The sequence below is a fragment of the Adiantum capillus-veneris genome, chromosome 13 (assembly GCF_014529385.1).
Source record: "Adiantum capillus-veneris isolate H3 chromosome 13, ASM1452938v2, whole genome shotgun sequence".
Classification (NCBI taxonomy): domain Eukaryota; kingdom Viridiplantae; phylum Streptophyta; class Polypodiopsida; order Polypodiales; family Pteridaceae; genus Adiantum; species Adiantum capillus-veneris.
The window spans coordinates 109,607,522-109,679,610 of NC_140943.1; the positions used below are offsets into that span (position 1 = coordinate 109,607,522).

Below are 72,089 nucleotides of genomic sequence, written 5' to 3' on the forward strand. Positions count from 1 at the left end.
ATGAAAAAGATGCAATCAGAGTACCACTCCACGAAGTAAATCTTTCTCCATCTCGTCAACAAACAAATGCTACAAGTATCACGCAAGGAGTCAGACAAATTTGGGTACCAAAGGCACAACTTGTAGATAAATCAAATCAGATATGGGTGCCTAATATTTCACCAAATAAACCGAAGATGGTTCCAAGGATTCAAGCACAGAATCGAGCATCTATGAACAAGGAACCTACCATGAAAAAGGTTTGGAAGAAAAAGGAGCACTTATCTTCTCCACACAACGTGAAACCAATCAAACAGTGGCTAGTTAAGTCTAAACAGACTCTCAAGAACCATGCACCAAGCAGACCGAGCTACCAGTGGAGAGAAAAAGCTCGACAATCGTCTAAAATGCTCCCCAAAGCTCAAGCAATCAGCGTGCTTAAACACCCTGATGGTACTATCAAACAGAGAGCACAAAGGCTACAGGATTTGCTCTTTCGAAGACATCAACAGCAAACCTCGACAACGAAAACCTTTGAGTTAATTACTCAAGACCCAGCTCTTGCACAGCATATTGAGTTGAATTGCATTGATCTTCATATCATGGTAGAGCCAATCACGGCTATGCATAGACACAATTGTTCAACCCATGCACAGAGTCGTCCCAGAGAATGCCATCTAGGAGGGGTGGAAGGATACTACTAAATACTAAGTAATAAAGGGCAATGTTTGAAGAGGGAGGAAAAAGTTTCATGTTAACGTGTGATTTTTGCAAAATTACCTAGTAATGCCCTTATAATTCATCAACTGGGGAAAAATTCACTGATAATATCTTCCCGATGAGTGTAAATAGTGCATATACTATCAGAAAATCATCAAAAATAGTCCTTTTTTGGGTATTTTCATCATTTTGCTAATAGGAAGGCTTAAAAATGGAGAAATCCAACAAAAAACAATGCTGTGTTTTTCAAGGGATTTTCTTAATTGTTGGATTTTCACTTTGCTTTTTTTAGAGAATTTTTCTATTTTCTTTGTTTTTTTCAATAAAAAGGTCAAAAATTAATAATAATTAGCAGGAAAGCTCATATGGAAAAAAGGAAGACATGATGGTGATCAGAAAGACAAGGCAAACAAGCACAAAAATTTTCAACAAAATCAGAAGATGGAAGCAAGAAGCCTAAATTAGGCGGCCAGGCCTACTTCTGTAAAATTTTTGCAGAATGAGCTACAGAAATCTAATTTGGGAAATTTTTGAGCTTAACATAGATTTCACGGCCTAATAGGACAAACATGGAATTTGGGGAAATTTTGTTCGGGAAGTCCGGGTATAGCCAGAGTAGGCTAAAACCACCTCATTTCCACTTGGAGCTTTGCAGAGAGAGCATTTCGACTTCTTTCGCGCGTCATTTTCGGAGCCTACAGTTGAACTTTTTCAGCGTTGTCTCACACGAGACATGAGGGGTAAGTTCCTTACTAATCAATTATCCATTTTGTACAGCCAGTAGCTAGTCTAAAGCCCTAGAAAAAAACCTAGAAGCCGAGCAATGCACGAAGACGTACGACCTAAAAGTGACCATTGCGCCCTGCCAGCTTGACCAAATCGGATGGGAATTGAACCATAGCATGCCCTAACATGATAGAACCATTCCATACCATCAGATGATCATCGGCTGGGGTCAAGGGGGTCCTCAGTAGAGAATTAGGGTTTTTTGGGAAAGGCCAGAATTTCGACCTGACTCCACAGATGTCTTGCTAATGAGGTTCATATACAATGTATATGATTGGTTTGGACAAATCCACCAAGTAAAGCCCTCAAAAAGCGAAAAACGGCTTGAAGGTTACAAAGAGCCAAATTCGACACACGAGGCCAAACTGACTCCAAATGAGCCCGAATTGGACAAGTGGCTTCACGATGATGTTACGGACAAGTCCAAAGCCTCAAAGTTGACAAACCAACACAATAGACAAAGTAGTCACAAAAGACGGTGATTTCAGAGTCAACAGAGCACAAAGTGATGCCGGCATGACCAAACTTAACCAAATTCAATTTAGGACTTGTATTAGGTGTATGAAACATGTTTAGGTCAAAATTAATGTGAAATGCAATTTTTTTGTCACTGTTGTAAATAATCGCGATTATTTACTTTTGTAACATTTTTGCATGGAAATTGTCAATCCACCTCACCTATCATGTGTACACACCTATTACATGCCAAAAATCAAGTATGAGCTAAAATGAACACCTTTTACTTGCAAAATTGCCAAAAAATGCAAAGAAGTCTGTGAAAGCCAAAATTTGGGTTATAAACAACTTTTCCTGATCCAAATCACCTCATAATTCATACCCAAGGTCTATACCATGCCTAGAACCACTCTATGCCAAAAAATGTCATTTTGGAAAGAAAAGTTAATAATCGCGATTATTTACTTTTTGGCCAAAATGGGGCAATTTTGAAAATTTTTCATCATACATCCAAAGTACATGATGTGATAAGCCCCCTAGCCACTTTTGAGTCAATTTGGATTTCAAAATCTCAAATATCCTTTATATCTACTATTTCAGAGACCTAAAGCCAAAATCTGGTACCATTTCTAACCTGTACATCCAAATGAGCCCAAATTTCCCTCAGAGCATGTAATTGGTACATACTTCAAGCCTATAAAGTCAAAATTGCAAAAAAGTTGAAAAATTTCCCAATTGTAAATAATCGCGATTATTTACTTTCGTTACAAATTTTTGTTTTGACCATACAGTTTTGTTCCTTGCATGATTTTATGCATCTTTGCTTTTTCAAAAATTGATTTGAAGCAATTTGGACCAGATTATCACCATTTCAGTCTAAAAGAACATTCTGAAGAAAAATCTAACAACTCCGCTAACTTTGCACTCTATTCACTGAACATGAGCAATGCAAGCCGAGGAGAAGGCCAAAAAGAAGTTAAACCAAAAGGAGCAACTGCAAGAGCTGCCACCGTATCAACTGGACCCCAAGTCAGTAAAGGCAGCAAAGGCATCTTATCTTTCTAAAGAGCAGTTAGAAGAACACCACACCACGGCCTTCACGGGCAGATTTAAGAGTGAAGAAGGACATCCGGTGGAGTTGCAGCTCTTGCCCAAAGAGGTTTATGATGTTGCAACAAAGCGAGAAACCAAAGAGGCTAACCGCAGGTTGGGACTCCGACTCTTCTACGAACAAGAGCCCTGTGGAGTAGACTTTCACAAGGCTTACGAGCTTCTGCCCACCATCAAGGAAGACGAAACTGCCCAAATCTCAGACAACCAAGGAAACAAGGTCGAGGTTGTGATTACAAAGAAAATAGTGGCAGAGGCACTCAGATTTCCCACTGAAGGGATGACCATGCGGACAAGAGATAGAAAACCAACGAGCACGTTTGCAAAGGAAACAACTACGGCTACATTTGCCGATCTCATCCACAAGCAGGTGGAAGAGCCAGCCCTTTTGTACCACCAACATTTCCATTTCCTGGCAAAAAGGCCACCAAGGTACACAACACCAAATCACGTCGTGGCCACAACTTTTACACAAGTTCTGAAGTCAACCACCAGACAACCTGTGGACCATGCGCAATATGTGTTAACAACATTAAATGCCACCAAGAAGGAGGGAAAGATAACCTAATTGGGCGCACCTGAAGTCTTGACCATAATAGCCTATCATGCCATCGGCATGGCCGACAACCTACCACCTGCCCCGGATCAGAACACATGGATCTTGGCAGCTCCACCCTCTCCAAGATATGGTAAGCGATCATTTAAATCAGTTGATGAATCCAATGACAGTTCATCCGAGCAGCATAGCAGTGAAAGCTCTAACAACGAAGAGAAAAGAGTTAGGAGGGAAGAGATGAAGAGGAAAGAAGTGTCTACCCACCAAGAGGAGTCAGCTCAAAAGCAAGCGAGATTTGAAAGAGAAAAAGAAGCGTATCAGCGCACTAGGCAAGCGTAGGGAAAAGACCCAGAAAAGTGGGTACCTACCGACTTTAAGGGACTTCTAACGAAACATCATTCGAGGAAAGAGGTTGAGGATCCCAAGGGTCATTTAGAAAGAATGTACCAAGAGGCAGAGGCCTTGAAGCTGAAAGAGGCGAAAGAAGCGGCCAAGAAAGCTGAGGAAGCAGCAACTCAAGAGCAAGGCCAGGCATCTCCCCGACCCACCTCACCGCCTCCGTAACAACAGGACCATCCCATGCCCACTCCACCATCATCATCGCCAGGCCAAGAGACCAATGAAGAGGCCGAGACTGACAAGGAAAAATAGTCTGATTTCACCCACCAAATGGAAGCTACACAACAAACTGACCACGCCGAGCAACATGAAGAAAAGGAAGTTGAACCAGAACAGACAGCCGAGGAAACTCACAAGCCGGTAGATGAAACTGATAAAGAGGAAGATAAAGAAAAGGAGCAAACCACTACACATGAGGAAGTAACTGAAACTGAGAAGATGGAAAGGCCTACAATCGTAGAAACGGAAAGGTTTGAGACCACACAAGTTGTTTCCACTCAGCCAAAAACTGCCGAGGTTTCAAAACCTTAGGATGGCCAGGAAGTAACCACCTCTATAGAAAAACCAGCAATAACAACACAGCAAGAAGCAACACAAGAGGCTGCCTGCACATCCGAACTAGCAAGACAAGAGGAGTGGCAGTCCAATGATGAAGTCATTCTACAAGTGAATGAGTATACAAGACAGATGCAAATCATGACAGAGAAACTCCGCTCAACAGCCTTTAACCACACTACTAAAGCCAAAGAATTAGAAATGGTCATCAATGCTCTTCAAGGAGAGCTAGAAGACAAAATGGCTACAATTACTGATCTCCAAAATCAGTTACAAGAGCTAAAGACTGAAGTAGAACGACATCAAATAGCCAGGGACAACCAACAGAAGGAAATGGAGGAGTTGGGTGACCTCTTGACTAAGCTATATGATGCCTGCAAGGTGAAAGATGAGCAGTTGACAGAAGTGACCAATGAACTTCTTACCACCTCTTTGTCAGCTCAAAAGATTCAAGTACAATTAGATGTTAGCAAACACATCTCTACAGTATTCGGAACAAAGAATTAATGATCAGGCCACTTTCATGCGGCAATTAAGAGACAATCCAATCGTGGCCTCGATCAAGGGAACAGATGAGGTGTGTAAAGCACTTGAGAAGAAAAACAAAGATTTAAAGCTGGAGTTGAAGCTGGAGCAGTCACAACGCAGAGACCTGGCGCTCATGCGGGTCCAAAGAGAGGAGGAGCTCCTTAAAAAGATTGCAGAATTGAAAAGAGTAAACCAATTCCTCAGAGATGGAAAGCCAGATATATAGGAGGAGGCAGGCACTTCAGAGCCACGCCAAGTGGAAATCCCCTTGGTCTCATTTGCTGACTTTGAGATGCAATCTACAGCAGAGCCGAGTGGGGGAGAAGATTTTCAAATCCAAGTCACAGAGGAAGACACGGTGCCGATGGTCCACCTGTCAAAGGCTGAAGAAGATGCACTAAAGGAGAAGATCTCCTTGGAGGTAGATGACCACTGGAAGGCAACTATGGATTGGGAGTTGAGAGTTTTACACTCTGTCAATGTCACACAACTCAGTCCCAATCAAATCAATGCTCAATGGCACCAACAATCCCTGCCATAACCCCTCATCAAGGTTGAACTCTTACAGGTAAAGGAAAGATTATACCAAGATATACAAAAAGATGGCACAGATCAAGACCAGAAGTGGTGGCTAAGCTGGTTGAACAAGAATCCAAGATACTTGATTCTATTCACGAGAGCACCTGCGGCTATACAGAAAGATCCAACATTTTGTCATGTACCTCAAGTAAGGACATGGCAAGCACACGAAGAACTACAGAAGAAGAGGCCAACATGGCTAAACTGCCAGCTCCCGAGAGAGGTCAAGCAACAGAAGAATACATGGTGAAAACCCTAACGGGCGCCATGACATTCTTCAAAAGTCTGCCAATCTCCCCTGCGCAATGCTTTACAAAATCTGCAGGATGCTACTTACTTGCATACAGGTCTTCAATGATCCTGAGCAGATTGGAGCCCCATGGCTCTCATTTTTGGAAGGAAACAAAGGCCTCTGCTATGATCTAAGTGGGCAGCCCTCAGAGGAAGTTCTTTATGGCTTTTACGCCCGATGCATGTTTCTGCCCTTGCACAATATGCTAGCTTTTGAGAAGGCCTTCTACACAAGATTTTTCACTTGGCGAACGAAGATATTTGCGTTAGTGATAAGCAACCTCACAGCCAGATTTGTAGGCTACTCGGCAGTAGAACTCAGAAACAAAGTCACCATCCAGTTTTTGCAAGTGCCAGACAAAGAACACAAAATCAGATATGAAAAAGCACTGGAAGCACTGACGAACCGCCTCGCCCGCCGTTAACTCGAAGATTACTTCAGTCCATAAAGCTGTGTCAAGCGACGACACAGGTGAGGAGGGGAGGAATGTTAGCAGCAAGCTAACGTGGACACCATTTTTCGGAGTTCTCCTTGTAGAAACAATTATTATTTTGATAAATCGGGAATATTGTAACTCCTGTTTTCTTGATAAACCTTGTAATTAATGAGCCAGGGTTACAAGCTTCCAGATTGTATCAGCCATTCAATTCCCAGCTTTGGTAGAACTCCAGATTATTACTTTTGACCACCCAAAAACCTTGGCTAATGTATAAAAGACAATTTTTGTAAGTTTTTTATAAGTTTTTGGATAAGAAATACACAGCGTGAGCTAACAATGCTCACCCCTCTCCTTCTCGCGTTTCCTACTCCCTCCCGGGTTGTCACATTGCGAATGCGTTTGTTGCATTGCAACCGTAGGTAAAAGCTCTACGCATTGACGTAAGCCATTCACAGTATTTCATAGCTTTTGGCGTCGCCAACTAATTTCATCATAACTAGAAATTTACATGTTCAAATGAAAAACTAAGGATAGGTGGGGTATTGGGACATCATTGCTAAGCATTTAGATGCATTCTGGGTCAAAAACAACTAGGTCAAAATTCCACTGTTGTTAATAATCGCGATTTTAGAACTTGACCTAAAGTGGGGTTTGAGGCCATAGGCATGTGTGCTTAGGTCTTATAAACTTGTCCTAGAAGTTTCGTTATGTTTGGATGTCATTTGATGCTGTAACGGATGTGATTTGCTTGCCGATGAGCGATTGCCTTTTGGTGATTTCAGTCACTTGAGTGTAGCTTGAGTTAGATGCGAGTTGTTAGTTGCTTTCCAAGAGATTGATAACCTCTTGTAGCCTCTATGCACTAGTCAAGTCAGTTTTGTCCCATCGTTTGACAAATTGATCGTGGTTTTCGCTAATACTCTAGTAAGATAGGATGGTGAGGTTAGACATGCGTCCCACATGGAGTCCTAAAGGCCTTGGGCGCTCGGACATTGCATATTTTTACCCTAGGTACATAAGGCAGTGTGTAAAGGAAATAAGGGTTCTCAAGCTCATTTTTTGAGAGCACTCTTTGGTGAGATCTCTTGAGGTGCGTGGCTATGGAGTCCTTGAGCTTCTCCTTGATCATGAGACTTGGTTAACACTAATCAATGCTTACTTCTCTTTCACTATGCCTCTCTCATGCTTCTTATGATTGTCTATGATTCTTAGACTAACTAGATCTTAACTAATTAGTGATTAATCTCTCTCTAATCATGTGTGATTGTCCTCTTTTGCTTGTGTGTGCATGTTTGGTGGATACATGCATATACAGGCGTATGCACACCAAACCCTGTAAACACTCTATTGTTTCAAAAAAAGCCATGTAATTCAGTGTAGAATGATTTGTAACCATGATGTAATTAGACAATACCCTCTTTACTTCTCTGAGTCTACACCCTTGTAAGAGGCTGGATGGTCATGGGAAAGCCCCCTTAACTTTTAAAGTCAAAAACCTTGGTTTTGGGAGGAGATTTATCATTAGCTTGAAGAATAAAAAATGTGCATTGTGGAGGCCTCTTACTACTACAACTTGTAATCTTCTTTTCTCCTAACTGGTAATTAGAATTTGTTTCCGAATAGCACACTGCATTCCTTGTCTCTTGCTCTACAATCTAAGTGTGCTCATTTCCAATTCTGATGTGGTTCGCGACGCATTGTTTGTGAGCTAAATGCATTGATTTGGAGGTTAAAATGGTTGTTTTTTGATATTTTGACCATGGATAAGTGTTTCTATGCTTAAAGAAGACCTTTCCAAGTACTTCTGTTTCAGTTTTTTGCACATTTTTTGTGATGATTGTGATTTATGTACCTTCCCAAATGGTGACAAAACTTGGTAGGATTGAGCCCTTAAGTGTTGTGATACCTCTCCTTAATTTCATGGTGTTCCGGATTCGTTTGGATGCCAAAAATGCGTGATGACATAGAGTAGTGAGATTGGACGCATACTGATTGTCTGACTAGGAAGTGGTTGATTTGCTTTTATTGTAGATTGAATAGCCCCTGAGTTCACTTTGGTGAGAATGACACTCTCATTAAGTATCTGTGTCCCATCCCGAGTCGCTTCCTTGCATATTGACATTATGTTAGTGCAAAAGAGCTATGCTATAGACGTCCGTCGTGGCGGCCCGCTAACATTGGTGCTGCTGTCGGGGAAACCGATCCTTAGGTGGTGAGTGACTCAGTGTACAAAAACAAAAATCTCCCTTCAAGCTTTTGATACCCGTTCCGCTTACACATAGACAGTGAAGCAGCTAGACGTAGGTTTAGTGCTTGGTGGAGACTGGAGTCTAAAACTAGCCAGTGCTATTCCTTAAGAGCAAAGAAAGTTGTGAGTGACGTACAAGATAGTATTTTGTTCTTTGATTTTTCACATGCTTGGAAAGGGCTGTTCCACCAGACACTTTGTTGTTATTTTTGTACTGTCAAGTTCAGTTATGTTTGCAGATTCATTTCAGTTTATAGGAGTAGGCTAGGAAACAAATTACACCATCATTTGGGGCCAAAAGGATTGAGGGAAAAACTGTCAAAAACCTTATTTTGGTGTTGAAGACCATAACTCTGAAAAGTTGAAGAAGTGATGGTCAGAGCTTCAAAATTGGACCAAACCCAACAAAACTTTCAAGAAGGGGATAAAAACACTTGTTGAACAAGACTCTGCAAAAAACTTTCAAATTGCCTGTCCAACATGGATCGTGATCCATGTACCTTTTTGACAAAATGTGCTAAAACTATTTCCTTTGCTTAGAACAAGTTCTCAGGCATCAAAACCTTGAGTTTGGTCAAAAATAGAGTGCTAAAAGATCAAAAAAATCAAAAGATTGGGGTAAGCAAAGAAAAACCTTGAAAAAAGGGGAAAACAAGGAAAAACTGAATTTTTACTTGTCCAAATTCAAAAAAAAGGATGAGAATTGGGATCAACTAGAAGTAGGGAATCAAAAAGAACCAAATTTCATGAATAGTTGCTTCTCAACATGGATCGTGATCCATGTTCCAGGTAGACATCTGACAGTAAGATTTGATCAATGTACTCTTGATTAATAGTTGAACAATTTTTCCAAAAGGAGCCATAGACAAAAGGTAAAAACATCTTGTCAAAATACCAGAAAAGGAGTTGTTTGCAAAAAACCGCAAAACAGACACAAAATCTTGCTTTTGACTTGGAAAAAACTAATTAAATCGCAAAAGACTTGGGGAATAGCATTATCATACCTTGTGTGATCAGCTCACAAAGTGTCAGTCCAAAATCTTGCCAAACATGGATCTCGATCCATGTACCTTTTTGGATTTTTGAGCTGATAATAGGCAAGTTGGGAAGTGATAACAATTTGAAACACTTTCTCCCAAAGGACCCTTATTAGAAAATTTCAAAAAGAGGGCAAAAGGGGGCAAAAATCAGATTAAGGGGGAACCACTAAAATAGACCCTAAAACTGACTTTTGTATGCCCTAAAAAGCTTCAAGACATTCAAAAACCATATATCCAACATCACTAGGCCAAGGACTACCTGTGGGGCAAATTTCAGTGTATTTTGACACAAAAAAACATGGATCACGATCCATATTCCGTTGACACAATTTGATACCCAACTAGTACCATAGCTAGAGGGCACACACAGAGTCTAGTGGTCCTTTCAGAGTTGAATTTGGGTGCAAGAAACCATCCTAACAGCTCAGAACTGACAAAAGCTCAGGCAAAGTGACAAAATCAACTTAGCCTCCTATCCAAAGGTTCATTTCTAAAAAGTTTGGTACCATAAGACCTCTTAATCATGTTAAATCTGATGATAGCAACAAAAGTTCACTTGGCTTCTCAACATGAATCGCGATCCATGTACCTCTGAGTCAGAACAGAGATAGAAACTTACCATACAAAGAGCTAGTCCATAGCAACCTGGTGCTCCTTTCAAAATTGAAATTGGACCCAAATTGTTGGGGATGTGTAGGGAATTGTGTGCTACGAAAAAAACCCAGCTAAGGTTTGTTGATTAGAAGCAAGAACTAACAAGAACGGCTATAAGCTCACAGCTATCAAGAAAATTCTTGATAGGTTGCAGGTACTAGAAGATACTACCTAGCAAACAAGATCAAACGGGAGATTCAAACTATTTAATGAGGTAACTCGGTTTGGATTTTCATTACCAATTCTTCATGAATTTGCGTTGAGTAAGATTGTACTAGAATAGGAACCCCAACATCTTTGATCAAGGGAGTAATCACTCAACGGAAGAAAGTGTGAATCAGAGACCACTGCCGCCTTTGGAACCCATTTTAGAGGAGAGTTTCTCTGACACTTCGTCTGAGAGATCATACAACCTCATGACTGAAGATTCCAACAAGTCAAACCCTAAGGGAACAGCTTCGATGGGTGCAGGTCCTTCTCAGCCTGCATCTGATGTAAAATTATTGTATTTGAAGCTTCAATTTGAAAATGTGCTTAAGGCCAAAATCTATAAGGATGGAATGGACCGCTACTGTGTTAAGTTGGAAAATAAGCCGAGCGAGTTCAAAGACCTTGTAGATGTTGATTATGACGGGGATAGATATTTCAATCGATAGGGAGTAATGCACTTGGTGGTTCATAATCCTTTTATTGTGGATAAATGGGGAATGACCGGCACCAAGGACAAGGTAGATAGTGAGCTGGCCGATGCACCACCCAAAATGGAGACACAAAATGCGGTAGTCAGATGCACCAATGAGACAGAGCGCCTTAACACAAACAACACATATGTGGGGCTTTATAAGCTCAATAATGGAGAACAAACACTCTTTTACAGATGTTACGAGCCCTACATCAAAGAATTGACAGACCGAAAAAACTTGTATGTTTACATGTACACGGAGGGCAGAAGTATTTAGGTGCTCATAATGGACAAGTATGGAAAAAAGTACTCTCCAATGGATCGTAAGGAGTTAGAGAGATATACCTATTTTGGAGGACCACTCCACCAATACTATGTAAATCCGGAAGAGGTAAAAACCACGACTACTCACACTAGACCTGAGATTGTACTCGTGAGCCCCTTGAGAACCAGGGTGGAGGATTCTTATGGACATGAACGCGTCCCAAAAACAGAACCTTTAGGATCGACGGCTTCTAGGGCTTCCATAAACACACATAGGGGCAGTACTGTTCCTGACATCACTTACACCATTGGAATCCCTCTGACTATTACACGAGATCGACTTAATGAACGTATAGCGAATAGGATACCACTGTTAGTACCAAGAGGAGATTATGAACCTAGAGAAGCCACACCAGGTGGACTAGGAGTTGTTAGAATGGTTGCAGAGACCAGACATATGCGACCATCTCAGGTGGCAACATTCATACCCAAAAATTATAATGGATCCAGAGATCCATATGCCCATGTTTCAATCTTCAAACAAGTGTTGAGAGCGAAACAGGTAACTAATTTCCACACTCAGTATGAAGGATTTGGGTTGACATTAGAAGGTATTGCCTTGACTTGGTTCCAACCATTAAACAACTTGGAATTCCCAAGTATGGAGCAACTTCTTCGAGAATTTACTGAGGAATTCTCAAAAAGAGGATCAAGAATAACACTGTCTCCCAGATCTATGCATTTAGGCAAAAGGAAAAAGAGAAAGTGAAGGAAGCATCACTTCGTTTCAAGCAGTACATAGAAAGATGCCCTGCTAGAGAACTAACTCAGGATGAAAGACTATCAGTCCTTTTCATAGAAGGATTGAAAAATGACACGCTCAAAAAGGACTTGCACTTGAAGGCATGTGTAACTTTTGAGCAAGTCACAAAAGAGGCATTGTATCTCGTAGATAAGTACAAGGCATATGGGGAAGTGACTGAAGACACAGATCAAGGGACGAGTAGCCCCTCTTCAACCACTAGTGAGTCCGCGACAAAATTGGGAGGGCAAAACCCAACTGTGTTGGACGTTGATCGAATGATCGAGAAAGTGATCGGGAGGATAAACCAAGGAAACATGATGAACCCAAACACACGACAACCGCCCACCCGAAAATGCGATACTTGTGGAGGAGATCATCCAACCCAGTGGTGCAACCTTCAACAAAGGACAAGAGTAAACGCACAACGAATATTGAAATGGTGTGCTATAGAACAAAAATGGACAAACCATGAAACTCACGAATGTTCCTATAATCGGAACTATGTTAGAGAGAGACAATACGGACCACATGGGGGGAAACAAATTCATCCTCCTCCAAGGTACCAAGTAGGGCCAAATAACGCAATCTTGGGGCACAAAAAAATATCAACCTATGTTGGGACATCAACCTCACTTACCGCAAGAAAATAGGGCTATGGTAAGGATTTCTCAACCCATAGAAACACCTTCTGATCAGAGTATGGTCCAAGTAGGCTCATACGGAGAAGATTCAGACAATACTTATGAGAGGGGATTTGATGGAAATGCATATTCTCCAGAGGGACATAATCCATGGATAATTCCGGAAGAGATGTCCAAGCCCTTATACATAGCACATCCAACTAAAAACCAATATTTGGTCAATGATAATATGCTCATGTTCATGGAAAATCAAGGCTACAAACCTAAGGGCTACCCTCCTAGAACAGGACAACCAATGGGAGCTCCACAAGCTTCTCCACCACCCATAGGACCATGCGATGAATGTGGCGGTGATCACTAGGCTAGAGTTTGTCCAAAAAAAGGAGAACGGGTGAAACTTTTTGGATTCTGTGACGGATGCACGACCGACCATCTCGTTCCACACTGTCCAAAAAAACCTAAAAAACAAAGGAAAAGAAACCATGAACAAAATGGAGATTTTGCCAAGCTCAAGTGGATCAAAAATAGAACCGAACATTCCGATAAACGCAGTCACTAGAGCTCAAGCACATGAGGCAGCAAGGAATGTCCCAGCCAGCCAAACAGAGATAGAAAACTTATCTGTCCGAACCCCTAGGAAATCCTGGAAGGCAAAACGCAACAAGATGAAAGCCAAAAGAGAAAAGGAAAAAACGGCATTGGAAACCAAATTACTAAAAACAAAGGAACAACTTCAAAGGGAAAGGGACCTTAAGGGTAACAACGAGATAAAAAACCATCGGATCTACCATCAGGAGGGTTGGTCTCGGTAGACAAGGTCTCCAAACCTTTGGACGCAATTTTGAAAGCTTACGAGGCAAGGCTAAAGACTAACCAAACCCAAAAGGGTAGGTGGTTACCGTACCCTCATCTAGGCTATGAGAAAGAGAGACTAAAGATGTGTAAGGATCTCATCCAAGCCGCTCAAGCGCTTATAGAACCATCAGTTCCTACGGCTCCAAAAACCGAGGTACTAATCCGAGAAAATATTCAAGAGTTAGAGGGATGGGGAATTGAAAATAATAACCTACCAAATCTTGTAGACAAAACACCACTGAATATGAGGATGGTAGCCAATACAACAGATGGAACGTATTCTCAAGTACCATTGCCAATTCTGGAGGTAGAAGAACAATGGCCTCAAGAGCTATGGGAACAGATCAGGAATAGAAAAGATGGAAGTGCCACACTTGTGTCAGCTCCTATCCCAAAAATCCACCTGGAGCATGATCTCTATCCAAATGAAATCAGATCATCCTATGGCGATGCAGGCACAACAATATCGGAAGACAGTAAACCGCAGTCGTTGAAGACTTTACCTTCATTTATTGGTAACCCTGAAACTTGATCGGAGGTAAGGAAAGTCCCATCTCAATGGAAAGCCAATCCTAAGATGATGTATACTAAAACTCTTCACGAGATGATGTCATCCCCTATCCTTTGTACACTGACTTTGTCAGAGTTACTGCATATCAAACCGCATCTTTGGGACGAGGTCAAGAAAAATTTTTAAAAATAGGCCTGGTAATTCCTTCACCCGAGGCTTCTTCAAACACACTAAAGACACAACCCTTGAAACAGATTAAACATGAGCCAGTACCAATAAACAAGGTAGGGGATTATTGTGAAGGTGAAGAAGGAAATACTACCCTATCGGTGGAGTACAACGAGATTAAGTCAATAGCAATCTTGGATAGCCGGGCTGGAATAGCCATAGCTACCAAAATCATGTGGAAAAAACCTGCTCTTAGAAAGACGAGAATGAAACTTCAATTAGCAGATGGGTATCTAGAAAGACCCATAGGCATCTTGGAGTAAATTGTAGTAACCTCTTGTGGAATTGCATATGAACACACATTTGCTATTATGAATTTCGATGAGAGCAGAAATTTCGACATCCTATTGGACAGACCATTCATGTGTGAGATCAAAATGGTGCAAGATTGGGGCTACGACTATATCTATCTCAAGAACAAGGATGTCACTACGAAAATTAGTGTCACAGATCATAGCTATAGAGACATAGAAAGAACCCCAGGAGAAGACTTGCATTCCACAACTGACCAGGAAGGAGGAACAGCGGCTTGGCTACAGAACAAAGCTTACCAGTGGACATGAGAAGCTTCAGAATGTGGAAGTCTAAAAAAGGAAAAGTGCATTCTTGATAGGACTGCACAAGATGAGGCATACATACCAGAGCCTTTTCTAGAAGAGATGTTCGAACATTTTGGATGGCAATAAATACTAGCTACTCTTGATGTTTGTGTAAATGAGGTGACCCTCACCAAATTCTATGATGAGGAAGGGTATGATATCATTCCATTCCAGATGATGGGTGTCAACCTAACTCCAAAGACAGAGGGGGAAGTACCTAACAAGGATGGGGTGGCCGAGTGTCGACGCTTAGTGGAAGAAATCTCTGTAAGAAACCTTGACCAAATGGATGAAGAAAATTTCCAATACTCGACTGATAAGATGCTAGAGGATAACGTGGACGATGAGCTATCTAGTAGCTCAAGTCAGAGCATCAAACGGAAGGAACAACGGGTGATCTACAATGATTTTCCACACCAAAACCCTCGAATACAACGCATGTATCGAGATAAACGCAAAAACAACCACAACAAGCATAGCGAGGACTCAGTACCTCTATTAACTGACAAAAAGCAGTACTTAAGACTAGTAGAAGCGATTGATTGTCTCAAGGACAAGATATCAAAGATATACATGAAATTTGACTCAACCAAAACCAAATCGAAAAAGAAAACACACAAAAACCAGAAAAAGAGAAAAATACTGAAAAATTGATTAAGTTGTCCAAAATGGAGTGCAAAGTCAAATACAATGAATTTAAGTGAGCCTTGAAGGAAGTTTGGACAACAGAAATGGAAACTAATGAGGAATCAAATGATGATAAATTCAATGCACCTTCCCACTATAAGAAGTATACCATTCAGGATATGAAAATTGTGGTGCAAAAACCCAAATGGGATCCCAAGGAACTAGGAATTTCATATGATGGGCCTGAAAACACCAAAAGCATCAACTTAGCAGAACCAGGTGAGGAGCCTAAACCGGAATACATTGCCACGGACCTTATTAAAGAGGAAGAGCAACTCCTAGTCGATACGCTCAGACGATATAAAGATGTCTTTGCATGGTCATACAAAGATCTAAAGGGGATAGATCCTAAGATCTGTCAATACACGATTCCCCTTAATTCTGGTGCCAGACCACGCAGATAATGAAAATTTTGCCAAGAAAATTAAGGAGGAGATATACAAACTGAAGGACGCTGAGTTTATCTATGAGATTGAACACACCGATTGGGTGTCCCCGATTGTGGTGGTACCCAAAAAGAATGTCAAACTACGTGTTTGTGTAAACCTCAAACAGGTAAATGCAACCACCATCAGGGATAACTATCCACTGCCAATAATTGATCATGTTATTGAGAGGGTAGCAAGGAAAGAAACCTATAGTTTCTTAAATGGGTTCTCAAGATACAACCAATTGATGATTAAAGCAGAAGACCAGCATAAGATACCTTTTGTGACAGAGTGGGGTGTATTTGCCTACAGGGTATGCCTTTCAGCTTGACCAATGCCCCGGCTACCTTTCAAAGACTAATGAGCCACGCATTCAAAGAATATCTCAAACAATTTCTAGAGATCTACATGGATGATCTTTGTGTTCATTCTCATCGACGAAGTGACCACATCACTCATCTGGGAAAAGTCTTTGAAAAATGTAGAACGTATCGTATTTGCTGGAACATGGCCAAACATGGAACAGAGTATCCATAAATATGTAAAATCCTACGATAGTTGTATAATGCAACCGCCAGTGGAACATGCCACCATCTTTTGCGTAGTACAAGCACCTAAATGGAGTGCTCACATAGTTGAGTACTTAAAAAACCAAACCTTTCCAGAGGAATGGGGCAAAGAAAGAATGAAAACTATCAAAGAAGAGGCCAAACGCTATCTGCTCATTGCCAACCAACTGTATAGGCCGGGAAAGGACAAACAACTACAGTTGTGTGCTATGCAGATATTATGTTATCCTAGATCAAGCACACTCAGGACAGCTAGGGGGACACTTCTCTGCTGATAAAACGGCAAGGCTCATGCTACACTCACGCATATGGTGGCTAACCCTGTTTATGGATGCAGAGACATATGTCAAACAATGTGATGAATGTCAACGCAAAAAACCACCCCAAAGGAGAGATGAAATGCCACTGAGGCCAATGATGGACATACATGCTTTTGCCAAATGGGGCATTGACTTCATTGGTCCCATCATACCTCCAGGATACAGGACTCATGCACAATACATCATCGTAGCAACAGACTACATGATGAAATGGGCGAAAGCAAAAGCAACCCAAAAAATGATGCAAGAACTACAGCTCAGTTCCTTTTCGAAAACGTCTTTACGTGATATGGACTACCAATCAAAATAGTGAGCGATAGGGGAACACACTTTTTGAATGACGTCATTGAAAGCCTCCTTGATGAATTCATGGTGGCCCATCACAAATCGGCACCCTATCATCCGCAAGCTAATGGACAGGCAAAGAGTACCAACAAAATCCTATGCACCATGCTCACCAAAATAGTCAGTGACTCAAGAAATGATTGGGATCAAAAGCTACACACAGCCTTATAGGCTTACCGAGTAGCTTTTAAAACTTCCATTGGAATGACTCCCTTTAACTTGGTATTCAGGATTAATGTGATCCTACCATTGGAATTCCTAATCAAATCCCTAAGAGTGGCGACACAATTACGATGGATGGGCCATGAGCTATGAGAGAGACTAGACACCCTGGAACAATTAGATGAAGCCAGACTTAGAGCGATAGCTGGGATATATGCTCAGAAAAAACGAATGAAATCTTTCCCTGATCAATACATGATTGGAAAGGAGTTACAAAAAAGGGATTACGTTCTCATGTATACCCTCAAACAACACTCCAAAAAACTTAAAAGAGAGGAATGGGGCCTTTTGTAATACATGATATATCACAAAGTGGCTCCATCAAGCTTGCAACATTAGCAGGAGACGAGATGCCTAATTGGACGAGTGGCTGTAGATTAAAGAAATATCTTCTTCCGTTGACACCAGCAGAACTCGAAACACTCCATGCAGTAGCTTAGCGTAGACGTCAAGCACAGGACATTCGGGAACAAGCACAACAAGAAGTGAAACTTAGAATATTAAAACGTAAAGAAAAAGCAAATTTCCAGAGGAAATCACAATAGGACGTTGCTATTGAGAATGCTCCAATAGCATCCATAAAAAGGGCAACTACATGTTTAGGAGGAATGGATCTACATATTCATTTACAACTTAACAACGACACCACCGAAAGAGCCTTAGTGGACACAGGGGCCAGAGTTAATGTGGCTAACTACTCCACTTTCAGAAAAATCACGCAGGAACCTCTAATGCCCAACACTATGGGGTTCAAAGTAGCAAACAAAGGCACTATGGACAGTCTGGGCCACATAAATTTACCAATCACCATTGCTGGAACCGTTTATCTGCATCAATTTCATGTGGTCAAAGATCAACATCTTAACGAAGCAGTTATTCTAGGAGTGCCATGGATGCGCACTTATCAAGCCACGTCAAACTGGCAGGACAACACCTTACTCCTCAAACATGAGGGTCAATCTTTCACCATGCCATTTGTACAAACGGACCATGTATGGGAACCTCTACCATCGCCACATTTACCAGCTCAAAGATACTCCACCACCCTGGTCAAGAAAATATGGGTCAAAAAATCAATCATGGAAACCAAGCCTAGGAAATTGTGGATACCTAAACGACAAACCAATACACGTGCGCCTACACAAAAAACCACCATAAATTTCCCATCACTGTTGTCACACGACCTAACCCAATGGACCACTATCTTTGACATCCAAACACTGTCAAGTGGGTATGGCAACCAAAACAACTTTGCTTTCACGATGCCTCTTCTAGAGAATCCAAACCCAAGCAATTTCGGTGGCAACCCAAACAAAGCCAAAAAGAAACCCAACCATCAGCATCAAAACTTTTGCAGGTCACAGTTAAACATAGAGCGTTTCTTCTCCAATTACTATTGTTCGGACCACGCAGCTTCTAGGGAAGCTCGCCACCAATAGCCACTGAATATATTGTTCAGCACCTCTCTCTTGTATAGCATTTTGTTTCCCCATGCATATCCTCCATCAGCATCATAGAGCCACACTATACGGCTATGCATAGACATGCGCTTTGTTCCCAAGCACTCTGGCGCATGTTCCTCGGGGACGACTCACTCTAGGAAGGGGGAAAATGCGGCAGGATTATCATTTATATATACTATTATTATCATCTTACTTATTTTCTTTTTGTTTCCTTTCCTTTCTTTTACTTTAAAAAACACACAACAAGCTTTTCGGAGCTTGGCAGACTCTTAGTCGGCATAATCATGGGCCATACTGTCACCATCTAATACCAGAATGAGAGTATGTATATAAGGGAGGCGACACTAATTTTGGCTAATTTTTGGCCGACTAATAATCATTTTAAATAATTTTCTTTTACAAAAAATAAAAAAACAATAGATAATCAACAAAAAATTGATAAGTCAAGCCAAGAAAGTCAGGATTGACTTTTGAAAGCAAACGCCAAAACTTCAAAGCAAGTACTTTGAACATGCAAAATATGGAAATATTAGACACAAGATGAATTTTGACCAACTTTAGAAGGATCAAAACTGCAGATCGAACGCCATTTGTAAACCAAGTGTCATAATGACAAATGGTTCGAACCACAAGTGATATGAACAACAAGATATGATCAATGGAGGTAAGTATAATTGGGGCATTCCGGGTAGACTGGGAACATATAGTCAAATGGGGCAACATAAGCTCATTTGCATTCAAAGAGAGAGAGAGAGAGAGAGAGAGAGAGAGAGAGAGAGAGAGAGAGAGAGAGAGAGCCACAGGAGCATAGAGTTTCCAGAGTTTCTTCTGCCCACTGAGACCACCTCGATGGATCTTACTACACCAAATTTGACAGGTATGATCATTAACCTTGCAAGAGCATGTGTGTGTGTTCCACACTGCATCAATAGTTCCAAAACAACAGATCAAAGCAGTACAAGGTCACAAAATCGGGAAACTAACAGGGCCAATGGGGAAGTCCAAAACCCATCAAAAACCAGAAATATTTCATTAGTAGACCCCAACTAGCTGACAGAATCAGCCAAGGTAAAAACATCAAAAAAAAGTGGTGGAACATGGATCGCCATGTTCCGCAAACCCTAAAATCATGGAAATTTCTATAGGAGTAACAATAGAGGTCCAGTAACAAACTCTTATGACTACCTGTTCAAAATTCATCCCACCATGGATCGCAATCCATGCCTCCTTTTGCCAAAATTAGGATAAAAGTGGCTCACTAGCTGGACAATGTACAAATAGTACTAGTGTTGCAAAACGATCACAAAAAGTGCTCTAAAGATCATCAAACCCTCCTGGATTGCTTTTAGTCTGCAAATGGTCTTTTGGTCATTTTCACAGGAAATAAGGTGGAATCCCAAGGAAAAACTCAGGAGAGGGCAGACGCTGGGATGGCAGCAAGACCTATAAAGAATGTCTAAAGATAGAGTGCTGTCAAATTTTCAAATTATTGCTAAGGTCAATTGGGAGACTTCACACTCTCCTCGGCTCCTATCAACAAGCAATTGTAACCTAAGGATGGTGGTAGGATCAAAACTAAGCAAAAGTTTACTTGCAAAATGGTGAAAATTGTAGGATTCAGTTTGTCTTCTCAAAATAATTCAATGTCTAGTGGAATTTGCCAAGGAACCGGGCAAAGCTATGAACTACATACCTAAATCATCAAAAATAAAAACAATGATAGATCTCAAGCAAAACATGAGTCCAAAAAGTGGTTGCCAGAAACAGATATGTTCAAAACAGAAAAAACATGGCCATAAAGTGGAAAATGGGCAAACTAAGGAAAAACATGTCCAAAGTTAAAAATAATTTTACCAGTGTACTAGGAAAACCTATGGGAACAAATGTGCACAAGAATTGTATCAAATTTCTGTCCAACATGGATCGCGATCCATGTACCTTTTTGCCCAGTATAAGTAAAACCCATGCCATCTGATTCAGCATGTTCAATAAAGCCAAGCCATGGAGTTTCAAACCATTTGAATCCCAAATTCCACTTCAAAAAGCCAAAGTCTCTAAATCTGCAAATGGTTTCCAATGTCAAACCATTGATCCAAATCCCAAAATTTTTGGACCAAGGCATAATCTAGATGAACCCTACCAGATGGTGTCATCAAATTTCCAAAATGTTGCCCAACATGGATCGTGATCCATGTACCTTCAACCCTAAATCCAGAGAAAATTGCTCAGTAGCATCCCCATATGCCTAGGAATGACTTTCCAAAGTTAGAATTTCGAAATGCATCCCAACATGGATCGCGATCCATGTTTCTTTTTGCCAAAATTCATCTGCTACATAACAATCTTGTGCCTATATTAATCCTAGATGCATTGGTGAAATTTGGTCAAATTTGGAGTAGTTTTGACAAAGTTATGCTCATTTTCTCATTCTATGGTTAAGTTTACACTTTCCAACAATTTTGATAAATGGCTAAAACCTATTTTCACATGCTAAAAAATTGGCAACAGGATGCCTCAAAGGAAAGCACAAAGGGAGTGAATGCGGCAACCTATGAGATAACCCATATCTCATTAGATGAGGAAAGCTCACATCACCGAACACGTAATCGAAGCAATTCCAGCAAGCATCTTCATCGGAAGATTTCAAGCAGCAGATGGAGAAATTGTAAAGGCCGCAATCTTTCCACCGGAAATGTGGACTTTGCACCAAAAACCAGAAGTGCAATCAGGGGGCAGGTGCCTACAGCTAGACAACTTTTTACAACTGACTCCTTGGGGAACGGACTTCAGATGAGCTCACAAGCTCATAAGTTCAATTCAGTAGAATGGGGAAGCAACTTTGATAGACAAGGATGGGGCAGTCGTCAAGGTAAAGATCACAGTGGAAATTATCAATGAAGCCCTCCACCTACCGCAAGGGACGCACAATCTCTTGCAGAAGACAAAGGCAATTGACAATGATAAAGCCTTTTTGAAGTAACAAGGCCACAAGATGACGTATCAAGACCTGATCTACTCACAAACTAAACTGCCATTGCGCCTTATATCGCAACATTTCAAGGAGCAAACGCCACCTAGATATACCAAACCTTTGTTACACATGGTCGTGGTAATGGCAATGGGCTTGGCTGAAGGCAGGGTGGTCAGTTGCAACTTTGGCAACTATATTCTTGACACTGTTGTGGAAGAAAAATTGAAGGGGAGTCAAAGAAGTAAAGATTACATGAACAGGGACTAATGCTCACATGTATAGCTTATCAGGCAATGGGGATGATCAAGGATCTACCACCTGCAGAAGCGCAGATAGATCTGGTCCATAGATCTAAAAGAGTTGTAAGACCAGTGTTGGCAGGACCTTCTACAAGGCCAAAACCAGAAGTCAAACAGACGAGGCAAAGAGCAACGTTAAAGGATTCTGAGAGTGAGAAGACCGATTCAAATCCTCAGAGTAGCCAGGAAGAAGGGTCCCACCCAAGATACATTCCTTCGGAGTACCAGTCTTCGGAGGAGGAGCATGATAGCCCATACACACCTGGATATACACGCTTGCAAAAGAAAGCTATGCATGTGGCAGAGGCTATTCCCATTACACATGCCAAGAGAACAATGGAAGAAGCTCAGGCATTGAGGGAAAGCCTCCGCCAACAAAAGCAAGATCAGAAACAAACCCAAGGAATAGAAGCAGATGATGAGAAAGAAGAGGATAAAGCAAAAAATATTCCACTCCTAGGTAGGCAAACAGAGGATTTGAAAAGGATCAAGCAACAAAAGAGGCAGGAAGCTAAATAAAAACGAAAGATTACCAGCGCCATGCGGAAACGCATTCACAATGAGCTCAAGAGAAAGATGAAGCAAAAGACAAAGAGAAGAATCAAAGAAGCCACGCGTCGATGATCTCAAATCATCTAACAAATCTAGTCAAAGCCAAAAAGAGAAAAGTCACTCGCAAGGAGAGGAACAACATGACGCACAGGACCAACAAGGTCAAGACCTTGGTTCTCCCAAGGATGCTGAGCCACTTCCAGAGACTTCGGAAAAAAAGGAAGGAGAAATTGCAAGACTGCCAAAGCAAGGGGCGGAGGAAAAGCAGACGGAACACAAAATGGATCAAGAAATGGAGCCCGCACAAACAAAGCCCCCACAACCTCTGATGCTCTAAAAGATTCAAAACAAAGAGGAAAGCAAGCTGAGGTGGCTGAACAATTGGATCAGGGACAAAAATCCCAGCATAGGCCAAGATCACCACGCTCAAAAGCGGCCATGGAGGAAAGAGCGGAGATAGTCAAATCCTTTGGCATTGACGCTCACTTAAAGCAGATCAAGCTATAGTTTCAATGTCAAAGGGATCTTTACAATCTAAGAGAGCTGGAGTTAGAAGATAACAAGAAGGAAGCATCTAAAACAGCAGCAGAATCCTTGCAGCTAAAGCAACAAATAGAAGCACTAAAGAAGGCACTACTCCAGGCACAATCGGAGTTGCAGAGAGAACAAGAGAATGCAGCCTACTATTACAAGGAAGTTCAACAATTTAACGAGGAAAACTCCACATTGCAGATCGAGCAGCAACGTCTCGATGAGGAGTTAACCAGAGAAAGAGAACAAAATGAGAAGCTACAAGGCTTGTATGCGGTGGTTAGCAGATCTTTGACTCAGCTCTTGGCCATACAAGAGACCCCCTCCTCCTCAACGACGACTGCAGGATCTACCTCCTTGAGTCAAGAAATCAAAGATTTGAAAGAAGACCTGAAACAAGAGGAATATGACAGACAAATCATGACGGCAGGTCATAGGGCCCTACAACAAGCCAAGGATGAGGAAATTGAACAATTAAAAAGGCAATTGGCTAAGGCAAGAGGGGATTTAGGAGCTCTGAGAGCAGATCAGCCAAAATATCAGCAAGCCCCAGGGGAATTTGAGCAGGGAGGAGGATTCGAACAATCCACGTTTGAAGCTCATCAAACAAAGGTGCCCACTACCAACATTGGAAAAAGCACGTAGGAATCTGCAAATCCATCCACGACATCCACTTTGGAGTCAATAAGGGATAAAATTCAGTGCTGGATCTCAGAATTAAGGGACCCTTCACACAAGGCTTATATGCAATATGAACTGAAGGTGTTGGAATCGGCTACCCTCCTCATTATCACTCTAGATGAGGTAGTAAAGAATCATGGGCATGAGATGATCGCACTACCATTGATGTGGCAAGAAATTAAATTATGGCAGCAAAAGATGCTCCCTGAACTTGAACCAAATAGCAAGGACTACAGAGAGGTTCTTGTTATGGCCCTTCAGATTCACGCCATCATAGACAATCAACCCCTCTGGGGAAAAAAAATGGTTTGATCAATGGGGTAATCAACATGATGAAGGAGATCCCAGATCTTGCCTGTCAGAAGCTTGTAAAGATTGCCAAAATGCTCATCAACTTTTTGTGATATCGAAGTAGCAGAGCATCCCTGGCAAGTTTTTGTCGAAGGTACACGGGGCATTTGCGGGGATATGGAGAAAAAAATCCCAAGCAGGAATGTCATCATGGGATTGTATGCAAGAGTCATGTTTCTGCCCTCTCATTACATGCAGACCTTTGAAGAGGCTTTCATGATAGGCTTCTTCGAAGTGGACTCTTCCATATTCAACCCAATGACAAAAGATCTGACAGCCCGCCACATCGCCTACCAAAGTACCCTTAGTAATAATCCCTTTAGAGAGCTGGCCACCAAAGTCAAGATTGAAGCACGAGCTCAAAAGTTCAGAAATCTCACTGCAACGCTCAAAAAAAGGCAGTAGACTCGCTCAGAGACAGCTTTCACGAGGACATGCAATGAGTAGGAAGGGGGGAATGTTTGGTGGATACAGGCATATACAAGCGTATGCACACCAAACCTTGTAAACACTCTATTGTTACAAAGAAAGCCATGTAATTCAGCCTAGAATGAGTTGTAACCATGATGTAATTAGACAATACCCTCTTTACTTCTCTGAGTCTACACCCTTGTAAGAGATCGGATGGTCGTGGGAAAGGCCCCTTAACTTTTAAAGTCAAAACCCTTAGTTTTCAGAGGAGATTTATCATTAGCTTGAAGAACAAAAAACGTGCACTGTGGAGGCCTCTTACTACTACAACTTGTAAAATTCTTTTCTCCTGAATTGGTAATCAGATTTCGTTTCCGAATAGCACATTCCGTTCCTTGTCTCTTGGTCTACAATCTAAGTGTGATCATTTCCAATTCTACTGTGGTTCGCGATGCATTGTTTGTGAGCTAAATGCATTGATTTGGAGGTTAAAATGGTTGTTTTTTGATGTTTTGACCATGGATACGTGTTTCTATGCTAAAGGAAGACCTTTCCAATTACTTCTGTTTAAGTTTTTTGCACATTTTTTGTGATGGATTGTGATTTATGTACCTTCCCAGATGGTGACAGAACTCGGTAGGATTGAGCTCTTAAGTGTTGTGATACCTCTCCTTAAGTTTCATGGAATTCCGGATTCATTTGGATGCCGAAAAGGCGTGATGACCTAGAGTGGTGAGATTGGACGCATATGGATTGTCTGACTAGGAAGTGGTTGATTTGCTTTTATCGTAGAACGAGTAGCCCTTGAGTTCACTTTTGTTAACCCTCACACACATTCCTATCACCTAAGACGGACACCGTATTATTTATTTGGTAGAGTCAGGTATCGGGCTTGTCGATCCAATAGGAAAAGGGTAAGAGTGATCGTCGATGAGAGGTGCACTCTAACTGGAACATTCAAGGGATTAGTTGGCTAAGCATGGGCGCCCAAGTGTGAATGGGGAGAGCTCATATAAAAGTCAACTAAACCTAAAATTCACTCATTCTTTCATGTGTGCAATTGAAGAGTGCTTTTGCTCCATCTCCATCTTCTTCTCCTCCATCTCCTTGTGTGTGTGTGTGTATGCGTGAGAGAGAGAGAGAGAGAGAGAGAGAGAGAGAGAGAGAGAGAGCATTGCGACAATGGCACGGTGGTGGTGAAGCGGTTGAGCACGGCGCAACGGTGGCTCCTTCTTCTTCGTGCAAGGAATCCTCCACGATAGCAAGCGTAGAGCGGTGAGTGACACACCGTCATCATCTTTGAGCTACTAGTTTAGGCTAGTTGCATGCTTGGAGCCATTTGTGGCTTGCGCAAAGTATATTGGCAAGTTCTTTGCATTGACACGTGCGACAGACGAGCACATTTTTGGCGTCGTTGCCAGGGAATGCCATACACTAAGCTTGAATGACACTCTGTGCTATTGTAGGAAAGGTAGGGAAGAAAGGTGTGTGTGTTGAGAAGAAGAAGTTTTTTTTGCTGTTGTGTACTTCTTTGTTGATGAGGTTTTGAAAGTTAATAAGGTATTAGTATTAAGGTTGTAGATCCATAATGTTAGTTCTGTGTAAAGTACAGTCAGTACAAAGTAGATCTGTTAGAGCTAATGAAGTGTGTTAGTGTGACACAGTAGGTGTATTAGTTGTAAGTAGGTGGGTAGAGTGTGTGTGTGCTCGCGCGCATAGCGCAGCCGCCACGACCTTATCCCACGACCGCCACAACCTTAAACAAAAAAAAATTAAAGGTAGGACCGGGAACGGGAATATCTCCCAGACCCAAGCCCAAGCTCACGCTCAGACACGCCTCAGTCGCCCCTTTAAAATTACATATTTTAGCCTCACACGTAGCTAAAAATCGACTTTTTAAAGGACCAACGGCGCTTCGGGTAACCGAATGTTGTGTTGTAAAGCACACCACAACCCTCTGGGTGATATGCTTGTTTTAAGCTATCACACACTTTAATAAAAAAACTGATCATTAAAAATACATAAAAAACACTATAAAAAAAACGAGTGAAAACGGACGCCTAAGAAAGTAAGCAGTTAACCTTCGACGTTATTCGCAAACGCTTGTAGGGTGCCAAAGGCACATGCATCTACGCTCTGGTCGTGTGCTAGAAACGGAGCAACTAGAGAGAATTTTGACCTACGCGAGTTCTCATTATCCACCTACCTTAGGTTCCGGGCCCTCAACAAGGACCCAAGGTAGTACAAACCAAGACCCAAACATAGCGGTTAGTGACTCTTCCTCTAACTACGACGTCATGGAGAGTTTCCCAATGCCTAATCCTGATAGCGCAAGCCAAGACATGCATGCCATGGTCTGGGCCGAGCGTGCTTAGCCGCTTGAAGTAAACCTTTGGTAGAGCCACTCGCTCCGAACATGGAGCTAATGATGTAAATGAGGGGGGTGGGGAAGTAAATTTTCCATTTATGACCAATGTAGACCCTATTCCCTTAGAGAGTATGCACGTGAATACTCTATTCACTGCACCCTCTGACTCTTCAGAGTTATTTCCCTCTGAGGTTATATTACCTGATGGTAGAAGCCTTGCCGAAGTGCAAGAGGTTGAGCAATATATCATTGCGGCTAGGGAAAAGGAAATCAAGAGCTTACGCAAGGCGGATCAATGAAGAGAGTTAAAAGTGAAAGCCGCTATGTCAATATCCTTGCTATGAGAGCAAACGAGTACTCCTGAATTAGCCAACCCCTAGAAATAAACATTGCATCTAGCTGAAAGGACATCCCTAGCACCTCGATCCTAGATGGAGCATTCTTAAATGAGAACTAGGAGTACGAACTACAAACGGAAACTCTAACCAACCTATACACAGGTCACACCTATCACGTTGGTTAGATGTCCTACAATCCACAATGGGTTCTACTAGTGTGGAGGATCAACAACAAAGATATTTTGAGGTCATCCACCATAGGGTCATTGAGTTAGAGACACAGAACAAGGGGATCAACATGCCTTCAACGGGTCTCATGAGATTCTTGGATACAGGAAAGGCTAAACAACCAACCTTATCGCAAATGGAGACTCCCTCGGTAAGTCCGATGGATCCTCCATATGTTGTTTTGCCAGGGGTCTCAGTAAAATCTGAGCCCACAAGTGATAGCTTTACTTTTTCAAGTCTAGCTCATTTTTCCCTTGATGATGCCACGGCTACCATGCCTACCCCAATGATGGGCATGCCAAGAAACACGCCATGGACCTCATTTGTTAGTAAAGCACCGCTACATGGTAGCTCAAAGCCTGCAACAGTAACTACAAGTGTGTGCCAATTGTATACACCCATGGGTTCGCGTACTCATGTAGTTCCTACCCCTCCCATTGTTTCAACTACCTATGCTCTACAACCACAACACCCAAAGCTCTTATTTCCATGGGACCATACCGGCTAGCATTAGCATGGCACATCCGACGTTTGCTATACCTATGGCCACAGATGTGAACTTTGGGCCACCACATGGCACAACATCGTACCCAACGTGGAACCCAAGGGCTTCCTATGCGCCAAGCCCAATGCCAATACCTACTCCACATGTAGTCTCTGGAGCGCCTTCACCCACGGTTCTTGCTCACTTAGGTGACTTGGAAACATTTGCTCAAGCTATCGGTCTATCTATTGCTGAGAATATGTGTAACATGCCTGATAGAGACCCTAGAAGTACGGCAGTGCAAATAGCCAAGCTCACACTGAAATTTAGTGGAGATGGGGATGTGAGAAAGCATATCGAAGTGTTTGAACAAATATGAGATTCTCTAGGAGAACACAATGACCTGCATAAGAGTAATGCTTTAAACCTAACCTTAAGTGGAAAGTCTGGAGATTGGTATAGAACCCTAAGGGTGGAAGAAAAAATGATTTACCCTACTCTTAGGAGACTGTTCTTGAAAGAATACATACGAGAGGGAGTGCTTTGAGGGGTAGCCTCTCAACTCCAGAAAGCCCAACGAGAGGAATGAGAGTCATTGAGAGACTTTACTAGTCACTTGAAGGGGGACGGTTATGGAGCGAGCTTTGGAGTGAGCTTTTTTTTTTTTGAGGGCCACCACCACTACCTCTCATTGTCGCCCCTTAGCACCCATCACCACCACCACCTAAGTCCACCACTAGTGGTTAGTGGTGCTAGCTTAGTGCCACCATGATCCGTCTCTAATCCTACCACCACCACCCATTGCTGCCCCTTCCCACCATTGGAGTAGCCAAGGACCTCTCTCTCTCTCTCTCTCTCTCTCTCTCTCTCTCTCTCTCTCTCTCTCTCTCTCTCTCTCTCTCTCAAATGCCAAGGCACTAGCAATTTTGCTAGTGCCCTAGGTCTCTTTGTATCAAACCAACTCTCCCTCTCAAGATCCCTCCAACCCATCCCTCTCTCTCTCTCTCTCTCTCTCTCTCTCTCTCTCTCTCTCTCTCTCTCTCTCTCTCTATCTATCTATCTATATCTCTCTCTCATCCCCCACCTCTCTCTCTGTGCTCACACCTCTCTCCAGCCCTTACCATTCCCTTTCTCCCCCCCCCCCTCTCTCTCTCTCTCCCCCCCCCCCCCCTCCCTCCCTCCCTCCCTCTCCATTGCCCTCTCCAACCCCCTATCTTTCTCTCTGTCCGACCCTCTCTCTCTCTCTCTCTCTCTCTCTCTCTCTCTCTCTCTCTCTCTCTCTCTCTCTCTCTCTCTCTCTCTCTCTCTCTTACACACACACACACACACGCGCGCGCGCGCGCTTGAGCCTATCCCCTTTTTAGAGATACACACTATTGTAGTCATTTGGCTCAGGTCCTACTCCCATCGATGTGAGATAGGACGTTCGGACAATGGATAAGAATCAATTTGATTGTGCACTTTTTATGCTCAATGCAAGTTTGAGAGTCTCAGTACCACACACTACTAGAGTGCTCAGCTTTTGGTCACGTCCAAACTTGCTTCCCACACATTTTTAGCCATGAGTTAGACCTATAAACTTTCCTCTCCCATCCACAATATGGGCAGGCTCCATTGTGACTCTTATCACCACAATTTTGGAGCATCGAGTATCACTCATCAGCCACACACATACTACATCACATGTAACATTGGTCCCATAGGTCATATTGACCTTCGATGATGATAATAAAATCTCTCTCTCTCTCTCTCTCTCTCTCTCTCTCTCTCTCTCTCTCTCTCTCTCTCTCTCTCACACACACACACACACACACACACACACACGCACATTGGTGATGAGTCTGATGATTGAGTCAAATCATTCCTCTCTTCATGCTTGAGGGAGGCCAACGATGGAGAGGAGGGTGCTGGCTAGGGCAGCGAGGGAGAGAGAGAGGGAGAGGGAGGGAAGGGAAGGGCCAGTGGAAAGAAAAGAGGGAGAGGGGTGGAAGGATTGTGAGAGGGAGAGAGGGGGAGTGATTGTGAGAGGGAGAGGGCGGGGGGGAGCATTGGCTTTTTTTTTCATATAAAGAGAAAAAAAGGAATGAAAAGAAGTAAGTTTTTTCTTTAGAAAAAGCCTCTTCCAAGCAAAGCAATAGAGATATCGCTATTGCTTTGCTTACTCCTTTTCATTCCTTTTTTTCTCTTTATATATATATTTAAAAAAATCCAATGCTCCCCCCCCCCCCCTTTCACAATCCCTCCCCCCCTCTCTCTCCCTGCTGGCCCTCTCCAACCCCCTTGTCAAAGTAAAAAAAAAAACGGGGTGTAGTGTTTTCAACTGGCTAAACTTGTAAAATCTCGATTATATGTGGAGAGGTCCTTGAAAAAAACTGAGAAATTCACAAGTTTAAGTGTAAATACCGGCAAAACCTTCAATTTTTTACCCTTCCCTAATGAAAACCAATCAAGCGAGCACGTATGCCGATACTCATGTGTAATTGATGTGGCATAGATCATTTGATTGCCCGATGTCCAAATAATCCAAATGCACCGAAGATTACGCCATTAAACTTAATTGAGGTTACCGAGGAGGCATCACAAAGTACATTTGTGCTACCAGTAAACGTATTCACATGATCAATGCTCCAAAAACAAAACTATATTCTTGAGGAAAGAGACACGGCATAAATTGACCAATCTTAGAAAAAAGAAGAAAACACGAAGGAAGAGATCGCAAAAAGCAGCGAAGTCAAACCCTAGCTCAAAGACCAACATAGGGACTGGTGACGACCCCGTATATATGAACGACAATGAAGAGGATTCTGATTCAAGTGAAACCATGGAGACCAAAATGACCACTAGGATAGAAACCAACAAGGAAGATCTTCATGAGCCACAATGGCCAGGATCCAAGAAGAAGATAGGAACTTATCCAAACCCTACAGAGGAGATCGAGTGAGTCAAGCAATTAAGTAGTTTGGTAGAAGATACCCAAAGGGATCTAGAAACAGCACCTAGGCAGATCCAGACTCTTACAGACACCGTGTTCCCTACGCAATAAAGACCCTTAGCCATACCTAGTGTCATCCAAGAAGAAAGTGACTTAAAGTCATGGGAAAGTGGTCGTACTCACTTCTTGATGGAAAGAATGTTTACAGAGGGACTACATGATCCTATCAAAGAAATGGAGATCCCATCTTCCCCACGTCAAGGGGCTGAAGCCCAAAAGGTCCCGTTAAACATTACCAAATTGATGGATTTCATGTCTTCAGAAGTTAGAACCACCATCATGTCCAAACTATATAAAGACCCTGAGCTAGTCTCAACTCTTCGAGCCTTCCTCAATGGAGAACTACCACAATTTGCACAGATGGATAGAGCTGGGGAGATGCCAATAGAGGAGGAACACTTAGATCCACAACCCAACCTAGATGAGAACCTTGTTATAGAATTACATGTTAACAAGTTGGGACAATACTTTGAGGGTGATGAATCCAATGCAACCATACCAATCACTACTAAGGGATTAACTGTGAAGGGAATCCTTGATGGTGGCGCTGGGGTTAGCATTGTGACTAGAAATTGCTGGGAAACTATGGGAAGACCTCACCTTGTGACCACAACCATAGTAGTGAAGATGGCCAATGGGTCTATTGTTAAACCTATTGGGATACTAGAAGATTTCAAGATCAAGGTCTTTGGACATAAAATAAGAATTACCTTCATTGTTATGGATTCCTCCAAACACACTATGTCATCGGAGATGATCTTAGGACGTCCTTTCATGAGGGAAGCAAAAATGGTACATGACTGGTCTAAAAACCATGTCTACTTGCAGTTCCAAGATTTTGTCATTCAAGTGGATCTTGTAACTAGTCCAGCACATCCCCTAGGAAACGGGTTTATAATTGATCATAGATCTGACACCACAGTTCACTCAGCCCCATTGCAGTATTGTTACACATGTAAAGCGGACACTGATGTTGGGGAAGATTCTCCTTATATGGATGTACTACCTGGGATGACTCAGTCGGAAAATGTGGATTGGGTCCACCTAGCAGAAACCATAGACACTTGGGGAAATAGGGGGACGACCTGGGTAACACCTGAGGGGGATGAAATGCCACCACTCGTACCATTAATGCTAGAAGTAATGCATATAGCTTCTGATGACCTACAAGATGAAGGTTTGAATGCATTGAAACCAGTCGCGCCTCACAAGACTATAGTCCACACGAGTTGGGGTCAGAATCATCAATTGAAATTGACTATGAGGATGAAGAATCTGAGTTAAATCTTAGTGCAAATGTGGGACAAACCATTCAGGGCCCAGTGGTATAGATGACAATCTATCCAAGGGAGCAGAAGACACAAGAAGTGATTCGTCTAGGGACTCTTCACTAGAGATCGATTGTAATCAAAAATTAGACAAGAAGAGTAAGACATATAAGAGGCAATGATATCGAGCAAATGTGTGTGCTAGAATAAATGAAAAGAAATCTACCGCAGAATGGCTTAATTATATAGGGTCATGTGATGCTCATCGAAAGTTGGTAGATAAGTGGGGTGAATACCTTCAAAGCGTTATGTGGTGTAGTCCACAACCCATTAACATCGCACAACTAGAGGCTACAGAGAAGCCAAATTTGATCCGTACCGTAATAGGATGACAAAATCAAGAGTTAGCTCAACAAAAAAAGGACTCGGAAGTGAAATCATAGTCCATAGAACAACAGGACCCCACAGACTTACACCCTACACCTGAACATTTCAAATCCTACACCACAGAGGAACATAAGGTTGTGTATGCAAAGGCTCAAAGAAAACCTATTGATGGAAGCAATGGAGTCTATGATGGTCTAGCGATAGTTAAGAAAATAGAGTTAGTAGACCCAGGAGAAGAGTCCAAACCTGTTTTCATTGCCCAAGATCTGACAGAGATTGAGGAGTGTGTACTTAAAGAACTTCTCAAGGAATTCAGGGATATATTTTCCTGGACATATCATGCTATGAAAGGTGTTCCACCTTCCGTGGTGCAACACACAATCCCCATGAATAGCATGGCTAAACGAGTTCAACAACGACCCTACCCAATGGATCCTAAACATGCAAAATCGTTCAAGAAGATATTGAAAAGCTTGTGAAATGCGGATTCATATACCCTATTGAGAACTCAGAATGGGTGTCTCCAATAGTGATTGTGCCAAAAAAGAATGGGAAACTCAGAGTGTGTGTGGATCTCAAGAAGGTCAATGTCACCACTAGGAGGGACCATTACCACTTGCCATATTCAGAACATGTGCTTGAAAGAGTTGCAGGGAAGGAAGCTTGTAGCTTTTTAGATGGGTACTCTGGCTACAATCAAATCACAATTGCGCTAGAGGACCAAGCTAAAACAACCTTTATAATTGAACTTGGAGTGTTCGCATTTCGTGTTATGGCTTTTGGTTTAACCAATGCCCCTGCTACTTTTCAATGATTAATAAACATTACTTTTAGAGAATATTTGAGGGAGTTTTCTGAAGCTTTCTCAGATGACCTTTGTGTTTATTCCTCTTGGAAAGAACATCTATCATGCTTATGAAAAGTGTTTGAGAAGTGCAGATTGTATCGTGTCTCCTTAAACCCTTTCAAATGCCAATTTTGGGTTAAACATGGAGTCATTTTAGGGCATATAATATCCAAAAATGGAATTTCCACAGATGAGAGAAAAATTAAAGCCATTGCTAAATTGCCACCACCCACAAACTATAAAGGAGTTCAAAGGTTCATGGGCCATCTTGGTTATTACCGATAGTTTATTTTAAACTTTGCCGAGAAGAGAACTTATATGGATTTCCATCCACCTGGCTGAGGACATCTCCTTCAACGAAATGAGAAATTCCATATCTCCAGGTGTACTACTTTCCATGATTCATGCTTATGATATTTATATTTTTTACTTGTTTTTACATGGTTTGATTAAGTGCATTTAGTTATGTTTTGTTATCTTCCATTATAGCTATGTAAATTTGTCTTTGTTTAGGTTGATGAACTAGAGTTTAGTCTTATGGATGAGCCTTGAGGTTAGAAGGCCGTGACATTAGATTATGACTCATTTACTTGACCACTAGTCTTAGTTGGTAAAATTATCTAGGTGTTTGAAACCTGAGGAGTCTTTTAGGCATAGAGAATCTTGCTCACTTCAACAACGAAAGACACTAGTGAGAATACAAAGTACATGGAAACAAAAATAAAAAGTACCACAAAGGTAAAATCTTAAGTTGGAAGAGAAATCCCGGCTTGATTTGGTAGCTCACTCACATGTATTGTCTATGGTACTAGAGTCCTTGAGGTTCGCAGTGCTTTGAAAAGCAAAAAGCCCCGGACATACAAAATAAGCACACACGAAAATAAATTTTTGAATGAAAAAGAAAACAAATTGATGACATAAAAAAGACTTCCATTAAGATTTTACAGTGAAAAATTCAAGCTCTTGTTTGGAGTTTTGAGAGTTAGTTGCCTAATCAAAGCTAAAAGGCACAATTGGAGAATCTTGCATTTAGATAATCTTCCTCACTTTGCTACTACTATAGTAGTTGTTATAACCTTAGCCATACCTACCTCATTGATAGATTCATCCATAAGCCCAAAACTCTTGATTGATTAATTTCATCAACGTGCAATTTATTCGTCTTTAATGGCAGTGTAGCATTTCATAATTCTTTGCAATTACTCATGTCCTCATGTACTTTATATGTCTCTCATGATTTATTTCCATAAAGTTCCGCTTGCATACTGAATTTGTTGTGCAGACAATCTATCCCAGATGCTCTACCACCTTGACGAACGACCTTCATCTAGCTAGCTTCCGAGGATAGAATCTACATCAGCAAGGGGGACATGTTAACCCATGATGCCGCCATTATTATTTTGTACATATGTTTAGTCATGGACCGGAATTGTCGGACCAAGAGGTTTATAGTAAAAGGCTGATGATCGCCGATGAAAGACGTACCAAACCCATTTAGCACTCACTGACAAAATATGGACGCCCATATGTGAAAAGGATGGCAAGCCCTAGATAAAACTGTAAACTAGGGTTTTCAAAGAATTCTAAACGTGCAAGCTTTGTTGTTGCTTCACCTCTTCTTGTGTGTGTGTGTGTGAGAGAGAGAGAGAGAGAGAGAGAGAGTGAGAGAGAGAGAGAGAGAGAGAGAGAGCGATCGAGCATCAGTGAGCACAGAGGCACGGAGAAGTACGAGCGGCGACGCGACGGCTTCTTCTCAGCATGCAGACGGAGTCCCTCGGCGGCAGCATTGTAGGACGTGAGTGACACACTGCCCTATAGACGTAGGGCTTGTTTGCATCTGTCAGGTTGTGTGCTTGTAGCCCTGCAGCTCGAAAACGGCGTATAGCAAGTCTTTAGAAGTAGACATTATACATTTTACTTATCATTAAAATGAGCTTACAAAGGACTTCTTTCATAGGTGTATATACATGGTTCTTATTGCTTTTTACGGATTCTCTATGCTTCCACAATGAGTCATATCGTAGAAGAGGTCATAGCCTAAAGCCCATGCACAACTCAACATGTGTAAATGTAGCTTGCATGCTAAAATTTCATGGCCACCTCTCACCTGCACACAAAATGAAAGCCCTTTTAGCATTATACAAAGGATCTTTTGTTGTTTTAGGTGTTGTATACATGATCTGTCAAGGTCGTGTGGAGGGGGAGAAGCTCTCTAAGCCGTCAATCTATTGTACTTTCTCCTACAGAACTCGTCCTTGCAGTCCACGGGTGCACGCCACATCAGCAATAGTAATATAAGCCATGCAAACCAATGATTGCTTCCTATATCAACAGGCAAAATGCGACCTGCTTGCGACACGTCATCCCTCGTAATGAGCTAGGAAAAATTGCCTTTGCAAAACTGCCATATCAACAAGTGGAATCCGTCATTTTTCCGACTGTCACCCGCTGCAAGAAGAGTGTTGCCCCCCCCCCAACCCAAAAACGACCAGGAATGGTCGTGCACAAACCATTCCCGTAATCAGGGCTCCCGGCCTTCGCCAATCGCTCATGATTAACAGGAATGGTCAGTGCACAACTATTCCCTACACCTTCAAAACATTGGGAACTCCGATTTACAAACCGATTGGAAAGATGTCAAGAACGATATAATATCTACCTAAAAAAATTAAATTTCTCATAGATTTAACATATGGGTAAGACTTTAAATTTGAAAAAGTTATGGTATTTGAAACTCATTAAAAGACTAAGCACCAAGAAGATAATATGCACACTCGTAATCACAAAAATGAAAAGGTATTCCTAATGGCTTCAAAAAAAATAAATGGTGTTCCTAATTCAAAAATTTACTCAACAAAAACAAAAATGATGCGTTAGTCTATAGCATGTAGCAACAGACAATGACGAAGCGTGTAGACTTACAATAGTATTAGCTGAGAAGGATAGATACGAGAGAGAGAGAGAGAGAGAGAGAGAGAGAGAGAGAGAGAGAGAGAGAGCAAGCAAGGACACTAGAAAGAGAAGAAAACACTAAAGTGAAAAGAAAGGAGAAGAGAAAACACCTCTTTATATGGACACAAAAGGTCTTTTGACTTTCGACCTTCATACGTCTTTTGACTTTCCGTCTCCATCTGTCTTTTCATTTCCTAAACTAACCTTTCATTTATGCGCTCAATATGTTTTGAAAGAATCATTTCCTAAACTCACCTTTTACTTATGCACCTAATATGTTGTGAAAGAATTTTTATTTTTCTGAGATTGGGGAGGCCTAATCGTATTCACAAAAATGTTAGTACAAACTAATCAATTGTTCACAAAAGAATTCTTCAAGCAAAAGATCATGATCTGCATACTTCTGTCGCTATTACCATATTGAATTGACAATTTCCAAAGCAGATATAGATGATCAAGACACTAAATCGGGTCAGGGCGGGGGGGGGGAGAGAGAGAGAGAGAGAGAGAGCACCACGTATGCTCCCAAAGAAATGAAGTATATTGGTCACATTACATACTAATTCAAGTTAGGGTTAGCTTCAACACATAACTCTGTGATTGAGCTTCACAACTTTTACCACACTAGACATATGTTATCTCAAAATCTCGTTGGACTAAGTTTCTCAGGGCATCTCCACTTGAAGCTCCATCTTTGCAATCTTCGTGCTCAAGTCGAAAGTGTAGCTCAATCCCACTTCTTGGCAGAGAGAGAGAGAGAGAGAGAGAGAGAGAGAGAGAGAGAGAGAGAGAGAGAGAGAGGAGCAAAACTTGCTATCATAGCAGTTGAGAGATAGAAATGCTTATTCTACTTGGGATAATAAATCAAGAATGATTACTACTATGAGGTTAGTCATGCGGTCGACCATGGTGACAGGGACGCGAAGGCACAAGGGCCAAAAGATTATCTAGCGGCTTTTGCATATTCCACGACCTTGTTAGCTTTCTAAGTTGAGGCTTTGCCATTTCCATGATTTTTTGCACAATTACAGACAGTTTTCAGTATGTATTCTCTTTACTCGAGAGAAAAAATCATGGTTTAAGCTCCCTTATAACTGGCACGGAATGAAGCTCTTAGTGCCTTTCCATATACGCCATTTGCGGTGGGCCTCCTGAAGGAACATGTAGGACTGGAATCATTCACATCCCACAAAAGTAGATAAGTTGATAACCAAACAGTTTATAAGGGTGCTACAAAACCTTCATGCAAATTGGGGTCCTCATTTTTCTGACATGTCTGTAGTTTCAAGCTTAAAGATAAACATGGCCTCCTCCCATTACTATCATGTTCAGTAAAATTCCCATTTAGCCCCAAGGCTCAGAGTTGTTCAAGTATGACATGGAAAGCTTGGAATTCACATAAACCCCTCCTTGGGCTTGATAAATCTTCTAACAAAATGCATTCTTTGTTTAAAGCTGACCGCATATGGGCAATCACTATTTAGATCTTTTTGTAATTCCATCAACAAGGATAAAGAAGCTAGCATATTTGCAAAGAAAGTTTTAGTCTAGTGGAGGCAATTGTGAAATGATGCAAAATACAAATGGAAAATAGCTCTCTTGAGTGGAGACTTCAACCTTGGGATATCCAGCTGGTTCAAGAATTATTTCTGAGCAAATGCACTCCAATCCTCTCACAGGTAAAGAAACCAAGTTCGGAGCCCTCCCTTGAGAAGGGTGGAGTGGCCCTCCACCACCCCTCGATAAAAAATGTCGTCATTTGTCCCTCACCCCACTTTCTTCTCGCCAACAAATGGAACATTAGCTATGATATATCTACTAACATAATATGGCGGAAGGGGGAGCCCTTTACACGTGTCGCAATCTGCGACTTGAAGGCTAAAGTCCAAAACAAAAACAAGCCCCTTTGCACGCGATAAAGAGGGAGAGAGGGGGAGAGAGAGAGGCGGCCGGCCGTACTAGTATACACAATGAACAAGGTGAGGCCTTTTCATTGACAAAACCCATTTACAAACTAACCAATAAAATAAGATTGCAATGCTTCACGTGCAAAAGTCAAATGTATGCCTATCTCCCTTCTTCACCAAGACCTGTTTTAGAAAGCCAAAAACTAAAATCACTTGAAGTTGAGCCGGGATGGAAATAGAATTTTCCTTGGAGGATATGATGGCTTTCATGTTGACTTTTGGGAGAGATGCATAAGAGGAAAGGATAGTCCTGCAGTGCTTCCTCCAAGCTTCCTTCTCTTCTTTGCCTCCATGGATTATGCGCTCTTGTGAGTGGAATAGTTCTAGTTAACAACAGTCCTGCGCAACAGGTAGTATGTTTGCAAGTTGGAGCTTAAGAAGTTAATCAAAGCCACACAATGTCCAAAAGGCTTTATATACTGAAGGATTACCCTGAAATACCATGTAGAGAAACGGTGGGGGGTGGGGGGGGCCGGGGGGCGCCGAGGTAAAAATGAAGACATTCCTGATCATGGCTTCAAGGATCTTACTACATGTGCCAGAGCTCAAGCTAATCAAGCTAATAACTTCTAATGCTCCAGAAGAAATAGATGTCGATTCCCTTCCTTGACAAGACTCAGGAAGGTACATCCTTTTTATTGAAGAACATCAATGGTTGAAAAGAAGCCTTTTTCACCGTAAATAGAAAGGCAAATTAGCGAACAATGGGTGCACAAGCCTTGCTCCAAGCCTAGCTTACAATCTGCATGCAGCTTGTTTTATTCACTATCGAGCTTTAATATGCTCTGCAATGAAGATGAGTTTGCAAGGAATTTAGTTATATAAATTATACTTGAGAGCTCAGTTTTTATATACAAAAAAATGTCTTTCACCTGAAAGAATGTTGCTCTGCCTGTCGGTACCAAAAAAACCTCCGTTTTTTTGGTGCTTTCAAGCATCGGCATGCTGTTGCTGCAGTTGATTAGTCGGTTATCTTTACTATTTGGTGCCCTTAAGCCCCTGTATGTTCATCCACTGTGTAGTTGGCATTTGTCAATTCACTTTTCTCTCCCTAGTCCTTTCGATTTAGCAGAGTCATGTACAAAAATTCATGCAATACCCCATTAACATGGTTGTATCCATCAAACAAAATATCCTTTAGGGATCCAGAACCAGTTTCTTTACATTGGAGCCACAAATGCTAGTGCTCATGACATGGGGCGAGAAATTGAAGGCTCAACTTCGAGGAATCCAAGAACTTGCGCTGACGTTAACCGTAGGTATAACCTCTTTGATAACATCCTTAAGACCATTGTTGGAGCTTCTAATACTTGTTTGGTATTGAATCATTGATCGAAATCTGTCCAACCTACAAAAATCTGCGAATTGAGAGCAACTTCTCATTCATGCAAAAGGGCAAAGAAGTTAACAGTCCACTGCTTCAACAGAGATCTGTTATGAAATCAATGAAGGCAAACTTTTCATCTCCCTTCCAATGCCATCGTTCCTGTCAGCGTGGTTCTTTCTTTCTCCCAAGCCTCTGCCGAATCAAGACATATGGACATGCATAGAGCCACCTCTCTCATTGTAGGCCGCTTCTCTGGATTATCATCTACGCATGACAACGCTGAACGAACAACTTTCAAAGCATCATCCACAGGGTATGAGTCATTTAGCCTCCAGTCAATCCACATTCTAAGCCTACCTCTGTCACCCTTTTCATCAAAAAGTATAGACCGTGCCTCCTCAACAATTGAACCCTTCCTTGATTTCAACCTTTGTTGGCGCCCTAAACCCTCGCCCTTAAGAAGCTCAAGCAAGACAACACCGAATGTGAAAACATCATATTTCTGAGACACAGCACCAGAAAGGACATACTCCGGAGGCATGTAACCGTGCGTGCCCTTGATTTTTATGCTGCTAGAGGACACCAATTTCCTTTTTCTCTGAGAAGCATCAAGTTTTTCATCACCTCCAACTTCAATCTCTAGCAAAGCGTCCTTGGTGTCTCTAGCACTTACCTCTCCTGTCAAAGCAGACATGCCCACAAGTGCGAGCTTGCCCCGAAGAGCCTCATTTGTAAGCATAACGTTGCTGCTTGTAAGATACTTGTGAGCCGATTGCAAGCTAGTGTGCTGATGGACATAATCGAGCCCTTTGGCCACATCAACAGCAACTTGCAAGCGAGATCTCCATGTCGACAACACCGTGTAGCCTGGAGAATGTGTGCTGCAAAGGCAAGATTGCAAATTTTCCCCATGAACAAGCTCGTAGACAACAAAGACAGAATCTGCAGCCGCGCATCCCCCCACTACCTTGACAAGGCTACTATGATGCAGCGCATGCACATTTCTCAGCAATTGATTGAAATTCTTGGCAATTCCAGGCTTCCGGACAATAGCAACATCTGATCCGCGCAGCACACCTTTCCATGCAGAAGAGCCTATCTGTTGAGAAGCGTTAAAATTGAGGGTGGCAGCGGCAATTTCCGAGCGCCTGTAGGAGAGAGGGCGCTGGGGAAGGAGGTCTCTGATGAGGGTTCCAGCAAAAGCGCTGGCAAGGGAGCTGCTGGACGTGCTGATTGACACGGAGGAGAGATCTTTGGAGGAGAACAAGCCGCTGGCCCTGCTACTTGACGCTAAATTATCATTCTCACCATGTGCACTATATGTGGGTGCACGAGTTTTAGGCAACCACCATTTTAAGCACATCTCACGACAGAAGCAGAAACCCTGAGTCTACGCTGCGATCAGAGGAAAGAAGCTCTGTGTGTGCGCGTGTGTTAATGGGGAGACAGAAGGAAAGGAAGAGGAAGAACGCAAGTGCCTTGAACCGCCTTCCGAGTGAAGACCTTCGACGTATGTGAAACGGGCCACTGCGGGTGGAGAGGCAGGGTCCCATGGACAATGTACAGAGATTCGAAAATGGCAAAATGATTGGCAAGTTACTAGCCTATTTACGAATTGTTTTCCACAATTCTTTCACTCATGCCACGTGCACCTTTTCATTATGTTGAATCCACACTACTAGCTCACGCGACCTGCCTACCGGTGGGTCTCGCTCTCTTTTACCATCGTTACATGTGTGTGTCTGTATGTGTATCTTTATACATATCCCCATGACACACACACACACACACACACGATGGACACTATCAACAATAACCTACCGATACTGTTTATTCATGCTCAAATGTCAGTATGTCCCACTCCGTCTTCGGCGCACACGAGAGAGAGAGAGAGAGAGAGAGAGAGAGAGAGAGAGGAGGAGGAGGGAAGGTTAATGTGTATAGTGTACATCTTCTTTTTTGGCTTTCTAAAAGAAGCCTTAGAGGAGTGTTGGGCTAGACATACTTTTAATGTTTTTATTGACTAGTACAGCCAACCGCCTTCGGCGGCCTCTCTCTCTCTCTCTCTCTCTCTCTCTCTCTTTATCGTGAGCAGAGGAGCTTCTTCTTTTTTTTCTCATTTTGGACTTTAGCCTTCATCTCGCAGTTGTTGACACGTGTAAAGGGCACTTGCCCGCACTTGCCCTACTGTTATAGAATACATATAGATATTGAGACATACCTTGAATGTTATTTCAGCTTTACAATAGTAGAAGATGATTGAGACATACTTAAATGTTATCTCATCCTTGCAATAGTACATGGATCTTTTTATTTCACCCTTCAAGCATTAACCCTTTCAAGCATTGGGTTAAGCATACTTTCAATGTTTTTAGTAATGAATCATGATTGAGATATACCTTAAATGTTATTTCAGCTTTAGAATAATACGTGGATATTTTTATTTCACCCTTCATTCACGTTTTGACATGTCTTGACTTTTCTTGCATTCTATTATTTTAGAATGTTAAAGTGATGCTTCACCGTGCATGATCTATACTATAATAAAAAGGGAAGGGATTCCCTCTCCCCCCTGTCCCTACATGTGACAGAAGCAGCATGAACCGTCTAGTGTGCCTTGCGCCTCTCGAACGAGAGAGAGAGAGAGAGAGAGAGAGAGAGGCGACCGAGAGCCGCTACCAAACTAATTCTAGTAAATTCTATAGACACACACACGTACGTATGTACACACACACACATACATTGATGAGTTCTTTTTATTTCACATTTCATTTCAGAGCCTCACATGGCTTAACTTTTTTTGTATTCTATAACTTAACTTTAATCAATATTAGAGAAAGTCTCTTTTATTAAGCAGCGGTCGACCGATTTTCCTCCTCATCACAAAGAAGAGAACCAAAAATATTAGCATAAATTTGCAAGATTTTTGAACTATTTTCTCACATATTTCACCGTTTTTCTTCCCTTTACCATGGTTTGCAATCGGCTAGTCTCGATTTTCAAATGGCCAAGGCTAAGCTGAGGCAATCCTTTCAGTTAAACTCAACCTTAATGACTTTAACACTTTTTTTATTTTTTAGAAAGCCACTTTGACCCTTTCACTTGTTTGTTATCGTGCATTTGTGTCCATACAAAAACATTTGATACAAATTGTCTTTTTCTCCTTACATAGATCATTGAGATCCCTTAGTATTACTCCTACTACATTAAAACTTTTTTGCTTTTTTTTCTTCTCCTTCCTCCTTTGCACGATCCTTAGAATTGTCTTTGATACAAAAACATTTAATACAAATTGTCTTTTTCTCTCACTCGCATTTACCAACAGTACAAGTGTGTGTGTGCCTATCTTCATACATCTCTCCATGACACACACATGATCCCAATGAGGGTGAGGGCATTCAGACAAAGGTGTTATGAGAAGGGCCTTATGACTTGCTCATACACCAGCTAACATCGAGTTTACCAAATGACTTTTCCCCCCACACTAAACCAACACACACACACACCTAATCCTAAAATCTAGCTGAATCTCCAAGCGATAAGTGAAGCACTGTCAAAATCTGCCAATCACATTTGGCCTTTTGCATGCTTGTTCACTACTTGTTGAAGTCTATCACTTTGAACGTACCATTATAACTACAACTCTACAATATACATAGAGTAACATGAATCTAATAACACTTACATGACAAAAAATACCAAACAATCAGTACATGAAAAGTAAGGTGGCCAACTACATTCTGAATAGATGCATCCCAAGAAGGCAGACATCTCTCATACTCACAACATGTAGCAAAGGGATGCGTCAAAGGCCCATCTAGAGCATACCTTGCAATCAGTGTTCTCCAGCAGACGACATCTTGGAGCATGGGCTTGTCAATGACTTGTGCTTTGCCAACTACATGTAATTGCACATCAAAACTTGCTTCCCTTTCAGATCTCTCTCTCTCTCTCTCTCTCTCTCTCTCTCTCTCTCTCTCTCTCTCTCATTTTGAGACACTCAATCTCAAGCAATGCTCACGCTCCTTCTTTAAATTAGGGCATAAATGTAGAGACTCACGGGTATAAACATGGAGGTGCAATGCCGAGGTCAACTCTCTCACTCTCAATATAAACCCCCCCCCCTCCCCCCTCCTTTATGACGTCGTAAGCCTTGATCCTTGTGATCTGGGAAATGAATGAGTAAATGTGAATCACCTTCGAAGCAGAGTCTAGAGCAGGAGAATGTTTGTAACATTTAATGGCCTAGTAACTTGTGTGTAGCGGAAAATATCATGAACATAGTGAGCATTTCATTGGAATAGATTCCTAATGAGATTAACAAGAGTGCTTGGGTGGAGAGAGAAACAAAAAGCATAACACCTAGTTAGATAGCATGAACAATACTTCAAAAGAGAGAGAAATTAAGCAATTGACAACAGTTGAGGACCGGATTTGCATGGAGCCGATCCCCCCTCCAAAAGGCTTTGTATTATGGTTTCTCCCATCAAGAGAGACATTTTACAATACAATTTCTTGTGTTCCTTCAATACTAGCTAGTGCAATGAAGATGGAAACTCCATGCACTACGCAAAACACTTATCAAACACAACATCAATTCCCTCACAGTTTCAGACCCAAGGCCTCACACACCTTCGAAGATGGTGAGAGCTAGCGGGATATGAGAGTAGATTGAGAGGAAGAAGGAGTATTCTTACGAGAAAGATATACATCTCCTCACATAATCACGCATATTAGCATAGCTTAGCTTAGTAATTAGCATGGTAGAGGAGATGAGCATGCATTGAAGCTTGGCTCTTCGTTAGATTTGCATCACAAAGCCAAGAGTTGTTGGTGTAGGCCTCCCTTCTCACAAGCTTGGAGTAGGTGATAAGCTTTCCATTAAAGCTTGAAAAGGAGAGAGAGTCTTCTTTACTTCACACATGAGCTAGTATGAGTGTGTAGGTGATAATGCCTTTGAAAAATCAGCCCCCTCTCTCTCTTGGTCGACCCTCTTGCTATTTGCTCTTGCTAGCATCCTATTGGACCTCCCCAGCCAATGGTAATTAAGCAGCATAAGTGATAGCCTTCTGACATGTGTCCCCCGTTCCCCTTTTGTGAGAGCTTTAGGTAATTATTTAATTCAACTAAACTCTCATTGGACCCCTTTGCCTCCTGGCCAATAGGAATCAGACAAGTCATTGGGCTGTTGAATGCTCATTGGTCCCCTTGGGAGAATGTCGAATAGTCTTCTAAAGGGCTTAATTCTTATTGGTTCTTTTATTAAGTGTTTTAAAATTAATTAAACTAGATTTACTCTAGCCTAGTTCTCATTGGTCCACCTCCAAGGCCATCCAATAGGAATTGGGTACACCTTGTGGGCATCTGGGCTAGGGAGCTGACACGTGTCCCTCATTCCCTTTGTGTAAAGAAGCTTGTGTGTGTATGTGTGAGTTTCTCTCTCGTCCCCTACTTGCAAGGCTCACCCCCTCCTATGTAGGGATTGCTAAAGACTTTTGGGACACACACAAAGCATCCAATTCCCCCAATGTTTGACCTTTGGACACAACCTTTGAATTTTGGAACCTTAGCATTTTGGAAGTCTTAATGGGCTGAACCTTAGGGTCTTTTAAGCCCATTGTTGCACATGGCTCTTTTACAGATGGCCCCCCCTTTGGATCCCCATTTTCCCTCCTTTGGATCCCTATTGTGGCCTGTCTGCTAGCTTAACCAATATTCTAGCTTTTTCTCCCCTGGCACTTCCCCATATTGAATGATCAGTTTAACATGAGAAAATCATTTAGGAGAATTAGATATTGATTATTATGACATTACCTCTCTCTCTTGAAATCATAGTCGTCCTCGACTATGGGGTAGAGAAGATAAAGCATATTCATTAGTCCTTTTCTTAGCGGGTAGAGGATCCCTATGTTACCCTACGACATCATTCCACAATGGATGACTAGTCCATTTGGCGCTTGAGAACCTACGGCTGCCACAAGCATGTCTGCACATTAGTCCTATCATCTTCCATAGTAGAGTGACAAGCTCTACTTGGTATTCGGGAGACGTCGTCTCGACAACCTTGATTTAAGCATGCATACTACTTCATTTTTGTGCACAATAAAGAAAAAGAGACTCTTATAAGACAAAAATTTTGTTCTTTTTTAACATTTGTACATTTGCTTACTCTTGGGAAGCATTGTAAGCATTGACAAGGTTTAGGTTATCCTTTAATTGTATGCCTTGCATCCATTTTGCATCTTCAAAAGGATAATTTTTAAACTTAATAAGATATCGTTGGATAGTCTTACCGCCTCTTAGTACCTTGTCTTCATGTCGGAGAATGGACTCGAGCTGCAGCACCTCTTCTTGGTCCTCGATCTCCGGTGGGTCTTCAATAGTTGGTTCTTGGGGTGGCTCTCCTTTGTAAGGCTTTAGTAGGCTCACATGGAAAGCATTGTGTATGAGCAATGGTTGTGCAACTTGAGTTGATAAGCCATCTCATTGATTGGCCTAAGAATCTGGAAGGGACCATAGTACCTTTTTGCTAACTTAGCATAGTACTTTTGGTGTCTCGTAGGATTCTTGCCTGTCAAAAATTTATTTTCGGGCTGGGGATCATTCACCAAGTTCAAGCCCAAACCCAGACCTTAGTCCTCAATTTTAAAAAATAGTTTATACACCTTTTTATATTTAAAAACTATTTTTAGGATTTCGAGGACTATAAAAACTATTTTTAGGATTTCGAGGGCTTCACGTAGCCGAATAGAGAGCTGTAAAGCACAGCACGTTCCTTTAGCTAAAACGCTCGTCTTGAGCTTTTACACGCCAGATTTTGTGGCTCAGTTACAAAAAATAACCAAAAATAACGAAAAACTTGGGTTATAAAAAAAAAAGAAAAAAAAGAACTAAGTGAGCGGCCTTCATGGGCACTCACCAACGCGCTTAGAGTGTGGAAGTCATATGAACCTACGCTCTGGACGAGTGTTAGAGCACGAGAATATTGGTAGTGCCTCCATTTACGCGGGCACCCATTATTCCTCCACCCTAGGTTCTGGACCTTCGGCCGGGACTCAGGGACTCAAGGTAGCGCGACCCAAGATCCTCATATCGCGTCTAGTGATTCTTCCTCTGACTATGAAGTCATGGAGGGGTATCCTACACCAAACCCTGATAGTTCAAGTCAAGACATGCATGCCATGGGCCCACGGCCCGAGTCCAGCGTGTTTAGCCACTTAAAAGAGACCCTTAGTAGAGCTACTCGCTCCGAACATGTGGTTAATGAAATAAATGAAGGGAGTGGGGAAGTAAATTCGTCATTCATACCTAAAATGGACCCTATGCTTCTTGAGAGTGTGCATGTGAATGTTCCATCCACTGCACCTCCTGATCCTTTAGGACTATCTCCCTCTGAGGTTTTACTACCCGATGGTAGGAGTCTTGCCGAAGTGCAAGAGATCGAACGCTATATGCAAGCGACAAGGGAGAGGGAAATTGAGAACCTACGAGGGCTAGAACAAAGTCGAGCCCTGAAAGCAAAGGCTCCTATGACAACAATCATACCAGCCGAGCAACCGAGTGCTCCCAAGGTAGCAGTCACGGAGGGGCAAGCAATGGGGAGCAATAATGCTTCCACTTCAAGGGAAACCTCCAGCACGCCTGGCCTAGATGGGATATTCCTAAACGAAAATTGGGAGTATGACCTACAAGCAGAAGCTTTAACTGATTGGTACACAGGACACACCTATCATGTGGGTTGGTTAGATGTTCTACAATCCACATCGGGTGCTACTAGCATAGATGAGCAACAACAGAAAGTCTGTGATGTCCTCCATAGGATTGTCGACTTAGAAAGACAGAACACAGGGATCAACATGCCTTCAACAGGCCTAATGAGATTCTTGGATACGGGAAAGGCCAACCAACCAACCTTGTCACAAATGGAGACCCCCTCAGTGAGCCCCATTGATCCTCCATATGCTGTTTCGCCAGGAGCCTCAGTACAATCTCAGCCCACAAGTGGCAGCTTTACCTTCCCAGATCTAGCTCATCTTTCTCTTAATGACACTACGGCTACCATGCATATCCCAATGGTGAGCATGACAAGAAGTACACCATGGAGTTCATTTGTTAACATTGCGCCGATGCCTAGTAGCACAGAAATCCCCCAACTATACCTACATGTATGTACCAATCATGTGCACCTATCGTACCTCAGCGTCATGTAGCTCCTACACCTCCGATTATTCCAAGAGCTTACAATCCACAATGGAATTATCCAAGCTCTTATACAAGTGGATCCATGCCATTTAATAATAACATGCCATATCAAGCACCCCCTATGCCTAGGGCCACGCCTGTAAACTTTGGACCACCGTCTGTTACACCACCATACGAAATATGGGACCCAAGAGCCGCGCGTATGCCAAGGCCAAGGCCAACTCCCATCTCACATGTGGTTCCAGGAGCACATACACCCATTATACCTGCTCAAATAGGAGATTTGGCAGCATTTGCTCAAACTATCGGTCGCTCTATTGCGGAAAACATGCGTGGTGCACCCGATAGAGAGCCTAGGAGCAAGGCAGTTCAAGTAGTTAAGCTCACACAGAAATTCAATGGAGACGGAGATGCTAGAAAGCATATGGAAGTCTTTGAACATGTGTGTGATTCCTTGGAAGAGCACAATGAGCTACATAAGTGTAAGGCTTTGAGTTTGACCCTACGCAGAAAGGCTGGAGATTGGTATAGAACCTTAAGAGTAGAAGAAAAAACGATCTACTCTACTCTTAGGAGATTGTTCTTAAAAGAATACATACGAGAGGGAGTACTTTGGGGTGTAGCCTCTCAGCTCCAGAAAGCCCAACGAGAAGAAGGTGAATCCGCGAGAGACTTCATTAGTCGCCTAAAGAATTTGAATTCTCGATGCAATCCAAACGAGCGATTCAACAACAACCAATTGCTCGATAGATTCATTAGGGGACTACGACATGAAAGTATCTATAATGGCCTAGTCATTAGAGGTATCACTACTTGGGAAGCAGTCACCATGAATGCAATCCAATTGGAGGATAATTTAATGATTGCAGGAGAAAGAGTGTCTGCCGAGCCGAAGTCAAGTAGCTCCCAAGCATCAGGGCATGAGCCAATGAAGATAAAGCCAATCGTGAAAGAGCAAACGATATCTGAGATGACTTTGGCAGATCTCACAAAGGCCATCCAAGAAAGCCTTAGGGGTAATCGTGCTCCACAAAACACTCATATGTATCCAAGAAGGGAGCAACAATGGTGCTCAATTTGCTTGGGCCCACATACTACGAGTGAATGCCCTACTTTCAGAGTAAAGTTTAACGGGACTTGTAACGCGTGTGGTAGGTATGGCCATCAAGCGAAGGATTGCCTAATGCTTAAACGCATCATGGAAAATAGACCGCCTATAGCTTGGGCAGACTCACCTCGAGTTCCTGCATTGATGCCTACCCCACCCATGGAGAAACAATTGCCATTACAGCACATGGTCCCTAGAACCCAAAATGTGGTCCAAACCACACCGTTGCCACCTCTAGTGCTAGGACCGCAACCCCCTCATCCAAGAGTTACACCTATGAACCAAATAGGTTGCGAGTCATCTAGTACTTATGTAGATTGCGAAGAGGACATAGACTCTAGTATCACCTATGGAGTCGACATGCTTGAGGAGTGTCCCATGTACTATATGGAAGACCATTGGGGAAAAATCAAACCGGTATATCAAGCTACTGCGCTAGCAGCAAGAGGCCAAAACATTAATAGTTTTGCCAGGAGACCACCTCTTCAGTGCTACGAATGTGGTGGACCACATCGAGTAGCTGAGTGCCCCATTAGAATACAAAAGAATGCCGCACTAATGCAAACAAGTCAAGGGAGTGCATTGGCAATGCTAATACTCACTTGTAATCGTTGTGGCATGGATCATTTGATCGCACAGTGTCCAAACAATCCAAACGCACCGAAAATCACACCATTGAACATAATAGAGATTGTTGATGGGACACCACCAACTATAAACATAGCACCAGTGAATGCACTCACACGGTCGATGCTCCAAAAGCAAAATTACATCCTCGAAGAGAGAGATGCTGCGTCCATTGGCCGAGCGAGAAAGAAGAAAACACGAAGAAAGAAATCCCTTAATGCTTCTAGCTCAAAACCTAGTTCAAAGACTAACATAGGGACAGGAGAGGATCCCGTGTATATGAATGACTCAGATGCGATAGAGACCACGAAGACCAAAACTGTTACTACAAAGGAAAAAGCCAGTGAGGAGGATCACGAGAGGGAATTACGACGAACACCAAAAGAGTATTCAAAGTTAAACTACCCACTTGCGAACCCCCAAGATAAGCCACGAGAGACAAAAAATGAGGATTGTAAGAGAAAGATTGGAACCTATCCAAACCCAACAGTGGAAATTGAATGAGTCCAACAACTGAGAGGTTTGGTGGAAGAAACTCAACGAACATTAGAACGTGAACCCAAACACATCCAGATGTCGGACACAGTGTTTCCCACACAAGTTCAACCTCACAAGAACTACAGGCCGTTAGCTATACCCAGTATCATTCGGGAAGAGAGTGAGGGTAGGACATCTGAAAGTGGACACACACCTTTCCTACTAGAGAGAATGTTTGGTGAGGGAATGCCCGACCCCCTTGAGGAAGTGGAGATTCCATCTTCACCATTCTCTTGTCAGGGTCCTACGTCCCACAAGATGCCATTAAATGTTGTCAAATTGATGGATTTCATGTCTTCAGAAGTTAGAACCACCATCATGTCCAAACTATATAAAGACCCCGAGCTAGTCTCAGCTCTTCGAGCCTTCCTCAATGGAGAATTACAGGCCGGATTACCACAGTTTGCACATATGAACAAACCTGACTCGGTAATGAATGATGAGGAACATTTAGCACCACCATCTGACCTAGCGGGACATGAATCTGTAATTGAAGTACCCGTTAACAAGTTGGGGCAATACTTTGAAGGTGGTGAATCTAATGCTACTCTATCAATCACCACTAAAGGATTAACTGTAAAGGGAGTCCTTGACGGTGGTGCGGGAGTCATCATGGTGACAAAGAGTTGTTGGGAGTCTATGGGACGACCTCACCTTGAAGCCACAAGCATAGTGGTAAAAATGGCTAATGGATCTATTGTTACGCCTATTGGAATGCTTAAGGATCTCAGGATCAAGGTCTTGGGACACAAGGTAAGGCAGACTTTCATTGTTATGGATTTTTCCAAGCATCCTATGTCATTTGAGATGATCTTAGGGCATCCATTCATGAGGGAAGCAAAAATGGTGCATGACTGGTCCAAAAACCACGTCTACTTACAGTTCCAAGACTCTGTCATTCGAGTTGATCTTTTAAGTGGTCGAACGCATCCTCTAGGAAATAAATTCATCATTGATAATCGATCAGACACAACAATTCACTCAGCTCCATTATAGTATTGTTACACGTGTAACGAAGACACGGATATTGGGAAGACCTCTCCTTATATGGATATCCTTCCCGGAATGGCTGAGTCAGACAATGTCGATTGGGTACACCTAGCGGCAACTATAGATACATGGGGAGCTAGAGGAACAACCTGGGTAACACCTGAGGGGGATGAAATGCTTGTACCCTTAAATATGCTACAAGCAATGCATATCGCTTCTGACAAGACTCATCCTAATGTAACGAAGAAAACATACAAGTGGGTCCCTAAAGCTTCTTTAGTGACCATAGCTAGTGCTAAAAAACAGAAGCCTTGTAAGAAACGTACCACTCGCTCCAAGAAAAGTAAAAAAAAATTGCGATGGATCCCTAAACGACTATTGGAAGCCCAAGGCTACTATCAAGGAAATGATCAAATCTGGGTGCCAAAACGTAGATTGTGCTCTTACCTATCACCTGACCCACGTGAGCCCAATCCCGTAGCTCCAAAATGAATCAATGATCGTGGAAAGAAAAAAATCACAGAATGCTACACACCCGCTCCCGAGCTAGTTTGGGTACCAAAGAAAGAACGATTTGTTCCACCTAGCTCAGGAAGGGGGGAGTCCCATGAAGCTTCTAGCTTCTCATGTAATGCATCCGTAGAGGTAAAAGCTTCTCCACAGCCTCCACCTACAATAGTGGACCTCCATAAAGCTACAAAGGAATCCACACCTCCCAGTGTTAAAGAATCACCTGATGAACTACTTCAAGTTCGATCTTGGGAGAGTACCTTACCACCCTTGCAACTCGACGAGGCGCCTAAGGTAATAGAAAACTACTGGCAAAAATCTCCACCTATTACCAACTGGAACAATTGGTTTCAAAGGGTGACAAGCTCATTTCAAACGGTATGATCTACCCAAGGAAGCGGGGAGTGTTTTCTGACAGTCATCATTCATTTGTTTCCCTCTCAACCTTCCTCCCTGACCTCTATATCTCCCAATCTTAGGGAATGTACATATAAAGCTTTATACTCACAAAAAAAAAAAATAATAATAATAAAGAGCAAGAGCAATTAGCAAACGAGTATGCACAATAAAAGTCAAAACATTGACCCAGACCTACACATTTACATCCGGTACACTGAAACAGAAACATATGTCATGAAACACCTTTGATCCTCATCACTTGAATGATGGAGGGTAGGTAAGATTAGTACGATAGGAGTGTTTCTATTTTAGAGTTGAGTGATTAGGAAAGTTCTCTTTTCCCACTAATGTGCCTCCTGGAGGTATTCCTTTTGTTTCCTAGTGTGTACAGGAGCGTGTTGCTATTGGTAGGATTTGGACCTTCATGGAATCTTTATCTCCACTCACTCTTCAAATCAAGCGGGACCATCGACACAAACAGGTGTTTCTTGTCCATTAGCATTGCCCCTATCTTTTTGCATCCATGTTTGTCTGCTTTAATTGTGATTGGTAGCCTAATATTCACCGCATTTGCTTAGTATCAAACATTTAATTCAATGTAATTTTTTGTCATAATCACTTGTCTAGGTTTAAAAATCAAGCAGTCCGACAAACTAGTTTAACCAAGTTAGGTGTTAGAAATCTTCTCTTAATACCATGGGGAATGCCTTCCTAATAATTAATGGTTACTTAGGTTCTTAATCCGATTTAGGCAGCATTGTGTGAAATGTTCTAGGGCTTTCTAGTGGGCTTGACACTATTGACCTTTAGCTTAAGTATTATAAAGGGAGTCTACTGGTGTGATGAGCCTGGGAGGTGTATTAGTGTTATATGAGCCCCCAAAGTTACAAAATTAAAATGCTAAAAATGAACAAACAAAAAATCAAAGTGCCACACTGTAAAATCTTAAGCTGGAAGAGAAATCTCAGCTTGATTTGGTACTTCACTCACACTATTGCCTATGGTACTAGAGCCCTAGAGGTTCCCAGTGTAGGCGCTTTTCCTTGAAAAGCAAAAAACCCAAGGCATACAAAATAAGCACACACATCAAATTGAATCACTGTGAAAAGACTTTGGGGGGTCAAAGAAAAAGTAATCAGCAGGCGATGATTTCATGAGAAATTCCTTTTATGGTAGCTTAACTACAAGGTCTTCTAGATATAGCCTTTAGTCAGCCCTCGAACATGAATACTTGGCTCTCGCGATTAAACAACTTAATTGACCACTGAAAATTAAGAAGCTTACCCATGGTATTAATATTCGATCTCTAGTGCCTTTCGATCGTCAAATTAGCGACCCCAGACTTGTTTAATTTTTTACCTTTACATCTATTTATGCATTTGATTACATTGCAATTTAATGTTCATTGCTGACAAATTGTTTGAAATTCTTTTACCAATCAATGTGTCTACCTAAAACTGCATATGCTTTTTAATCACTTATGAGAATGCAATTACTGTGCCAATGTTGTTTGATTTTGCAGTGACTGAAGAAGGCTAAGGACATTCATCTCAAATGCTCTTCCACCTCGACGAATGAGCTTCAACTCAATAGCTTCCGAGGACGGAATCTACATCAGGAAGGGGGGCATGTTAACCCTCACAGCTCACGGACACCCCATCACCTACGACGGACGTGTATTATGTAATTGGTAGAGTCACGTACCAGGCTTGTCGGACCAATAGGAAAAGGGTAAGAGTGATCGCCGATGAGAGGCGCACTCTAACTGGGACATTCAAGGGATTAGTTGGCTAAGCATGGGCGCCCAAGTGTGAATGGGGTGAGCTCATATAAAAGCCAACTAAACCTAAAATTCACTCATTCTCTCATTTGTGCAAGAGAAGAGTGCTCTTGCTCCATCTCCATCTCCATCTTCTTCTTCTTCACCTCCTTGTGTGTGGGTGTATGTGAGAGAGAGAGAGAGGGAGAGTGTGTGTGCGATCGAGCATTACGAAGGCACGACGGCGGCGAAGCGGTTGAGCGTGGCACGACTGCAGCTTCTTCTTCATCGCGGCGAGGAATCCACTACGAAGGCGAGCGTAGAGCGGTGAGTGACACACCCTTTGCTCTCTTGAGCTTGCTAGTTTAGGCTTGTTGTGTGCTTGGAGCCATTTGTGGCTCGCACACGGTGTATCGGCAAGTCCTTTGCTTCGACAGTGCGGCAAGGAGCGCACAGATAGGCCGGCGAGAAGTTTAGCCTTGTTCCTAAATTCTCAAAGAGACCCTTCCAGAATTTTGGTCATTCTAGGATCTCTATCTGACACTATGGACATTGGCAAGCCATGGTACTTGAAGATTTGTGAAATGAAGAGGGTTGCCATTTGATGGGCTTTGATAGTCTTTTTGACAGGTATAAAATGAGCTTGTTTACTGAACCTGTCTACTATCGTCCATATTCCCGTATTTCCATGGATAGACTTAGGCAATCCAAAGATAAAATTCATGGATATGCTCTCCCATGGTGAATTACGGATTGGCAAAGGTTGCAGCAATCCAAGTTGCTTCCCTCTATCAAACTTCGTCTTTTGGCATACCACACATTTAGAAACATACTCTTGTATGTTTGCTTTCATGGTAGGCCAATAGAAATATGTTTCAATCCCCTTTAGGGTAGACTGAATCCCTCTATGCCCTGCATAAGGAGGAGCATGAGATTCATACATTACTTTCTCACGTAGTGAGCTAGTAGCTCATAGTCTATTGCCATAGAGAAGATAACCATCTTATAAATTAAATGGTTCCTCTTTCTTCCCTAGTGCAAGGGCTGAAATCACATCTCTAAAATCCGGATCAATAGCATACTCATCTATCATAGAAGATAGATCATTGTGAGTTGCTATGGAAACCGCATTTACTCTCGGCCGTCTTGAGAGTGCATCGGCTACTTGATTATGCTTGCCAGCAATGTGAGCAATTTGAAATTACGAAAGGAAATTTGCCCACCTCATTTGTTTGTCAGAGATCTTGGTCTGCGTCATGAAGTACTTAAGACTTTGGTGATCCATTCGCAGAATGAAAGGAGTCCCCAATAAATAGTGCTTCCATGAGTCTAAGGCATGTAGAACTGCAAGGAGTTCCTTTTCATATGTGCCTAGATCTTGCTCAACAGGGTCGAGCCTTCAACTTTTATAGCCTATGACGTGCCCTTTTTGAAGCAAAACAGCTCCAACGCAATCACCATAGCATCACATTGGACCTCAAATGGCTTTGAGAGATCCGGTAGGGTAATCACACAGGTTGAGAGATAAGCTTTTCGAAAGGATTCTTCTCCTTGGTAGACCATGTGTACCTAACATTTTTCTTTGTTAGGTCATGTAATGGTCCTGCTACTAGTGAGAACTTTTCTATGAAGCGTCTATAGTATGCGCACATACCTATAAAGCTTCTTAACTCATGAAGATTCCTTGGTTTAGGCCATCCTTTTATTACCTCTAACTTTGATGGATTCATTTGGATGCCATCTTGAGAGATAATATGACCTAAATACTGAATCTCTTACAAGAAAAATTCACTTTTCTTTCGATTAACATAAAGTTTAAGGTGTCGCTTGTGTTCATCTAATGAATTAGAGTAGATGATGATATCATCAAAGAATACTCCAGTAAAGGTTCGGTGAGATGTGAATAAGTTCTCCATCAAGCGGTTGAATGTGGTTGGTGCATTAGTCAAGCCAAAAGGCATGACAATGTATTCGTAAAGACCAAACGTAGTGTGAAATGCAGTCTTTACAATGTCTTGATCAACTATCCTTATTTGATGATAGCCACTTTTTAGGTCAATCCTACTAAAGTAGGTGGACCCTTGTAGCTTATCAAATAGGTCTTCTACTCGCGAAATGGGAAACCTATTCTTGATAGTGATCCTATTTAGTGCTCTATAGTCGACACACATACGATATGTGCCGTCTTTCTTTTGCACTAGTAGCACAGGAGAACAAAATGGAGATGAGCTAGGCCTAACCATGCCCTTCTTAACTAGCTCATGCACTTACCGCATAATCTCCTCTTGCTGAGCTTGAGAAACTCTATAAGGAGGTTTGCTAGGCGGTGAACTTCCTGGAATAAGTTCAATTGCATGGTCATCATTACCTTGTTTAGGAGGTAGCTCACAAGGGATGTTGTCAATAAATACATCTTGAAACCCCTTGAGAAAATTGGATAACTCTAATTCCTTTTGATTGTGTATATTTTCTTTTGCTAAAACATTAAGTTCATTTTGAGAATCTTTAACAAAAATCATGTACATAGAAATAGAGCTCTTTATTGACTTGTTGAAAGCTTGTGTATGTACAATGGGTATAGTGTTACCCATTTCCTTAGCATCTCTATACATATCTTTTTCCCTGAACTTAAAGGATATGCTCCTTTCAGAGAATTTAACATTGTCAGCCATGCAATCAAACCATGGTGCCCCTAGGATTACATCCTCATGCTTGAGAGGAGAGATAAAGAAGTCCTCTTTGTCCACATAGCTTTGGACATGGAGACTCAATTTCCCGATTAAGGGAGTGACTGAAGCTTCTTGCCCCTTGAAAGCACCATCTGTGCTTAGGACATCTCCCATCTTGTAGGCTTGTATGCCTAGCTTGGTGGCCAACTCTATAGATATGAAATTGTGAGTAGAACTAGGGTCAAAGAGAATAAAAGCATCATGTTCTCTTACCTTTCCCCAAGCATGGCATAGAGGAGATCCTTTGTGGTGAGTTTCCTCCTCTTGGATTTCGACCAAGGTAGCTCTAGGAGGATCATGGCAGTTGTTCTTTTGTGTACAAGCGCAGTACGCATGCCCTTGTTCGCCGCACTTGAAACACCGGTTATCCTTGCGATAACACTCAAGCTCTTCAGGAGAGAGTTTATTTTCGCCTTTGTAAACTTAGCTTTGTTGGAATTGCCCTTAGGAGACTTTTGGACATTGTCCTTCCCCTTAGCCCCTATTTGGAAATTGATTCGAGAGGCCATCATAGTATGATGTATTACAGCCGATATGGTGCGTGGCCTTTGGGAGTTGACATACTCCGCCATTTCTTCGGTTAAACCCGCGCAAAATTACTGCCTCTGCTCTCCAAAATCCAATTTTTTGAAGACAGTGGCTTTGAGTTGTAGGTCCCAAAACTTGTCTACATATTTGTGGATGGATTTATAGGGAGAGATCTTTAAGCTTCGCCATTCGGTGAGTACTTTGTCTTTGGCATCGGTGGCCAAAAATTGCTTCATAATGGAAGCTCTTAAAGATTTCCATGTTCGTGGAGCTTCACAGTTGGCCCGTAGGCTAGACCACCATTGCCCGGCAGACGTTTGAAAGTGCATAGCTACATGGCGTAGCTTAGAGGACTCCGTGAAGCCCTCATCTCCGAACGCCGCATCGAATTGTTGGATAAAGGCCAAGACTTTGTCCGTAGCACCAAAAGTGCCATCGTAGGTAAGGAAAGAGATGCTCTTCCCTCCCTCTTTGAACTTCTTGAGCTTGGATGACCTCTTCCATGCGGCATAGGATTTCTATGGCCTGTTCTTTTTTATGGTTCAAAGGTTGCACCATCACTTTCTTCAGAAGATGAAGAATTTGAGGAAGATGGAGAAGAGGGTGACCTCTTTCTTGCCTTTTTCTTGCCTTGATCTTCGTTGTCTTGACCATCACTTTCATAAGAGGAAGAGGATGAAGAAGATGGACAAGAGGGTGTCCTCTTTCTCGCCTTTTTCTTCTCTTGCTTTTTTTGAAGTATGGTGTGGAGAAGTATGCGATGGTCTTCTCCGTTTTGGAGGTGATGGAGAGCGTTTAGCCCACCGTCTTCATGGAGCCATCTCCCTCGAGGTGGCGGGAGACTCACTTCTTTCTCGTTCCTTTGGTGGAGGCTCTTGAGTTCTCCTTTGATAAGGAGATGCGTCATCAAGGAGAAAATTTCTGAGCCCTTCATAGGGAAGAAGGAGTATTCTTACGAGAAAGATGTACATCTCCTCACATAATCACTCATATTAGCATATCTTACCTTAGTAATTAGCATGGTAGAGGAGATGAGCATGCATTGAAGCTTGGCTCTTGGTTGGATTTGCATCACAAAGCCAAGAGTTGTTGGTGTATGCCTCCCTTCTCACAAGCTTGAGGTAGGTGATAAGCTTTCCATTAAAGCTTGAGAAGGAGAGAGAGTATTCTTTACTTCACACATGAGCTAGTATGAGTGTGTAGGTGATAATGCCTTTGAAAAATCAGCCCCCTCTCTCTCTCTTGGTCGACCCTCTTGCTATTTTCTCTTGCTAGCATCCTATTGGACCTCCCCAGCCAATGGTAATTAAGCAGCATAAGTGATAGCCTTCTGACATGTGTCCCCCTTTCCCCTTTTGTGAGAGCTTTAGGTAATTATTTAATTCAACTAAACTCTCATTGGACCCCTTTGCATCCTGGCCAATAGGAATCAGGCAAGCCATTGGGCTCCTAAATGCTCATTGGTCCCCTTGGGAGACTGTCCAATAGTCTTCTAGAGAGCTTAATTCTTATTGGTTCTTTTATTAAGTGTTTTTTAAATTAATTAAACTAGATTTACTCTAGCCTAAGTCTCATTGGTCCACCTCCAAGGCCATCCAATAGGAATTGGGTACACCTTGTGGGCATCTGGGCTAGGGAGCTGACATGTATCCCTCATTCCATTTGTGTAAAGGGAGCTTGTGTGTGTATGTGTGAGTTTCTCTCTCATCCCCTACTTGCAAGGCTCGCCCCCTCCTATGTAGGGATTGCTAAAGACTTTTGGGACAATGTTTAGGAGAAAATCAGTTCAACATGAGAAAATCAGTTCAACATGAGAAAATCAGTTCAACATGAGAAAGACTTTATGACAATGTTTGTGTGAGCTAGTGCTCATGATTCACATACAGGAGAGTAGACGGTTGCCCCACCCTAGGAAATTATGGTTTTTTTGCCTAAAAGGGAAGTAGATGCAGATTTTTCCACCATCCAGCATTGTTGTGAACATAGCTTTTGCATACGCGAGAGTCCTGCAACTTGGAGCTCCACTTTGTAGCACATGTGCACAAAATTTTAGTGCCAAAAAATAGTGTTATGTTGTTGCCATTATTTCCATAGCAACGCAACAAAATATGGGATAAAAGAGAAGCTTAATTGGTGCAAATTGCAATTGTTGGAAGGGTGGGTTTTATAAGGTTTTTTGGCAGTTGTTGAGACAATTTGTGGAAATTCCCAAAATACCCCTCAAATTTCAAAAATTTCCAAAACACCCCCTTATCTATTTTGATTAAATTGTTCAAGATTCCCTAATCTTTATTTCTTTTTGGCAATTGAGATCGGTTTCTGAGTGTTTACCGTGTAATTTGTCACAAATTACCTCCCCAAAAAAGGTAATCATGTCTAAAAATAATGAAGCAATCCATCTCCAAAACCTACATAACCAGCTCAAAATAGTTTTAGTATCTTGTATTGATAGACATTCAGTCTTCTTATGAAAAGCTACAAGTTTATTTTATCTTTGGAGAAATTTACTCTCACAACCAAGGTTATTTAAGGAATTTTGGAAGATTTGAAGGGCATTTTGGGAAGTTATGACAAAATATTGGGGGTATTTGAAGAATTTTTAAAATTTGAGTGGTATGTTGGTAGAAGAAAAGGGAGGTTGAACTAAGAGAAGTTGTAAGGCATGATGGCACTAACGGCGACAACTCAGGTATTCAACCGCGGCCTGCCAATCTTGAGAGTTGAGACTTGCATCATCGAGAGATCACCTTGTGAGTCTCCGCCCTACACCATGCTCTTAACACACACAACGTGCAATGCGTCTCTCTCTCTCTCTCTCTCTCTCTCTCTCTCTCTCAACACACACACACACACACACAAAGTATCCATAGCCTGCATTATTGCCTACCTTCAAAGTCCCCATCTCTATTCAATCACCAACCATTTCCTGAAATTGCATTCACTGCCTTGTGAGCTTGCCGCGCAAGCCCCTAGCCTTCTAGGCTTGCACACCCTGCAATCTAGTCCCCTCTTTTGTCGGCCAGCCGAGGGTATAGAGGGTTGCTCGAGCACACACAGATAGAGGGGAGTCTTGGAGCACTGGGCACTTGCAGAGAGAGGCCCTTGAAAGGAGCCACTCCCATCATCTTCCCTTGATGTGTGTGTGTGTGTGTGTGTGTGTGTGTGAGAGAGAGAGAGAGAGAGAGAGAGAGAGAGAGAGAGAGAGAGAGAGAGAGAGAGAGAGAGAGAGAGAGAGAGCGAGAGAGAGAGAGAGAGAGAGAGAGAGAGAGAGAGAGAGAGAGAGAGAGATAGAGATAGAGAGAGAGAGAGAGAGAGAATCCGGCACCAAGGTCGTCCACACCAAGGCTTACACGCTGTCTGGCAGAGACAAAGAGAGTATGTGCGGACGTCCGACAATAGCCAGCCGGCACCAAGGTCGTCCACACCTAGGCTTACACGCTGTCTGGCAAAGACAAAGAGAGTATGTGCGGACATCTGACAATAGCCAGCAAACCGGCCCCCCACACTTTGTCACAGCTCTGTGTGTGTGTGTGTGTGTGTGTGTGTGTGTGTGTGTGTGTGTGTGTGTGTGTGTGTGTGTGTGTGTGTGTGTGTGTGTGTGTGTGTGTGTGTGGAGAAAACCATACACCGAGCGAATAAAACCGAGCGTGGCATTTTTTCGAGCGAAAGTAGGGAGAATTATAACACAAAAAAGCTCTACCATAATGTCAAGTGCAACCAATCCATCAAAACGGTCAATCCATAGAAGGTGATCGTTGCAACAATATAAATGCCAAATTGATTAAGTAACACAAGCTATCAAAACAATGTAATTATAATAGGCGCTCATCCTACAATAGCAATTGCAGGGAATCCAAAAAAATGGCCAATCCATAGGAACTGCAAACCTTAGCTCAAGTAGTCGATGCTATGCTGGCACTCTGGCCCCACACAATCCCTGGAACAACTCTACTTTTGTCAGTGCTGCCTGATGCACAAACTCATGAGCTGCAGAATCCAAACCAAGGACTCGAAAATACACAAAGTACATGTGTTTGCACGGCATGTACGTGAGACGCCTGCTGTCTCTTTTTTGGAAATCCTCACAAGTACATCGAGGAAAGTCTGCGATGCTCACTGCATAAGTAACCCCCTTTTGAACTGAGCCTGGAGTGCTAACATGAAAAACATGCGATGCATTTGTTACCAATATGACCTCTCTCACTAGATGTGCTTCCATGCTTTGGCCCAATGCTATCCTGTCATTGAAGTCTTTGGTTAATTTTGTCCTCCACCTTACATGCTTTCCATCTCTAAATCTAGCACGGAAAGATCTCGGTTGTGTTCCACATTGCCCACCAATAATGCGGTTCTGTTGTGTTGTCGTATTATATCCCTGAAGCACAAATCCATTTTTGTGCAACATCTCAACCTCCCATGGAAGTAGACACGTTCCCTCTTCCACAACCCACATCCCCGGAGCTGGGCCAGGAGGTCCAATTATCATCCCATCAATATTCCATGCATGAGTGGTACTGTCATTGCAAAACCATACAAACCCCTCAATAATTCCTTCTGGTTTGGCACCCACAGCTGGATATTTTCTCCTTCCTCAAAAGCAAGGGGCAGGCACACCATTTTGCACATTATCTAAATTGTTGTTTATGAACCTACCACAACGTACTTTCTCTCCGGGGAGAACACCAAAACACGTCATTTTTCTGTGAGACTCGGTGCGCCTAATCGCCCAAACAATCCGAGGCACCTTTTTCTCTGACCAAAGACTAGGAGTAGCGGAAGTATTTTGCTGGCTATGTTGTACATTGTAAATTGGAGTAGTGACAGTAAAAAATTATGGCCTATGAGAGTCTTCTTCAAGAGTTTCATCGGCATCAAGAAAGATTGAGCGTGATTTTTGCACACTCTTTTCCCTTACTGGAGCTCTATTCATCTCTGGACTTGGTATTTGCATTTCTAAAATTGCTGACTGAGCTACATCAAGAAGTTTTCTATTCGATGTTGATGCTAAATGATTGCTCATAAATCTGGCTGCCAAGTCTGCCATCGTTGGTCCTACGGATGAATGCATGCCCTTCAAGTAGGCATTGTAGCGCACACTTTGAAGAATTGCTAGTGACATATCTGCACAAGTGACTTCATACAGACCAATGTTATTCTTATAACCAATTGAAGCACGCATACTTGTATGTTTTGCCTCAGAAAGATTTGTTCTAGGGACAAAAGCGCCTGTCTCATCTTGAGCAACAAATCTGTCTCCCCAATGTGGCACTCTAACATCCCACCATGACAACCATGTTTCCAATGCTGGAATCTCATCCAAAATAGCATGGCCCATTTTCCAAAACTGTTTGAGTTCATCCTTGCATACTTGTGCTGCATGTTCTGAAGGTGCATGTAACCATTTTCGACACAATATTTTATGCTCCTCTTGATAAGAGGAACGTATACACTTGACAGTGTGCTTAACCATGCTTTGCTCCCAATGAAAAACACATGATCTTTCTTTCTCAGGCATCTTTTTTTTGGCTCCACCAAAATAGACAGTACGAACTGCAATCCAATTTGCATTTGCCTCATCTGCCATAAAACCTCGAAATTCAGGCTTATCAAAACCATGATCAACTACAACCTTATTAAGCATTTTCCAAAACTCTATCTGTGCATGCTTGTTTTCCACAGTAAATTCACATATTGCCAATGTTAATAGCTCTCTTACATATGGGTCGTAAACATGCGCTGACATAGTAGGCCAGCCCTCCACACGATGAACATGATCAAAATGCACCCACATATCTTGCAAATTTCCACCAGGGCGCATACGGTTCACCAAATCAACACCACTCCCTGGTCCCATAGTAGACATTTTAAATATATGAGGTTGTTGTCCAAGTCCAAGCTGACCTGGAAAAAGAACACTGTGGAGGAAGGGATATCTTGATTTTGACTTTAAAGTCAAAATAGACTCCAAGCCAAGAGGTGTGATTCCTTTTGCCCGTTTAGCTGACTCTAAGGTTCTTTGGACACGCCACTTGTCTGACAATGGGGTTACGGAATCTAAAAAACAAGAGAACTCTCCATCTGTCATTGGTGAGTCACCACCAACTACTTGAGAAACAAGCTTGTCCATAATTAGGTCTTCTGTAGTTTTTCTTTCAAGCTGTTTGGCAGTTGTTAGAGTATCAAAGGCAGCTCGATGCATTAAGGCATTAGATATTGACTGTTCTGCAATTCTGCTCTTCCCCTCTGCAACAGGATGTTTATGAAAACCTAAATGCAATACACATCTAGTAACTCCAGTCTTTTCAGATGGAATACAATAATATATAACTGCAGGGCAAGTGTCAATGCACTCTGGCATATGACGGCAATGAAAGCATACAAGCTTTCCATTACCCACATCCAAGTGGCCTTTACTAGGAGCACGTGCTAATTTTCCTTGCCATTGAGACTCATTAAATTGTCTCCTTCCCTGATAGTATGGACATTCTATATTGGAACATCTCAAATGCCCTCCACACCGACTAAAACGAACAGTCTCATTGAATATATCATTACTGCAGGTAACATATTCTGTCCAAACATGCCTATCAAATCTATGTTCCATCCCATACATAGCAGAGTTGTCATTTTGAGGAGGAAGTTCATAAGCAACATACCCATCATAATAAGTAGGCATTTCCAAAACCTTAGTGACACTTGTAGCAGAGGAGAGTGCAATATATAGATTGGTTTGCAGAGGAAGAGAACGAATAACATCAAGTACACTTCTGATGCATACAGTGCCATCTTCAACATTGATTGGAGAATCTTTTGAGCCAGCATTTGACGTTGATGGCTGCTCGTTGCAAAGTACCTTGTAAAACTGTGAATATTCGTGATCCAAATGGTAAAACAACTCATTTGAATCATTACGTGCAGGTTCAATTATAACCTGCTCACCTTGTAGTGTAAGTGGACGCAAAGAGAAATTTTTGTTCTCCAGCTCAAAATGTTCTGTTAAAGCTTCAACAGTGATAGTGCAATGCCTACTTTCAAACATTAGCACAAGCTTCTGCTTATGTTTGGGACCGAAGATAGTGATATGACGAGCCATTGCATGGATTGAACAGCAGTCAACGTGGAGAGTAACAGAGTGCGTTTGTTGCAGACAACAATCTCTTGGAAAAGGCAAAATGTCTATATTAAATCACCTATTCCACGCACGTCTTGATATTAAGTGTGAAAAGACCAAAACTTAGGGTCAAAAAATGTTGTTTTTTTGTTATTCTATTCCACTCTGCACGAGGAGATATGTCGGCATCATTATTAGATAAAAACACCCTATGCCAAACGATTACTGATTTGCCTACACATGTATCCTCAACTTGTACTGATTTGTCTTGAAGTTTAAACCTATTGAAAGCATTAACGTATTTTTATTGCAATGTAAATGTCCCTCAATCTATTCATACAGAATTTGTTTTATTGCATTATTTTACTTTATTTTGGAACGCAATTTTTCTTTTTTGGGGAAATTCCCAAAATACCCCTCCAATTTCAAAAATTCCCAAAACACCCCCAATATTTTGTCATAAATTTTCAAAATGCACTTCAAATTTTTCAAAATGCCCAAAATACCACTGCTTATCAATATAAGATGCTAAACCTAGAATTTGAGTCAATTATGTAGGCTTTGGAGATGAATTGCTTCATTATCTTTAGAAATATTGCCATTTTTTGCAAGGTAATTTGTGGCATCATACATGTTAAACATGCAAAACCGGATCTCAATAATAAAAAAGGAATAAAGATTTAAAAATCTTGAAAAATCTAAACCAAGATAGATACGAAGGTATTTTGCGAATTTTTGAAAGTTTAGGGGTATCTTGAGAATTTCCATGAATATGAGGGGTATTTTCAGAATTTCCACGAATTAAAGGGGTTTTCTAAAAGCTGCGCTCTGCTCTGCTCATGGTCATCGTCTGCAAGCAGCCTTGCGCCCTGTGAGCCGTACACGGTATTCGATGGCGCCTAAACGCCGTCCCCCCACAAGGTAGAAGCTCTGGGACACTGCCCTAACTAATACCGCGTCAGCACGGGACAGTTTAGGGTAGAGTCCCGTTTAATTTTTCATGCTTATTCTGCGATTAAGAGAATCTGTGAACAGTCGGGTTTGGTCGTCTTGGCAGCGCTGAAATGATGCTTGATGTTTTGTATGGGAATTGTGGGATTAGTTAATAAAAACTGTTTTGTGTTGAAATGCGAGGATTTTCAGCCTGTCCAATGGTTGAATGTTGTTGCATAACCCCAAGTTAGCTTTTCGCAAACATTTGTCAGAGTTATCACACTCTGGCTTAGCATTACTTAAATCTGACTGTGCATTGAGGTGATAAAACAGTTTCTGCTCAGCTGAATTCCGTGCGTAATTCTTTCGATGGTTAGCTACTGCTCCCTGGAGGTTGAGAGCTCTGCTACTATAGATAATGTGAAGACGAAGATTCAGCATAAGGGAGGTATTCCCCCTGATCAGCAGCGCTTAATCTTTGCGGAAAAACAGGTTATGCTTGATTGCGCACTCTGGCTCAAATTCTAGGTTATGCTTGATCGCGCACTCTGGTTGATTACACCATAAGGAAGGAATCCACTCTTCACCTTGTGCGTCGGCTCAGAGGGGGGAATTGATGTAATGTGTGGTAGAGCCTGTGTCTCTGGATGTGGTGTCCTTTTTTTTTAGGGGGCACCGAATTCTCATGTTTCTTAGTGTTTGGTTGTCTTGGAAGCGATGAAAATTGATGCTGGATGTTTTGTACTGGAAATGCTGGATGTTTTTGTGTTGCAAATGCAATGATTTTCAGTATGTCCAATGGTTGAATGTGGTTGCATAACCCCAAGAGTGAATGTGGTTGAATGTGGTCTGCCTGCCTTCCTTCATCATGACCATCCTTCTGTCCAAACCCTGCATTTTGACAATAGGCCAGGTAGGGCAACAAAACCACCAGCATCATGATCTTTGAAAAACTTGTTGCAGTTTGTTGTAGAGGATTCCATTCTGAAGCGGAGTCTTGGTGTTGAAAATGCCTCCAGCAGTGGGTTCGAAGAAGTCTGGTTTTCTATTGGAAACCATTGGCTGTGGGTTCTTTTTTGCTTGTATGTCAATACTGCGTATATTATTGCTTACTTGAAATGTTTTGGGACACTGCCCTAACTGATACCGCATCGATGCGGGACTGTTTAGGGTAGAGTCCCGGTTTAAGGTTCTGGGAAAGGTTGATGTCGAGCTTGATGGTCACGCATTTCACCTCCACTGGGTGTGGTGTGATCTTGGGCACTGTCATATGAATTTCTGTGTATTATTTTATTTAATTGCATTATTTTGTGTATCCACAAGGGTCCTTAGCACACTGCCTTGCTGATCCATGTAGCGCCTATTAGTGAGGGGAGCCCTAACAGCATGGTTTCACATTGCTTGATGATCCGCATAGGCTCTACTTTGTGGGTTTTTGTCTATCGGGATCATGGCATAACCAGTCCCGCGTCGACGCGGGATATTCTAGGACTGTGTCCGGCTAGGTTGGTATTAGAACAATGGAATATTTTTATGTCAAGCATGCAATACTTTTCTTCAACAGGATAGTGGCATAACTAGTCCCGCATCGACGCGGGATAGTTTAGAGTAGTGTCTCAATGTATAGAGTTTGCATAAGTTTGTATGACCTTTAGTTATCAAACATGAATTTTTAAATGAAATATACAAATGTCTTTATTATTAGGTCTGTTTAATAGAAAGTTTTTTTTTTGATGTAGCCCCTCCACTGCTAGGGGAGGTTCAAGAAGACGCGGCAGGAGTGCATCAACTTCAAAACTTGTTTGTAGTGATCAAGTTAGCTCGGTTGCCGAGACGGAGTTGCCAGATGAGAGAGATAGTCATGATATTGGTTTGGGTTCTTTACATGAAGTGGACCAAGAGATAGCTAATGTTGAAGCTATTATGCAAATAGTGCCATTTAGAATGAGACCTGAAATACGTCCAAGTGTTGCAGATGAGGATGATAGCACATTGCACTTGGATCGGGGAGAGGACATTCTAAGTAAAACAAGAGTTTTTAGTTGCTTTGAATGTCCTCCCATACCTCTTTGCAGGCTTATACCTCATGCTAAATTTCGTGGTTTAAGGCCAGATGTAAGTGGCTTGAGGTCTGCATTTGCCAGAGAAGGCTACATCAAAGAGAAGGGTGCATTTATAGTTTCATTGTCTACATGTCAAATGGAAGAAACTCTAGTCACAGGTATGCTTTCTTACTTTTTCGTTTCTTCATTTCTTTTGATGATCATAAGTAAACGTATGTCTTTCTTTTGTAAGATGCTATTATTGATGGATGGATCCAATATGGAAACAAGTCAATATAGAGTTTGAAGAAGAGGTAACTGCACATCCACAATTTGAATCCCTTGCTCAAAAAATGTTCTATGTGTGGGAAGGGAATCATCAGACAGTTGCTTGGCGAGAAGCCATCAATGAAATGTACTCTACTAACAAAGAGAGGCATTGTAGAGTTTTATGTACAATAATTGATACTACAAAGGTGTCAGAGATTGCATTGTTGACTAGTCTTCAAAGAATGAACTTGTAAGTAAAATGCTAAATCAAGTGCATTGTTTGATGTATCTATATTATTTTGGCACTTCTTTAAAAACAAATTATTCATTTCTGTAGCATGAACACACATGCTTTGGTTACCTCTCACTTGAGAGATGAACTTGTCAATTGCTCAAATATTTGTGTGGTCGATCATGAAGATTATCTCCGTGCACTACCAGAGGCAGATCAGAAACTCATTGACACTCTCCGAAAAAGAGGAACAAAAGGGGAAGAGACTTGGCATCCTCTTACACGGAGATATCTTGCTCGTTTGTTATTTGATGTAAGTGTACTATATTCTTGAATTTAAGTATAATTGCTTTGTGATTTTAATGTTTTTATTGAATACTTATTGAAAGGTTCAAATGTCAAAGGAGCTCCAAAGTAAGATAGAGAGCAAGAAAGATACTCTATCACCACAAGATCTGAAGCAAGAAGAGAAACAAATAATCAGAGACTTGTACATCAAATATGGGTATCGTGTTGGAAAAGTATGGTTCTTTTGACTAGGTTGAAGTTTGTCTTTAAGTGCTTTTTTAATGGAAGTTATGTGACAGATTTTGAATATTGTTGATCCTCGACATGGTAAAGAGTTGTTTGATAAAGTAATGAGTTTGAAATGGGGTCAAGAGAGTTGGGCGACATTAGAGAAGCTTAATTTAATTGCTCTTCACGATGCAAAAATGAAAAATAAGATCTTATGGTTATCATTGCTGGAGTCTAGCAAGATTACACGAGCGCTTACGGATTGACTCGAGGTGACCATAGATTCCGTAGGTAGGTAACACGAGTTTGGGTTTCTATCTTACGTTGTTTCTTTTATAATTTATCTTTTTTTAAATTATATCACTTGATTGTTATAGTTGGTTGAAAAGAGAGGGTGCTATACAAAGAGTGCTTGATGGTGCTGAGATACTTTTGCTTGACTATGTGGATGTGCCGGATGGAATCACAATTCCTCCAGCAGCTACATTGGAGCTCTACTATGGAGAGATGATAGTAGAGGCTCGTAAATTCATGTTTCCATTAGAGGTGTCTTTGGAGGGCATAAATAGTGATGCTGAGCTGCAAGCTCTTAAGAAGATCGACTACTATCGAATGGCTTCACAAAGATTGCTATATAGGTAGTGGTCACTAAAATGTAACTTTATTTTGTATTATGTGAGTTTCATTGTGATAATCTAAAATTTTTCTATATATTTTTTGTTAGATACTTCTATCATTTGTTGGAGAAACAACACATTCTAGTCATTCCTTTGCTTGCTCGATCTTGTGTCCGTGTTGATAGCGAGGATAGCATGTATCCTCCCACTATGCATCATCGATCACAATGGGAGCTGGATCACTGTCCTTGGTGGATAGACATGGATCAAAATTATGTGTTGGGTCGTGAGAGAGAGATCTACAATGCACAGAGGACTTCAAATCCCTCTACAGTTGTTGACACATCTGATGCAAATGCAAGGAGCGAGACCATACATGATAATAGATCCGTTCATGCATGTGAGTCTCTTTAATGACTTTGTCTATGTTTTGTGAGATATAACACAGTCTTTGTTGATTTTTGTGCATGGCTATTGAGCATGATTAATGTATTATTGACAGCTTCGCTCCCTAAAGATACAGGGAAGCAACACGAGACAATCATTGCAACAGAATGACAGGTGTGAGCATAAAAGAAAAGGTTAACTAATCTTATGACATGTGTGAGCATGTAATTTTATTGATGTCTTCGTTATGGCTCACTAATATCTTCGCTTGGTTGTGTTCCTTGATAGCTTCTCTACCAAAACATAAGGGGAAGCAACACGAGGTAGAGGAGGAGCTTGACATGAAAGGTGTGTCCATAAATAATATAGTTTGCTTAACTCACAAAGGATTGCTAATCTTGTATTTTTTTTTTATTGCACTATGTTATGAAAATGCACCCATGGTTTGGTGATCTCATTGTTTATAACTGACAGATGCTATTGGCACATAGAGCTTGCATCATTCGATGCGATTTGTTTTCCCTAGAGAGCAATCTGTTCTACAGGCACCGAGAGATCATAGATGTTTAGCTATACCAGGGGATTATATTACCATTGCACGTGAGTTTCGTTCTGGTGTGCACTCATTGATATGGATGCCCCTACACGAGCATATGGTCAGAGCCCGGTCTACAGATGCTGGTGGATACAGGAGAGATGGTAGGCTCGTTCCATGGGCTGCTGATTTTGTGTTTCTTGACTTGCCTTTTGGAGGTGTCCTACATTCTACACCCTCACAACCTCCATGGGATACTTGCACTGAGGAGCATGTGAGAGCCGCCATTCATTTGACGCACAGTACATTGGCAGATTCTAGATGGCTTGTTGTTTTGGGATCTATTGCAGGTATCAATATCTTCTATACTAAGCAAACCTTATTGTTGCTTTATTTGCATTTGTTGAAAATCAGATTTCTATATGGTAGGTGATACTCTTCATTGGATTGAGAGGATGAGTAGAGCATCTAACATGGTTATTCATCGTCGAGTGATTGTTATTCATCATTCATCTTATGGATTTGTGGATGTGGGTGGAGATCATCAAGAGGTTGATTTTTTTTTTCTTTTGTGCCTAGTGTATGTAATGATTAAACTATAACATTCTAAGTGTTTGTCATGTTTCTTTGCAGTGTGATAGTTCAATGCTATTCTTCATTCATAGGCAAGGTGCACCACCTCCGGTTTACCTTGATGAGAGTATGTCATTGTTTCGTGCAATGGGTATGACTCCTACAGATACCATCATGCGACACTACTTGCCAGAGTCCGCTTATGCAGTCATGGATTCTGGACTTGCATGGCGAGGATGCATGCAACGTAGCTCTTACTTCATTGCTAGTCTTGTTGAGCTCTTATGTAGGCCGAAGGGCCTTTGTTTGGAGTTTGGTTGTGGGACTGCTCCTGTTCTCAAAGCATGTCTCTCTTCAGGACATGCTTGTGCAGCATTGGATAGTGATGATGCTTTGATCTCGACATATGTTTCAGCTCTACTTCATCCCCAATCCAGAGGGCAAGACAAACATGAGGCTTCAACTTCTGCAGATGTGGTGGATGAGGAGAATAGACCTCCCGCTGAGAACCCATTTGATCATTTGTGAGCATTCCATTTCTTTTGGTCATGGACATGTTATTTTTTGAGTGCCTCTCCTTACTTAAATTTTGCTTTTTGAACTATGTATGCTCATGGAAATATTTGACAATAGTTAGGTGGCTATTGATGCAGTTTTAAATGTTTTGCAAAATCTTTTTTTGCACTATTCAAAGTCCATTTATTTGGTTTGATGTGTTCAATTTTTGCTTCATTGAAGTGCTTTGCCAGTGTACATTGAGGTTGAGGCTAAAAGGATGGTGCGAGATCCACGATACAATGTTCAAACCTTCGACAAGCCAAATAAAAGACATGCCTTCATCCATGATGAGTGTGATTCATGCTAAAATATCATGTTTTGTACTTGATGAAACCAAATGTTATAATTAATTTGTTATTTAACAATGATATCAGTGTTCACTAAATTATTGTTGATGACTTGAGAATGGCAACAAATAATTCCTTCTCTTGTGATATCATGATGAGTGATTCATGCAAAAGTATCATGTTTTGTATTTAATTTGACCAAAGTTTTACTCTCTCTCTCTCTCTCTCTCTCTCTCTCTCTCTCTCCCCCCCCCCCCCCCCCCCCCCCCCCCAGCTCAAGCTTGGATATGCCGACACGTGTAAAGGGTTACTACTTCCGCCATATTATGTTAGTAGATTGCATGGGCATGTTACAACGGGATCAAGGGTGGAGGTGAAAAATTGTGACCTGCATGCATTGTTGGTCGTGCGATCGGGTCCCGAATGTACAAATCGGTCCTCACTTGCAATGTAATGCATTAAAATACCATATTCTTCAACGAACACATGTAGGCGTGGTGGTAAGAGCACATGCATGCACAAATCAAGTCGTGGATTCAACGTGCAAGGTGCGAAACACTCTTGATTGACGTGAATTTACTTTCTCGCCCTCATTTTACTCGACAATCCAAATTTCCAAAACTGCACCCAATAGCCCAAATGACCTTCACCATCGATCCCATTTGAACATGCCCGTGCTAGATAGTGTGGAGCATTCACACTCGCAGAGCTCTCGGGATAGTTGT

At 41.9% G+C, this 72,089-nt stretch overlaps 1 protein-coding gene across 1 annotated transcript; it reads right to left on the minus strand.

Moving 5' to 3' along the window:
- Positions 1 to 39,216: 39,216 nt before the first annotated feature.
- LOC147444633 (lysM domain receptor-like kinase 3) lies at positions 39,217 to 41,451 on the minus strand. The gene is made up of 2 exons (XM_086527181.1): positions 39,460 to 41,451; positions 39,217 to 39,372 (listed from the first exon to the last, which is right to left on the minus strand). The coding sequence occupies exon 1, from the start codon at positions 41,275 to 41,277 to the stop codon at positions 40,048 to 40,050; it is 1,230 nt and encodes a 409-aa protein (XP_086383307.1). The 5' UTR covers positions 41,278 to 41,451; the 3' UTR covers positions 39,217 to 39,372; positions 39,460 to 40,047.
- Positions 41,452 to 72,089: the final 30,638 nt, after the last annotated feature.

What these genes read in the sequence shown, in the direction of transcription:
- LOC147444633 (XM_086527181.1), bottom strand. Translation starts at nt 41,277, where the DNA reads ATGTGCTTAAAATGGTGGTTGCCTAAAACTCGTGCACCCACATATAGT.